The following is a 72,089-nucleotide window of genomic DNA, read 5'->3' as shown; positions in this document are numbered from 1 at the left end:
ACAAGAAAAAAAAAAGTGCCATTCTTATTTAAAAGTCACTTCTTAATTCCTAACCATAAGTTGTTTTTAAAAACACACACACTTTTAATATTTTTCAGCTGTCATGCCCACTTTAGTGAGTCTACATGTGTGGGTACTCCATAAAATCTCAGTGGTGGTGGCAGATGTCCCCTTTGAAGCATTTCATCTGCTGCTGGGGGTGGGGGGAATGTCACTCTGGTGCCACGAACACCATTCTTTCTGAAGACTCCGATTTGGGACAGCCCCTCTAAGAACAAATGCAGCACTGCTTGATGTCACTCAAACGGGTGGTACAAAAAGCAGAGAAACATACGATTATGTCAAGATGAAGAAAGGAATTTTAAATAATAACATATTTATGAGGCCCTTTACAACAGCCAAAGAACTGCTGTAAGAAAAGTATCAATAATTATTATAATTAAGTCTGGTCTGTAGGAGATTACAAATTTATATCTGTTGTTTGAAGTGACCAAATCCTACATTCATGGAAGTCCTACCCACTCCCCCAGTTGTAGGAGCCCCAGATGATTTCTTCCTCCCTTGCATTCCTCTAGCAGTTTCACGCTGTACCACATATTTTCACACTTAACTGCATATTGTCTTCCTTTGTCCTCTAATTGTTTAAAGGCTTAGTGGCTTAGGAGTTTTTACTTATTTTGAATTAATTTTTATTCTTCTTCCTTCAAGATGATTGCTGTGCTGAACAAAAGATACTCAATAAATATTTGACTTATTAATTAATTTAGCAAATTTTATTAAGCACCTACTATGGACCAGGTTAAAAAATTGTCATGGCCCCTTGCCCTCAGGTAGCATATATATTTCCAGGATAGAAGAGACATTAAGCCAATAATCACAGAGACATGAGTAAAAGTACAGCCAGTGACAAGTGCTGTGTTGGAAGAACAGCAGATATTGTGAACGAGTCTGTCAGGAGATCTGATGCCCCCAAAGTAATGGGATAAGGCAAAGTTTTCTGAGGAACTGACACCTTATTTAAGCCCAAAGGGTAGGTGGGAATTACCATGGGAAGAGGGAATAAAAACATTTTGGGAAGAAGAACGTTGAAGAACTAAAATAAAACCTGTGTGATGGGAAAGTAATAAATACAGGGGGAATGGAAGAAGATTCTAGAAAGGTTAGCAGCTCTTGTAGATCTTTATGGTCTATGGTGAGGATTTTGATTTTTTATGCTGCATAAATTGTGAGGCCATTCAGGGTTTTGAGTCAGCAAGTGGCATTATAAGACTGACTTTTTAAGAAGATGATTCTGCCTTCACAGTGAATAATGCATTAGAAAGAACAAGTGTCAAAGTAGTGAGACCAAGGAGGAAAATATTTCATTATTCCAGGTGAAAAATGACACAGCCTTGAACTAGGGCAAATGATGACAGTGGACGTGGAAACAAGGAGACAGAATTGAGTGAGAAAGGAATCAAAAATAATGTCCAGGCCTCTAGTCTGAACAACTAGGTATGTGATGATACCATCTACCAGGATGGGAAAATAAAAGAGATCATGGGACTAGACTGAGGAGTGGGAATCAACAGTTAGTTTCAGATATTGTTTCAACTGGCCCTGAGATAGCAAAGTAAGAATGCTGAATAAGCACGCAGATAGGAAACCTAGAGCCCAGAAGAGAGATTTTTCCTGAAGAATAGTTTGGGAGTCACCAATCTACAGGGAGCATTTGGAAAACAAGACTGGTGACGTCACTTAGGGAGAGTAGGCAGGGAGAAGAGAAGAGGGCCAAGGACAGAACCAGGAAGAATTCCAAACAGGACAAAAAGGAGACAGAAAAACAGACCAATAAAGAGGGAATAGGAAGAAAGGAGGGAGGGGAGTATGAAGGAGCTCAAGGGAAGAATCCAGGAGGTCCTAGTGTTGCTGCCCCTCATGAGAAGATGCTCAGTCACCAATCAACATCTTCCATTCAAATTGTCTGCCTTGGGTCATTCCAGTTGGAGTCTGTGCTTAAAACACATTGTTTTCACTGTCACTAATGTCTGCACTTATATGCCATTTTTCTCCCAAAAGGTATCACATGAGCTGGAAAATACTTCTGTATCTCTTTGTGAAACTGCATGACTTATAAAAGCAATTCTTATATGCCAGGTAAACTATATTTTTTAGGTCTGACCATCTTAAACATAGACTCCAAATTTGGTGAAAGTGTATCCAGCAATTTTCATATGATGTGGTTAGCAAATAGGTAAAATTTAATTTAATATTCCATTAACAAATATTTTTTGCAGACAGATATTAAATAAACTATAATTTATCTAACTAGCCCTTACTTTTAAAAATTGCCAAAAATGAGTAAGGGATCCAGGAAAATTAAAAACAATTATATTTTATTGCTAAAATTACTGATAAGTTTATATTCTTTTTAAAAACTTCCTTTAAGTGCCTATGTTAAATACATTGCTGGTGGGCATGAAAATTGGTACACTTTGGAAAATAATTTGACATTATCTTTTTAAACTTCTTATTTAATAATAATGTAATGCCAGAATTGCACATAAGTGTACAGCTCTCTGAATTTTCACAAAATTAACACCTTTATAATCAGAACTCACATCAAGAAACAGAACAATACCAGTACCCCAAAAGTATTTTGACTTTATATTTTTTAAGTTGAGTATTCACTAACCCTATAGCAATTCTACCCACACACACAAAGATTTTGTGTGTGTATATATATATATATATACACACACACATAGCAATTCTACTCATATATGTGTATACGTGTATATGTGTACAAATACACATGCCTCCAATATAAATTGTTGCATGCAGCTCTGAGAATTGTACCAGAATGTTCAGAACAAAGCTGGTTGTTACAGCTTAATCTTGCAAACAATCCATATAACAATAACCCAGAAATAATAAATTACAGCATAATCACACAATGGAATATAATACAGCAGAGAAAATTAAAATGAATGAACTACCTCTAAGCACAGCAACATAGATAAATAAACATAATGCTGCTGGGAAAAACCAAATTCCAAAAGAGTAGAATTGTATGATATCCATTTTATAAAGTTTTTAAATGTACAATGTAATATTTAGTCATTCACATATGGGTGCCAAAACAAACAAGCAAATAAATACCAAACAACAATAAATACAACATTAAGGCCAGTGTTTTCTTCTGAGGTGAGGCAGAGGGATGGGACAGAAAGAAATACAAGGGCGAGTTACAATGTAATATAGCATCAAAACCTGGACAATTTTGAGAGTGAAAGGGGGAACTGTTAATAATTAAATGAGGATGGTAGAAGTTAACAGGGACTGTCCTATGTAAACTGGGACATGGGGTCACCCTAGTTATTGATAACCATCCAGTTCTTAGATTGACTGGTGGGTTCGTCCATTTTTTATTTTCATGGATTAATTAAATAAGTAATTAATGTAAATTTTAAAAGTCCATTCATGACCAATGATTTTAGTGTGTTATTAACCAAGATTGATTGATTCAATTCTGTTTGGGAACCATCTGAGGTCCAAATATAAATAATGCTTTGTCAAATTCTAAATGTTAATTATTTAGTGGTACGGGCCTTAAAATTAATATTTGGGGGCATGACTCAGAAGGATGAAAGAGAACAGTCTCTAATTCAGGAAAGGAGAGGGAAGGGAGAAGATTTAGCCCTTATCCAGTACTACTACATCTCCATCTCCCCCCAGATCCTGAGACTCTGAGAGCCAAAGATCACAATGTAACAAATGCAATGAATCAAATGATTATTTGATTCTAACCCTGACTGAGGTTGACTTAATTACTTAGGAAAATCTAGGAATTCATCTGGGTTCAATTTTACCCATTTAATAAGCCAAAGAAATGGGATCCTGATTAATAGTTGACATTGCTTTGTAACTGTCCTTCAGTGGCTATGGGAGTTTTGAAATTCAGCTGGATCTTCAGGTTTGCCAGAGATAATATTCAAAATATTTAACCAATGACAACAGCACAAGAAACAACCAAGCCAAACATATCCTAGCCATGGCCCAGGAGTAGAGTCCTGCAGCCTCCTTTTTGCACTGGTGTAACCTTTCAGTTGCCAGCTCATAAATATGAGAGCCAGGTGTTCCCAAGAAGCCACTGTAGCTAGAGTGGAAGGGGTGACCCCTAAGGACTTGGGTTTCAGCTAGTAATTAACCAGTTTTGTGAGTAGGTCAATATTTTAAAAATTGATACAACTAGAAGTGGGTAAAGAATTCTTTCCAGCTAAAATTTATATAATTTGGAATATATTCATGAAGAAAGTGAATACAAATTGTCTTCCTTTTGCAAATGAAAAAGAGAAAAAGGAAAATAAAACGATCATTACTAAAGTCTCTCCCCGGACCTTGGAAGCTTAACCATGATTAGTTTTATGAAAATCCACCTCTGGCTATGGCCACACTGGAGCATACCAGCTGAGTGTTTGCCTTAAGTCCTCACTGAATATTCCAGACCCTACAGATTCTCAGGCTGAATCAGACTACATCAGGACATTGTCACTGTTGATGACAATGCCAGAGTAGACACAACCAGTACCTTTGGCTGCTGCTGTCTAGTTTATATGTGATTCAACTGTAAATTAAATTTGACTTCCTACATTAGGATTTTAATCTTCAAAAAATACCAAGGAAGTACCTAAAATATTTTCAGCAACAGTATAGTAGAATATGAAGCAACTTTGGAATCATTTCCACCACCATAACACCTCCATAACTTCTGACAACTCCCATTACACCAATGTCTAAAACATAATGAGGCATATAATACATGTCTATTATTTGAATAAACAAAGGGAAACCTGGATTTAAACCCTGGCTTTACCATTTAGTGCTAAACCTTCTTTCACTCATCTTTAAAATGGAGAGAATAATAAGACAGAGGCTGCTCTGAGGATTACTGACAAAAGAGAAAAGAGTTCACATGGTAGATACTCAAAAACTGTTACTGCCTTCCCTTCCCTCCAGAATACAACTAAAGAACATGATGTCTCGAGCCCATAATAAAAGGATGGGGTTTCTCTGCTAAAATAGTCCTCAGAACCCAGATGACCAGGTTTTCAAACCATTCAGAATGTTCTGATTAACCCAGTGTCAATATGTTGACTAAGTCTGTATCACTGTGACACGAGCCAAACTAAGTGTCATCAAAGATAGTCAATTCCGGGCCTCCCTGGTGGCGCAGTGGTTGAGAGTCCGCCTGCCGATGCAGGGGATACGGGTTCGTGCCCCGGTCTGGGAGGATCCCATATGCCGCGGAGCGGCTGGGCCCGTGAGCCGTGGCCGCTGGGCCTGCGCGTCCGGAGCCTGTGCTCCGCAACGGGGGAGGCCACAACAGTGAGAGGCCCGCATACCGCAAAAAAAAAAAAAAAAAAAAAAAAGATAGTCAATTCCATAACAACATTGAATTGCACACACAAGGGAGTGTGTTCTCTAAATAATGGCTTTAAAGAAGGGAAAGAGAGAAATCGCAGCAATTAGTCCCAACTAATGGAGCAAAAAATGGAAGACAAAACTGTTAAGACAATACCCAAATTATTAATGAAGTCTAGATAACAAATAGAAATATGTTTGTCATAAATACTTTGAACAAGATAGGTTATATTTAAATGAGAGATTAAGTTAAATTAAGAAAATCAATAGAAATATGGGAGAACAGAAAAAAAAAAAAACTAACCTGCATGTGGTTACTAAAACTTAAGTATTCACTAATAATTAATTTTACTGAATTATTATTAATATCATCATTGAATGATGTGTAAGTTCTTATACCTTATATATAAAGAATACAATATTTGTTAACTGTGTGAACCTTCTTTCTAGGAACTAGCTCATGGTGTCAGAAGTTTTGTGTTTCATAGTTTCATCATTGTTATTTAACCTCAAGTACTACCTCAAGTTACCCCAGTTCACCCATCTGGTAAATAAATTTTATATGTAAAAATCAAGCCTTTAAAAAAAATATATTGTATTCACTTTCTAAACTTTATTTTTTATATCCCCAATTATGAACAAGGAGATCATGAGAAGTAAACCCATTTCCACTTCTAGCCACATTTCAAAGTATAGAATTCTGAGTCTCTACGGAATGCCCAACCTCAGAAAGATTTTCCCCTGGGTCTTGCAGGATAATTTTACAGCAGTTTAGAAGAGAAAACAATATTTTTTATGAACCTCGGGAGCTTTGAATGGGCAGAAGACCACCAAGAAGTGGGATAAGTTTTCAGTTCTGTGGGTGTTACTAGAAGGGATTTGCTAAACCTATAAATTTCCTCCTCAGGTCACTATTAAGTCAAGGTGACATATATATAACATCTAAATGTGTTGGTGATGTAATTGCAACAAATTACTTCTGTCAGAATGAAAAAAAACATATTTTTAGCCTAAATATTTCTAAGAATATCAGTGAAAATAATATTTTCCAATTTATGAGAGATCACTTTGTAACTTTCTATAGAGACTTTAGGGATTGTATGAGGTTTAGTAAAGAAAAAATTTTGTTTTTATATCTATAATTGTTTCACCTTAACAATATCATTTTGAATCTGTATTTCAGTGTTTTCAAGGAGTAGTTTGTATTGTATATATTGTAAATATTGGGAGTCCTTAAAAAACAACAAAGAAAATAAAAAGTTGACCATCAATGATGGAAAGTGAGAAAAAAACAGATTAATAATAACAATATTAATAATAGCTGACCTCTAAAAAGTTTTTAGTTTGTGCAAGGTATCTGGTAAGCAACAATTTTGTTCATTATCTAATTTAATCTTTATTAAAATCTTATAAAAAAGAGGAAAGTCAGAATTAGATTGGAATACAGATAAGTGAAACGCTATAGAATGATAGTGGGAATGAGAGAATAAAGAAAATTCCAGCCTATTCTTTTTGCCATAACAAATCATTTCTCAAAAGATGACCCTGTGTCTACACTCCATTTCTTGAGATAACTCAGAATTGCAATTTGGCAATATCAATGAGAAAACTTGAGAACTGCCAGAACCAGCAATTCAAACTCTATAAATTTTATCCTAAAGAAATATTCTGAAATGAGTATAAAATACAAATGCAAGAATGCCCACTGAAGCATTATGTAAGATAATAAAGATTTGGAAACAGTGCAAGCAGTATGAAATTTGTTAAATAAACTATGGTAGACCTATGTGATAATCTATTGTGCACCACTGTAAATTATATAATAGAAAAAAGCTTCTGAGTATGGGAAGGATATGTTTATAATGTATTTTTAACATTAAAAAATACATTCCAGTTTGGATAGAAACAAAAATGTATATGTATATTTGGAAAAGGTCCTAGCAAAAAAACACATCAAAATGGTAATGTGTGACACGTTCAGCTGTGTCTAGCATCCAGCACCAAAGCATCAATGGTGCAGGGGGAATGGCAGCAACTCGATGTCTTCACGGACAGAACTCTGGTGTGATTGTGGATGTTGTTTTAGGTGGTGTAGCCTGCTCCCTGGCCATAATTAAACTCCAAAATATTCTTTAAAAACTCCATTTTCTGCTTTATATATCCAGATCTCATTTCTGTCGCTTTCAAGGATCCTGACAAATACAGGTCCTCCTTTAGAGCCTTTACTAAAGTCGTGTGTGAAACACAAAGCTTTACTCCAAGCCAGACTCCTGGGAGCATACAGGGAAGAGATTCAGGTCATCAGTTAAAAATGACAAGGACTAAGTTATTCCCATGATTTATGGAATTCTAAAATACAAATTCTGTGTCCTGAGATAAAATTTTGAGCAATGGCAGAGACACTGGAGAATTACTGAGATAAATTGAAACTTAGGAAAAAATAAGGGGACTGCTAGAAGCTGGGTTCCCCAGATCCCACCCAATGCACATTTGACTAATGTGTACATTTGGCTATGTATACTTTGGCTAATAAATGTAACAATTATTCCCACTGAAAGAGCTTCTCAGTGCAATTCAATTTCAAGGTCAGGGTCCAGATTCAAGAAATAAGACTCCACAAGACACAAATCTATACGGACAACAGAACGCAGAACCACCAAGGGTTTCAGAGGGGATACTTGACTCAGACAATGCCCAGTCCCTGAAACCAGCACCCATGTGAAGTGTTAAAGCTATTTCTACCCCAGATTGTCCTAACTTCCCAAAGATGTAATGACTGAGAAGAATAGATAATTAAATAATCCCAGAGAACCAGAACAGTGAGGCAGCCTTTTTTTTTTTTACATCTCTATTGGAGTGTAATTGTTTTATGATGTTGTGTTAGTTTCTGCTGTATAACAAAGTGAATCAGCTATATGTATACATATTATCTCCATATCCCTTCCCTCTTGCAGCTCCCTCCCACCCTCCCTATACCATCCCTCTAGGTCATCACAAAGCACCAAGCTGATCTCCCTGTGCTATGCAGCGGCTTCCACTAGCTATCTATTTTACATTTGGTAGTGTATACATGTCAATGCTACTCTCTCACTTCGTCCCGGTACAATGTTCATTGCAGCACTATTTACAATAGCCAGGACATGGAAGCAACCTAAGTGTCCATCGACAGATGAGTGGATAAAGAAGATGTGGCATATACATACAATGGAATATTACTCAGCCACAAAAAGAAACAAAATTGAGTTATTTGTAATGAGGTGGATGGACCTACAGTCTGTCATACAGAGTGAAGTAAGTCAGAAAGAGAAAAACAAATACCGTGCATTAACACATATACATGGACTCTAAAGAAAAAATGGTTCTGATGAATCTGGCAGCAGGGGAAGGGTAAGCTGAGGCAGCCATTTTAAAGAGTCAAATAAAACTTACTTTTAGATTAGGTACCCTACACTATACCTTCCTCTCTCAATCCATGCATGTGACCTATTAGGGAGTTCTTATGACAAGTAGACTGAGGAAGAAAAGCTCAGACCTGATTACTGACAGGTTGCACGATATAGTGGTACCAGCCAGCCATGGATTGATGTTCTGCTACAGCTCCACTCAAAGGTGACTCAAAGAATATGAATCCCCACTCAAAGAATATGATCAAAGAATATCCTCTCTCATGGGCAAAATTTGGGGTAATAAAACTGGTTATCTAATTTACCCAGGAAAATAAATGACCTGAGGGACAAACGGATTCATAGGCCATCACTGGCTCTTTGGCTAGTTGGCCAGGAATTGGAAGGAGAACATTGGAAGATTGGTGAACATAATCTGGTGAAAAGTTAGATTAATGTGTTGATACCAAGAATAGGCATAAAGCATGAAGGTGTTTGTATCCCAAGTAAAATGCTCAGTGAAAGACGTCCATAGTTGAGAAGGCTCTCAAATCAGATGGGCAAATAATTTATACAATGGATATCAGGCAGCATCCTTCCCCAGATACTTCAGTGCTTATTCAATGGGTCCATGTACAAAGGTACCATCATTCCAGAAACAGAGGTTCACAAGGGTTCAACTTTACCTCTACAGTATAGTATTCAATGTACAACCTCAGTGGCAAATGCTTTACTCCTGATGTTACATCACTTTCAGAGAGATCAACAACTTCCTGTAGCAGATTGAAGAGAGTGAACCTCTATAATTTTGAAGGGGCATCAATCTGTCCTGACTAGCGTACATACCTATTCCGTAAATAGATTTGCTATGATGATCTGCCAGCACCATCATCCATGAATTTATGAAAATATTTTGTCATTCATCATAGAATCCCACAACACATTGGAGCTCATTTCACAGGAAAAAGTACAGCTTTACACCCATGAGATTCACTTGTATTGCCGTGTACCCCATTGCCCAAAGGAAACTGACATAATAGAATAGTGAGTGCTTACTGATGATTCACTTGTGAAGTCAACTGGGAGACCACATCCTGGTAGTGTTGAGTGCTTTGAAAAGTGGACCAGTATAAGGTCTACTTCTCCCAGTCCAGGATATGTAAGGGTTTGGGAACAAAGGAGTAGAAATAGGAGTTACTATTTTCATTATTACACCAAATATTTATGCTTGCATCATTTTTGCTTCCTGTCCTTAGAACTTCACACTCTAGATTCAGAAGTCCTAGTTCCCAAACGAGAAATACTTTCATTAAGGACACAACAGTTGTCCCATTGAATTATAAGTTGAAATCACCACTTGGATAGTTTGGGTTTCTCCTGCTATTGAATCATCAAGCAAAGAAAAGGGATGTGAATGTTGATCCTGCTTACCAACATGATGTAATCCACTGGGGACCTCACTCCCTTAATAACTCCAAACCCAGTAGTAAAATCCACAGCAGTTACCCAATGGAGCCAGAACCACTAAGTGTTCAGACCCTTTGGGAAAGAAGTCTTGGGTCACCAACCATATATAGAACCCTGACCAATTGAGGTTCTGGTTGAGGGCAAGAGGTACATAAAAGGGTGGATGGAAGAAGTACCCTCATTATTAGAGACAGAAATTAGGGCTATACTGGCTCTGCATATTTTTGTCATACGCAATATGTATGCATATGGTATCGTCTCCTCTTCCTCCACTATATATACATGAAGATGTTGGTGCTGCTTAAATCTGCATTTTCATTCATAGGCCACCATACTTTGAGGAACCACACTTAGATCTGATGAAGAAGGCATTATATCACCTGGAGACACTCAACTTTAAGAGTGAGCAGTGAATGATGGTGAGACTTCATGAGCCCCTTTTGTGGGGAGGTGTGAGTGTCTTTAATTTGTGTTTGGTTTGTATTTTCTTAGGCAGAAGCATGAAGTTGTTGTTATGTGGGAATAAATTACATATGGTTGGGGAGAATGCATACAATGTAGCAAAAAGGGTGGACTGTGACATTCACTTGCAATTTTGCTCACAGATTCATTCCTTACCCTTACTCTGCTCTCCAGGAATTGGCGTTTTGCAAACAACATTTCCAGGGCTACTTTTCTCAACCGCCCTCTAGCCAGGTAGGGTAAATGGAAAGATGTGATATGAATTTGGGGCTAAAGGAAAGGAGAATTCAAGCCCCCCACTCCAACCCTCTCACTGCTTCAAGTAGAATGTCTGGTAGTAGCCTCATCTCTCCATGGCTCTAATTCTAATCAAGATTATAAACAGGCCCTTCCACTGTGATTTCCTTTCCTGACAAGTGGCCTTGATTCCTTGGCTCTTCTCCCTTTGCTCTCCATGCCTAAGAATGGATGTGCTTTGCTGATATACTTAATATTGGGGTTGAGACACCATCCATGTTTGGCTTTTCAGCTTTTCTAATAAGTTTGTAATACATTTTATGTTCCTAAAGCTCAGCTACCAGGCATTGGCTTTACCGTGATCGCGAGGCTATTTCAGTAGTTCAGGTGAAAGATAATGGTGGTTTAATCTAAGGTACTAGGATGCCAGCAGTAGAGATCAATATATTTGGACAGAGTAGAGGACTTGCTGATAAACAAATTGCAGGTGTTGAGGAAAGGGAGGAATCAAGGAGGATGCTTGGTTTTCTATTTTGTGCAACTGCATCATAATAGTGTCATTTGCTGTGATGCACTTGGTAGGGGAAGGAACAGTTTGGAAGTAAGAAACATTCCATTCAAGATGGGTGCACTGTGAGATCCCTGTAGGACAGCAAAGTGGGTTTCTTTAATGGCAGATGGTTAATGGAATCTAGAGATTTGTGGGAAGACCTAGCCTCCTGATCTTCATCCTTTCATTCTAAACTCTCGTTTTTACTTGCAATTAACTCCTGGGTGGTTAGATCTCAGCTCTTTTTGTGGTTCTTATCCCACCGGGGGAAAAATGGAATTTCTAGGAATATTTCCATTTAAACAACTATGTTTCCGTAGAGTAAAATAATCTGGCTGACTGTTTCAGTTTACTGAAAAGTATTTTGTCTGATTCTGAGATGACAAAAATAAGTGAAGGTCTAAACAGGGAAACCGTGAGGCAATACTCAGGTGCTTATTTTGATGCTCTGAGAGCAGTGAGAAGCCTAATTCCTGAGCAGCCAACTGCCCTTAACAAGGTCTTGAGAAACTGCCCTCAGTCAACATTCTCTTTTTAGAACATAATCAATTTTCTGCCTTAGTCTCAGCTAAATTTCAGATTAAAAATAGGAGGAAAACTAGGAGGTCTTCCTGACCTCAGAAAGAGATTGTGGAATCTAAAAAAAAATGTATAAGCACTTTTGTACCTGACAGGGGTGTAAAAGAAACACTAGTAATGATTTAGCTTTGTGAATTTAGTCATACTCTTATGTTTCTATTCCAAATAGTTATAAGTCATTCACATATAAAACATAATCAGAAATCAGGAACTATTAACAAATAAGAATGGGTAAGAAAACAAAAATATCACTCTATTTTGGACAAGGAAATTAGGTGTCAAAACATCTGTCCTAAGTTTCATTCATTTAGCATTAGCTACTTTGTTTTCTTTCAACATTTGTGCAGTTTATGTAATCTTTTTGTGATGGTATCTTCCAAAAAGTTTTGTGGGGGGATTAAGGTGGGAATCCAGTCTTATAGCAAAGCTTTTCTTTATAATTACGCAATATACTCTGAATTTCCAGTAAATGTGTTGGGACATGTGTGTGTGTCTTCTGAATGCATTATTCCCACTGATAGCTGGCCAAGTAGGGGGGAAAAAGTGATGAGAAGTAGAGAGGAATGGGGGGGCGGGGAATTCCCCTTTTTAAGCAGTCTTATGAAACTGAAGATTCCCATGTCTTGAAAGGTCAAAGAAAGAATATAATACACTTAGGAAAAAGAGACAGGCTCATCATTAATCTAGTTGTTCTTGGCCCAGTCAGCAGAAGAAACAGAAATGCTGTCATCACTTACGGGCGAGATAAAGGATAAAAAGTGGTAATGTGTTGGTTTACTGCAAAGACCATTCTTTTGGTTTGAGAACATTGCTGGAAATAACCTGAGCTGAGAAAAGCTCCCTATGAGGAATACATGTTATGGGAAACTGTTAAAGGCGAAGTTTGGTCACTGACCTTCTCGATGTAGTTTAATCAAGTTGCAAGCACCACACCAAAAAAGACAGCTGCTTAAAGAAGGCAGCCTTCAACAAGCCAAGACATTTTACCTTTTCTCTATTACACAAGTCAGGGAGAAGACACGAGTGTGCAATAAATCTCTAGTTCATGCGCTCAGAGGCTGCACTATAATAGTGATAGACTATAAATCACAAAAAAATGTTACCTTTATTTTAGGAGAGTCAATAGGTAGAAAAAGTGCTCACCAATAGCACAGATGTCTAGTAGATATAAAAACAAATGCTTGGCAGTTATTTAAAAATGGGAAGTACAAAGATCTGACCTGAAATATATTCGAAAACAGCAGCAGTTTCATCCTTTTGTCAAGGTTCCAGTATTGCATTTCATTATTTTTCTTAAAAATTCCATGTTCCTTCGTTAAAGGTGGGACTGCAACTTTGAAAAGGTGAAAAACTTTTCTGTCATGTGTTTCCCAAAAAAACTTGTAAATATTTGGGAATCATATATACATACATGAGTTTTTATGTAAATTTGGCTTTCTTTGAAAGTTTAAGGATAACTGACTGCTGAGAAGTGAAGATGAGGTAAACAAGTGGGAGGCTCCTACAAGGACCCAAGGGGACTGGAACCAGGATTTCAATATGCCAACTATTAGCAAATTGTGAGGATGACACTGTCTGGCCAGACTCACAATCCACATCACGGCATCTGCCTCAAAAGAGCTGTTATAAGAAGAGAATGCTCATTTATTGCAAATGTGACCCAGTGCTCTGAAATCCAGATATGTGCTTTGGAAATGGAGATCCCTCAGATGACTGTGACAATGCTAAGGGTCAAAGAGGCTTCTGGCACCACTCCTGAAGAGGTAGGGAATGCAGAATATGTATTTTAACTACCACAGGATTAATAGGCTGTGCTTTACCACTTTTTAATTCTTTTTTATTTAATAGAAGTCTGGAGAAACTGTAAGCTTATGGAAAAATGAGTTATACTTTTAAAAAAATCATTTTTTCCTTACATGTTTCTTTCTTTTCTTGCACCCCACCTTTTTTGGTCGGGTGGGGAGTGGGAGATATGGTCAGGAAATTGGGCGAGTTGACTTAGTTAAACAATTGAAACTCTAGAGAAATCTGAATCTTAACTTCCCAGAGGTTTAAAGTAAAGCTCAGTTTCCTGTGATTCTCCATTTCCTGGGTTTAACAGGGACATGGATCTCAAGAATTACAATATGGTGAGAAAGTCTGTCCTACTAAGATTTTCTCACCCCAGCAGGAAAGTACCATACCAGAAATTTCACAAGAAAAATCGGCTCTCATGAGACTCACAGCCAGACTTTTAACCATTTTGATAAGTTCAGAAGAGCTTCAATCAAAAAGCTTTCAAATCCTTGTCCCAACTGACCCCGCAGATTCCTTTGAGAGCCACCCAGCACCACTTCATAGTTCCCATAAACACTTGGACCTTTCCCTGTGAAAGCTGACAAGTTTTCCCGAAAGTCCTTACATACCACCATGCTCAGCCTCATCTTGCCAAGTGTGCTATCTCAGTGGAAACTGCTGGAACTTTCCAGACAGATTTTATGCTAAAGGCAAAAAGTATCTCAGTCACCAATGTGCCCACACTGGTTTTCTGAGACTGACGGTACCTAGCAATTTCATATGCTAAATATAGACTCCCATACCTTTTTTCTCCCTGTATGACCAAGTATTGCTCTCGTAATGCTTTATGAAAAATGTCTCATAACTGCCGTAATTACTGTTGTCAACACCCCTGTTAATATTCTGGAACTGCAAACATCTCACATCAAATCTCCACGTGGAAAAGGGACTGTTCACCTCTACTCTGTAAATTAGGTATATGATTTATCTGTGGGAAACATTTCAAAAATATAGATTCAGAAAGACATCTACCACATGATGGCTTTTCCATATGGCATCTCATAATTATTTTGCTGTGTATGAACATGATGAAAACAGTTTCATAATTCTCCAAGGGTCAGAGTAAATTATTTCAATTAGACATATTTCAGAGCAAACATTACCTTAGGGTTTATTAATAATATTACCTGAGAAGGAACAGCTGCCTTTTATGCATAAAAAGCTGTCAGCCTCTTACCACTCCTTACTATAGAAACCCTTGTGTGACTTAAAAAATGGCAGATTTTCTCATGCTTTACCTAAACACAGAGCTTGGCAGGAGGGACCTGGTTGTAATCCTCAGCATGGGAGCTAGTGGGTAGATTTTTTTTTTCTCTATAAACTCTTGTATAAACCACACCAGTCTCCTGGTATTTATTCTGGGTAATGCTGGAAATTGTACACAGATCCAACAAGCCATGTAAAGGAGTTTTGTAACTTCCTGAAGCCCTTTCAGGCAAAAGCCTTACTCTGAATGCAATTCCAGAAAGATGGGACATTACAGCAGCTAAAAAGGAAAGGTTTATTTTGCTGTCTCTTCTTCCTTCTCATTGGAGTCTCACATATATGAAATAGGTCAATTGGGGCAACATAATAACAACAATTAATATGACATTAATTGACCTATATTGAAAATTCAACACTCTTTGAAATGTCATCAGAGATAAATCACATAGGTAAGTGTATTCATATTAAGGATTGGAATTTTTCTCTACAGGTTGGTTGCCACTTTATAAGAGTTAGTTGAAGCTACATATTACTGCAGAACATCTATTAAGTTTAGCTTTATTATTACCATTACTAGTCTCTGAGCATGCATATTAAAAGATTTCAAGACGCAAAAGTCTTTGAAGTGTATGGAAAAGAGAAAATCTTCCCAGTGTCCAAGAAATGTATTACCTTATCACAAGTTTTTCTTCCCTCCCTCCCCAAAATAATGATGATTGTGACAAAGAAAATGATGGGATGATGTTGGTAAGGGCTCCTCACCAACATGTTCTGCTTTTGACAAAATCTTCCCAAGTTAAATGCATATTTGTCTCAGTAGAACTAACAAAGGGTTTATTTTGTAGCCATTTGTTTCTGGTTGGATGAAGGTTGGTATGGCAGGTGGTAGAATTAGTCAACATCAACTTTTTAAATATTACTCTCTTGGCCCAATGTGTCTTAAAATTCTCAGAGGATCCTAGCTGGGGCCGTAGCTGTGACCTTACAAGCTTTTCTTGAAACAAACTGAATTTAAGCACTATGAATGGAATGAAAAGAGAAACTTAAATGTAAACACAATCTTTCAAATACCTGCAACCAATGTTCCTTTTCACAAACATACATGAAGCCACAGTTAAAATGCTGCCACCCAAGGCGGCAAGGAAAAGCTGAAGGCAAAGAGGATTATTAGGAGATTGACTGTCAGTTGTCTATTTTGCCACTAAACACTTAGCTGTGGGTGAGGCACTGTACTTTAAGAAATAGAAATGAAAGTTGTAATCAGAAAGGTCATTTTTAAAAAAACAGGGACATCACAGAATTTTAAAGAAGCCTTGTGCTGTGTCTTTCATATTCCTGATAGAAGAGCAGAATATCTCTTTTGCTTTGTTGTAACCATTCCAAGGGAAAAAAAAATGCTCTGCCACAAGCATTGCTTCCCTGTCACTCTGCAATCTTATGCTTTCCAGTTCTCATCTTTCCTAATTTGGCATTCTGGCATGTCACACTCTTATTTTGTACTTATTTTAACCCCAACTAAATGATGAAGGACTAAGAACCAAAAGCAGAGCCATAATTGGGTAAGATGAGATTAAAAACCTCCATCATGTCATGCATGAACCACTGGCAACAGGTCAATGCTACTTATGACACCATTTTATTTCTTGAAATAGAGGGCTCTGTCTCAGTAAATGGTACCATCATCCACGTAGTGGATGATGAACCCTGAGAGTCCCTGTTGACTGCTCTCCTGCTCTCACATCCAACATCCAAGTCATTAGTAAATCCAACAGCTTTTCATCATCTCCAGGGCTATCACCATAAGCCAAGCCATTATGACCATTTATCTATACTATTGCAATACCCTCCTCAATACTCCTCATACTATTTGTTTCTACAGTCACTCCCTACTGTTTCATGGCCACACAGTAGTCAGTGATCCTTTTAAAAGATAAATCAGATTATATGATGTCCCTGCCCTCAATCTTCCAATGCCTTTGCAACACGCTTAGAATAAAGTTCAAAATCCCTATCATGCCTTCCAAGTCCACACAAGATCCAGCCTCTGGCAACCACTCAGACTTAATTTGCTAACTACTTCAGCTTATTCATTTTACTCCAATAGCACTTGCCTTGATGATTCTTTTATACCCCAAAGCCCTTCCCATCTCAAAGCTTTTACACTCTGCTTGGAATACTTGTGTCCCAGCTATTTGCATGGCCCACTCTCACTTCATTCACCTCTCCATTAGAAATTAACTTCCCAGAGTACAACCTTTACAATTCTAGAGCAGCCTTTGATGGCATTATCTTTTTACCCTACTCAATCTTTGTTTTTATAATTTACTTGACATTATAATATAAACTTATGGATTATACTCATTTATTTACTTAATTGCTTTCTTACTGTTGTCTCCTCCACCAGAAATATAAGCTCCATGTGGTCAGAGACTTTGTGTGTTTGCTTACCACTGTACCCCGGCAACTAAAACATTGCCTAGCACACAGCAGATACTAAATAAACACTAATGATATAAAAGAGTATTTTTTATTCAATTTGAAGTTTTGTAATACATGAAAATAAGATAAGGGGCAGGATATGCCATATAGTTTCATTATCCATTTTACATATTAAAGGAAGTAAACATATATTAATAAATGGTTAGCAAAACTTGCTAATTAGCATGAAGACAGTTACACCTTGATTACTACAACTTTCTTGGTTCATATCTACCCCCAATATTACATATGCATTGGCTGTTTTGGGGTTTATCTTTGACTTGTGGCTCAGTCAAAGCATCACGTGTACTTTTCATGTTTAACTCTAAGATCATAGTTTCAAGTTCTACTTTATAACAGTTGAAAAGGGTGAATTACATAATCTTCAAGATCCCCTCCAATTACATAATTCTACTGAACATGTAAGAGACATGACAGAAATCTTTTAGAAAAAGATGGGAACTTAATGGTAACTCTCAATTATTTAATATCCCCATATGTTTTAGTTCATTATCTATTCTATACATAGTTTTAATATACAATTAACGCCACTTGACAGCCTAGCTATTCACTTCCCAAGTTTGGCATTCTTATTGAATATCCCTGGCAAGTCTTACAATCAGAAGAATGAGAGGCCAATCAGATTATAAAACCACAGCACTGATATTTAATATGTAATTCACAGTTCATCCCAAGTAAGTTCTTTTTGTTTGTATTTTGATTGCCTAATCTAAAAAACAAGGTTGATGCACAGAACATTTATTAGAAATCCTCTTAATAAATATGGTCATATTCACAGGTTAGTTTCTCTGGAAGCAGGCACTGAGAGGGAATTTGATGAGCAGAATATGACAGAAGAGGCAACATTGGGCAGAGGAAGTTGCACAGCCATGGAAGTCCAAAAGCCTTTGGCCAAAAGCTCAGGGGAGCTCTGGGGTATATACAGCCCTTCAGAGTTGTCCTGTCTTGGGCAAAAATGGCTGGATATTTATATCTGCCTCAATCAGTCATTGGATGGGGAAGGAGATGGGGTGGGAGGAGGAAGAGCCTGTCTTGGAGAAAGCCCACAGAAACTTTGGCAAACCTTAAAAGAACTGACAGATGGAGACTGTCTGCTGGCAGTTGTGGCAATAAGTCCCTTCTTGTAGGGGGATCTGACACATTTCCATTTTTTCCAGTCATAGAACCATCTAGCAAATCCTCTTATACCTTTTATATTAACAGCAAAGAATAAGATACATCCTATCTGGGCACTTTCCCAAAGATCTCCAACGTGTATGTGTATTATTGTGCATTCTAGTTTTAACCTGTAATGGACAATGGTAATAACCTTTATGATCTAGATTGAAATTTATGCATATCTGCAAGTGCCCATGGACTTGTGGGGATAAGAAAGAGAGCTTGAAGTATGCCAAAGGTCATCTGTAGGCTAATATCCCTAGCAAACAAGAGCAATTATCAGTTTCATAAATTACACTTTGGCTAGACTTCTCCTTCCTAGACTTATCAAGGGCATTGCGTTAAGTCATGGGCCTATGTAATTGTCTGTGTTTGAACTCTACAAACCTCACATCTCACACCATTGTAAAGAGTTCATCAACACATTCATAGATGTAACTATAAAAAAGCACAGGTTTAACTAAATATAATTCTTGAATTTTCTAAGTGTTCTTTGCTGTCGATATCATTTGTCCTGGGTTAATCATAGAATATCCATGATTTTTTTTCCTCCCTCTCTCTCCTCTCCACTTAAATACTTTAAAACTCATGCTGGCTTTTTTTTCTTGGTTTTTGAAATACTCAACCAATTGGCTTAGCCCTCCCCCCTTTTTTTCTTCTGCTGTGTCACCTTTTAATACAGGTTTTCATCACCTCTGCAAAAGGGATTTTTTTTTTCCTCCCCAGTGAAAAAGATGGATTGGTAAGAGGTCCCACAGCCTATAAACTATTTCCTTTTAATTCGGGCCCTAGTCGTTTGGCCTGGCTCGCGTTCAGGTAGTATTATAACTTGTCTGAACGCCTTCTAAAGAGCCTCCTGCTTGTGTATTTATGCCTGAGCACTTGGGTGAGCTTTGAAATAGCTTCTCTAAAGAGTGATGGGATCTGTGTGCTCACCTCCAGTCCATGTTGTAATGAAGCATGCCCCTTACTTTAAACTCCAGAGGTTCTGACCTCACCAGGTGAGGCTTTTCCTGGAAATGGCCCCTTGAGGCTATTCCCAACTGTACTTTATGTGTAGGACACCAATAACAATGCTCACTCTTACGGGGTTTATTTTCCCCCTTAACACTGTCAGCCACTTTTATGTTTCACCTTAAAGTCCCACATAGGAAGTATTAGGAGATTTCTAAAACTCCTAATGCTAAACCTGTTGAAGTTTTCCTTTAGCATTCAAAATAGTCAGGTCTTTGTGCAAATTGCAAATTTTGCAATAGTGTGTTCACTTTAAGTAGGATGGTATAATATGCGAAAGAACGAAGAAATCTTTTTGTTATTAATGTCACTGCCAAGAATAAGAACTGATGATATTTGACCTTTGATCTTTGTTTTTCTCTCCCTCCCCCCACTGCTTAATTCAATTATGTACCCCTCCTTTACATAATACAAGTACCACTCCTCCTCAGTTCCTTAACTGCAGACTATTCAGGGGTACTAGCTGTCCTGAGATTGAGCCAGTATATTTTGGCATTTTTTAAATTCTAACTTCCAACAGGTACTGCATGTTCCAGACAATTTGCTTTATAAGGTCCCCAAATATGTGACTACATAGATAATAGCTCATTCAGTAATGAGTAGATTATGAAGTGGTTAAAATGTAGATGAAAATTAATAGATAGATTGAGACAAGAGGCTACTTAGATTCCTTTGAGCAGACGATACAGCAACTTACATCTAACCTAACTGTCTGCTACTCCCTTGCACCCAATTAACTATGCAATTGCAAATTTTGTGAAAATATTTCCAACTATATTTATATTGCAGGACTTGTCAAATACAGTGTTTAAGTAATTGTGGTCAAGGATTGACAATTTAAAAAGGAAAATTAAAACTTCTTTCATCTTTATACCTCACCTTCTTACCTAACACTTGGACTAGCATCCATTACTATGCTCCTTTTTGCGGGGAAAAAAAAGTAGGGAAAGGTATGTACTGATAATTGTTAGTAAAAGAAGATAGCTAGCACATCATGGTAGATTTTTAAGCATGTTCCTGTGCTCAGCCTAGTATAGATCAAACTAAACTCAAGAAGATTCCTGTCCTCTAGAAGCCTAACACCTGTGTCTGGAAAAAGAAGACATGAACAAATAAAAAAGCATTAAGCAATCATTTGTATAAATAGTTAGATGTAAAAAAAAAAAATAGTTGGATGAAGTAGTGTTAAGGGGAAAAGGAACCTGTGGAATTAATTGCAATCTCTCTTTCAAGGTTTTGTAGCAAAGGGATTTTAATTGTGATGATGAAGTATGAATTTAATGAACCAAAGCTGGGAAGGTCTCCCAGACACGAAGTCTTGTCTGAGAAGACCAGAGGATGAGCTGCTCTAGATGTCTCTTCCTTCTAACACAGGGAGCCAACTCCATGTTATCGCTCCTGATAGCAACATTTGATTTTTCTTTCTTGGTTCAAAACATTTCCATAAATTGCAATTACTTCCCACAGTGTCGAATACATTTTCCTTGACAAAGGTGATTATTAGGTATTAAAGTCTAATCCCATAAGAAATTTGTGAATTGTTAAGCCTATTTCTTAACTAGTCAAGAGCAAATCCTTCCTTCTCATATGTCTTCATGCTTATGTTGCAAGTTATCACCTGCATGTCAGGAGAAAATTTTTCAGGCAAAGGTGGTCCTTCCAGAAAAAAACAAGTGCAGTTACCTTGCTCTAAAGAGATCATTATGGACTTTGATCTTTCCAGTTCTCATCAAAGGACTTTTACTTTTACCCAGAAAACTTGTCCATAAGTTCAGTTGCATGGATGAAAATATTACTGTAAAACCAAAATGTATTTGAAGGAAAAAGTAATCAGATTACAAAAGGCCATTTATACAGAAAATCTGCACTTTACAATAATAAAGTTGTAAAAATGTCACAAATCTTTATATGCTAAGTAAACAGCATTAAAGAACATTATGTAAAAAACAGAAACAATTTCTGTGGATGACTTTAATATTGTTCTCTGTCTCCGATACCTCCAGTAGATCAAGAAAAAAAATACAAACCATTCAAAAAAATAAGTAATATGATTAAATTAATAATATATTTTAACTATACAATCTACAAAAATGTGAAATATATACTATTCATGAAACATGTAGAAAAATGTTATCTATAGTTTCACGAATAATTCAATATATTCCACACAGCAGAAATTATGTATGGCACATTCTCTGACCACCATGAAATAATATAAGAAATAATAATAAAATACTAAAGAAACAAACAAAACAAGCAAAAATTCTAACGATAAGAAATTTGTAATAGTTTTGCTAAATAATTTTGTTTGGGCCAAGAGGAAATAAAAATTAACAGATTGTTTACAAAATACTGAAATTAGTACATTACATTTTAACTCTTATGAGATGCAGCCAAGGTGGTATTCAGAGACAAAGTCACAGCCTTGGAAAATTTTTATAATTACATAAGAAAAAAAATAAAAATAAACCAAGCATTCAATTCAAGAAATTAGGGAAACATTCTTAAGAGAAATAGGAGAAAGATAGTAGTGAACATAAAAGGAGAAATTAATTTATTATTAAAGAGAAAGATAATAGAAATATTAAATACAAGAAGTATAAAAAAACAGAAAAAACTTCTGCAAATAAAATTGATAGGGAAATGGTCACCATGATTATTGTAACGATAAATAGGTATGATATATTGTATGCCTTCTCTGTAGCAGATGCTATCCTTAAAGCTTTGTATATTAATTCACTTAATCCTTAAAGCAAAACTGAAGTGTTTCTTTTTTTTTTTTTTCAAATGTGGTCACTGAATTGGGGGATTCATTTACTTTTATCACAAAGCTCCTTATGTATCAAAGACAGATTTTAATGCAGCATTTCATCGCCTTAACTCCAAAATCTGTTCTCCTAACAACTATACTATTTCTAACAAAATTCTTTTATAAAATGGTTATAAAATATACGAATGAATAACTCTTAGTTTGATAACTTGAATGAACTGGGAAGTTTTCTGGTAAAATATACATTTTTCAATTTTACTAACTTTAAATAGGCAACCCATACATGCAACTAACTATTGTATAAATTGGAAATGTTACCAGAAAAATCTTCACACATGGTTCTAAGCTAACATGATATTTTATTTTACCTAATGAACTTTTGTTTTTAAATTAAATAAAGAACAAAATTACAAACCAATAAATTGTATTATTTATTCTAGAGCCTAGAATGGATAAAAAGTAGTCTTTTAATTAAAAAAATTAAATACCTGATATCAAAATCTGATAAGGTTAGCAAGAAATAGGGAAATTGTATATTTAGCTCAGATATATAGATGTGAAAATACCAAATACAAACACCAGCAATCCAATTGACCATTATAAGGGCATTTGATTGGATAAAATGCAATCCCATTACTTATTAACTGTGATATAAAATAGCTCTTAAATCATTAATCAGTCTTACCATATTTTAAATTATAGAGATATTCCCACTAAATACAGGAACAAAGGAAGACTTCCCACCACCATTGTTACTGCATAATAATGTTGGGAAGGCTCTGGTTAGTTGAACAGCCAGTGAAATAGTTTATAAGAAGTAAAGAGAACACATTTGGAAAGGAGGAGACAAATGACTACTCCACACAGGAAACAAAACATACAATTTAAAAAGTTAAAATTAGTGAATATTGGGGGCTTCCCTGGTGGCGCAGTGGTTAAGAATCTGCCTGCCAATGCAGGCATGAAAAATAAATACACAAGGAAACATCTGAGAGTGAAAAGTGCTATAAGGGATAAAACAGAATGATAGTCTAGAGACTCATGGACTACTTTTGGTTGGAAGTTTAGAGAAGGCCTTCCTCAGCAGGTGACATTTAAGCTGAGACCTGAATGATGCAGGCCAGATACATAAAGATCAAGTTGAAAAGAATTTCAGAAAGAATCTCCTATTTTACTTAAAACTTAATTTAACCTTTATGTTGGATTTTATAATATGTGCATGCATCTTTTAATGTAAATGTAATGTGGGAATCCCCCGCCTGTGCCCCAATATTAATGTCATAGGTATTGAAAAGTCCTTTGGACTTAGCCTTCTGACTTTAGCTGCTTTGACTTCAGTCCATTTTGATACTTCTTATGAACTGTTAGATATTGTCTTCCTCCTTAAACTATCTCATCCTCCTTTTTTTCATCTCATCTCTGACTCTCACTGCCATGTGAACTCATTATTGAAATGAAGGATGGGGTGTCTCATTTGAGATATTACTTGCTAATAAAAATTGTGATATCCAAATGGCCTCAATAAATTATGTCCACACAAATTAAGGAAATATCAAATTGGCTACTTCACAATGTTCTATTTTACCCCTTATCAGACTGGCATTCACCTCTAATGGTGACCATTTAAAAAAAAATATATATATATATATATATATATATATATATGAAAGAATATAACCAACAATTCAATTCTAATTCTAGTAGAAACATGGCAAGAGGTTAGATCTGAGAACGCTCCTCTCTTGAAAACTATACAAGAAAGAAAACAACAACCACAAAATTCATGAATTCCATTCCAGGGAAATTTGAAGACAAGTTTCAAATTGTGTAAGTGCTAATTAGGCAGCTGAGACTGACAAAGCCTTTCAGTAATCCTTGCAGAAAGAGGCAACAGGAGTGATAGTGAAAAAATGAAAAATGAGGGAGTGGGATAGTTAGTGGTGGCAGATTTCAGAAAGTGTCAGATAAAAATACCTTCTATATATGGACTATATCTATTGATGATAGTGGCCATGAACACACTAAAGAAGCACAGGAATGACTCCAGAAGCACAGGAATGAGGGAATGGGTTAGATTCTGAGAGGCAGAGAAGACAGGCCACAGGAAGGGTACATATTAAGAAATCTTTCATCCATAGATAATAATATTTCTAAGTCTTAAGGGTGTTGTCCCTACACAATTTCACAGGGAGCTTAAGATAAAGAAGGACTAGTCTCAAAGAGATTCGTACACATGCCTTTGCCTGATGGAGTAGATTATTAATTGATAAATAAAAATTTAAAAAGTTTATGTAATTATATTAGGCTGAACCAAAATGCACAGAAACTGTACAAAATAAAAAGAGATCTTTGAGCTTCAAACTTCTACAGATACAAAGCATGTTGAGAAAACTATGTAGATGCAAATATTGGCAAATTCTAATGGAAAGGGAAGGATGATTCAGAGGGAAAAAACAGGAACTAAGAGAGTGTAGCCAACACTCTCAAAGAATCATTTTTAGGGAGCTGAATTAGACCATGAACACTGCTGAATTTCAGAACTGCTGTGAGCCATTGACTTCTAACTGCCTCCTGTTCTCCATTTTCCATCAGAGTATCTACTGATTCTATCTTTATCCCGTCATTGCATGTTGGGGTGGGGGTGGGGGTGGGAGTAGAGAGCACATAGACCTAATTTAGATGACAAAATCCTGGACTGCATGACGATACAATAAGAGGGTAAGACATTTGCAGATCTTGGAAGGAGATGAAAGTATTTCATATGTTGTAGAAAGTAAATAATTTGTAGCCAGAGACTGGATGGTGTAGATTAAAGATAGCCACAAATAATTGTCTACTCTTATTATTAAGAGTTTAATTCCCTTCCCCTTAAATCAAGGCTGAATCTAGTGACTTGCTTACTCAATAGAAGACAGTTGAAGTATCATTCAACTACTTCTGAAGTTGAAGCTCAGTTATAAGAAGCTTTCAGCTTCAACCTAGGCCTCATGTAATACTTACTATTTGTGCCATGAGCTGCCATAAAGTTTGACTACCTTGATGGAGGTACCACTTAAGGCCCTAAGACTACATGGGAAGGGAGAGGGTCCCAATGGAGCCCAACCTTCTGGCTACCTCTACCAAGCCATCAAAATGTAAGTGAAATCATTTAAAACCTTCAGATCAGCCAAGCTATCAGCTGAATACCAACAAGTGATTCCAGCTGATGAAATATGGAGTAGAAGAATCGCCAGCTGAGCCCTGCCTGAATTCACAAAATTATGAGATATAATAAAATGTTTTTTTATGCCACTAAGTTCTAGGATGGTTTGTTAGGCAGCAATAGATAAGAGAACATTCATAGTAGAAAAATGCTATGCTATCTGGGAAAATAGGGGAATAAGGGTCTTATAATGAGGTATGATTATAATGCTAACCACTGGAACACAAATACAAAGCTTAGGAAACATCAAAGCCTCAGTAAGGAAAAAGCAAAGAAAACAGACTATGGAATTTCACAATGGGCATGTTTCTAGGCAACAATTTGTCAATATGCATCACAAATCTTAAAATTTACTATATGTTTTAATATGTTTACACAGAAAAAAATATCTTCCAAAATAAATAATGAGAAATGTTCATAAAATTATATATAAAGGTGGTTTATTTATAATAGTAGAACTTTGGAGTCATCATTACTACTTCAAGTGTGATATGATTTAAAAACTTGTGGTCCAGTATATAACAAAATAATATGCAACCACTGAAAAACATGTTCTTAAGAATATTTAATAGCATAAATCCATTCAAGATAAAATGCTACATGCAAAAGAGCAGAAAACAAAACTGTAGTATATGATGCCATTTTATAGGAAAACAAAAAATTTAATATGTAGTTTTGTGAAAAATTGAAAAAAACAAACAAATGCAATAATGTTCACCTTTGGGGTTGTAGGAAGAAAATTTTATTATATTTGGGGGATACTTTCTTGTATTTTCATTTATTATGTTAAAATTATAGAAAGTATTTGAATCATTAAATAAGTACATTGTCAATCAAACTAAGGATCTGCCATGTTCCACAGGGTGAAGCTCACCACTCTCTCTTCTACAATTATGGGGTGGATTCCAGAAGAGGTAATGGTTGAACTAGCACAACCAAAATTCACAATTTACACTCTATGGAGACATATCTGGATCAAAATTCCTAAGCATAATTTATTCTTTAGGTTTCCTGGAATAGCTATTGTTCCTGAGGTGTCCACGGATGTCTTGTTAAAGGGGGAATTGTCTAGCTACCTAGCTACATGTATTTTTGTTTCCCCAAAATCTAAAGGCAAAACCTTACTCCTGGGGCCATCCAGGTAACATTTCCTGCTAGACGTTGAACTTTGAACATATATCACTCAATTATACACAACATGGAAATATCATATCTCTGACAAGCTGTGTAGTGTGTCTTTAATTAATGCTCCCTAATAAAGCCTGGATAGTTTGAATTATAATTACCAGGACCCTTAAACATTGAAGAAAACAAAAGAGAAAGCTTCCTAAGACACCACTCTCTCTTGGCTTTCTACTATTGTTGATCCAGGTCCTTTTTTTTGTACATTAGGTAAGTTTGCAAGCTGCATTAATTGTTTTAGGACATTAGGTTGCTCTTCTTTTTTTTTTTTGTCATTCCACTGTCTCCTGGGATCATGAAAGAGTTAAATCTCTGCCAAAATCACCATCTAAGAGCAATGTGGACAGCAGGAGCATCTGCTCATTATTAGATTATGTGGGCACTCGTCTGGGTAGAACTCTGAACAGACTAATAGCAGTGGAAGCACAGTTGTGGAAAAGCAACCCACAACTTGAACTGCCAGGACACAAAATTACCATTTGGTCTTGGCACAGAGATTGCCTCCAATTTTTTTATGCTGCTCTTTTTACTTCAAACAAAAAACATTCAAACTCATTAGTTTATTTTACTTTCAATCAAAGACTTGAAAATATGAAAAGATAAATTTTTAAATGTCTACATATTCTGTCTTCTGACTAGTTTTCTCATACCCTACTTTCCCACCCAAAAAGGAAGAAGAAAGTGCCTGGTATTTAACTGGGCCTGAAATCAGAGGAGCCCGAGTACCACAAGAAAGGCTGTTCTTTTGATATTTTTGGCGAATGCCAGGGGTGGATGTTCTAGAAATCTGGCCAAATTTTCAACCCAATTTTGCAGACTAACTTGTGAGGTTCTGAGCATTTGAAAAGAAACAGATAAGCAACTCAGCAACAGATTTTATTTAAACAAAACCCAGACACTAAAGGTCTTTGGGTTCAACAAAGGTGAAATTTTTGCAACTCACACAGTCCTGTTGCCTGACTCCACTGACTAGTCAGAGGTGAACTTGAAAGCAGGGCAGATTCCCCACACTAGGGGACAGACACACCACAGAGCCAGAACAGGATTTCCTCGTGGCTTGATGGGTCTAGTAAACGATTCTCTGGTCACATCTAGACTCCACACTAGATATTTGACAATCCTACTCTATGCTTGCTGTGTTTGGAAACACAACCATGAACAACACGACTTAACTTCTAACTGTAACTTTTCTTTTTATTAAACAAATATTTTCTTGTTGCATACCACCCCAAGAAACAAAGTAAATGGGAAGTGTATAGGAATGTGTAGAGAAAACATTTTACAGGTCTTTTCTAAATAAAGCAGAAATTCACTGATTAAAAATAATCGCAAAACATTTTACAAGTTATGTATTTGGTCTGAATTGAGGAAAAGAGTAAGGTAGTCCTCTCAGATATAAAAAGTGAACCACCATGTTTGAAAGTGAACAACTGCCCCCTTTCAATTGAGTTGAGGATGACTTTTCAGAGCCCTACCCCGACCATCTCCCTATCAACCTTGTTAGGCCATACCTAACTTCTCATAGAGAAATTATTCAACATTTTTTTAATTGCTACCATGTGCTATGAAGATTTCTTTCAAAATGTAATATTTTGAAAGGGAGGCTATTATGCTATTAGCTGTTCAACACATGATTTGATTTTCAGATTAGCTAGCTGAACACTGAGGGAATAGATCACAAAATATGAGTTTTTTATTTAAAGGAAATAAATGCCTCAGATGTTTTTCCAACCAAGGTGGATTATTAGCTATAATAAGTGGAGGCATTGCCAAGAACGTCAAACTTTAGCTTGTCCCTGCATTCATATATTGATTTCAGAGTGTAAAAGTCTTTGGGGTGTGCACAGAAAAGAGAAGAAAAAAAGTGGTAGATCCAAAAATGGAGATTCAGATAATGAGTGGATATATTTGCAGGAGACCTAGATAGTCCAGGACGAGGTGAAAGTTAATGAGGGTGAAACAGTGAGTGAACTAGGAGCCAGGAAATGTCAAATATTGGCTCATACTTGTCCTCTTATATCGCTGAATTATTTACCAGAGTATTACCAATCCAGAAAGATGGAGGTAAAGTAGGGAATATGGAATTAGAAGCCCCATGATACATGTTACATGTTATGTGCTTCATCCTTTATTGCATTCTGTTCAGTGAAACTAATATAGTTAAAAGACCTTGGGGTTATTGTTACTGTTATTGTTCCAAATATCAATTATCATTTAACGTAACTATCCTTCTTCTTTAAAACCATAATATTCCCTTTCTTTCTTTGACACCACTCTCCCTCGGTTTTCCTTTAATATCTCTCAATGCTCCTTCTCAATTGTTTCTTTTATTTATTATGCCTCTACCTTTAGTAGTGCCCAAGGACCAATCCTTGGATCTCCTCTCTTTTCTAGGTGACTTCATCTAGTTTCATAACTTTATATGACACCTATATGTTGACAACTCACAAACCTATCTGCATTCGTAATCTCTCCCTTAAATTCCAGCGGTACATGTACAATTGTCTGTCAGTCATCTCCACTCGAATAACTAAGCCCCCAGAAACCTAACTCCTTAAAGAACCCACTCCAGACCACCCTCTGAGACCTGAACCTCTGCAGCCTTCTCCTCAGCCTATGTCAGCTTCATTCTTTCATTCTTCTAATTGTTCAGGTCTTAAAACTGGGAGGAAACTCCCAGTATCCCTGAGTCTCTCCCACACGTCTCAAAACATCCAGTTTGTCAATAAATCCTATGGGCTCTACCTTCAAAATCTACTCAAAAAAGTCCACTTCTCACTACCTCCATTGCTATTTTACACTCTCAAAAAAACATAACCATTTTTTTAAAAATTTCTGTAGGGCTTCCCTGCTGGCGCAGTGGTTGAGAGTTCGCCTGCCAATGCAGGGGACACTGGTTCGTGCCCCGGCCCGGGAAGATCCCACATACCGTGGAGCGGCTGGGCCCGTGAGCCATGCCGCTGAGCCTGCATGTCCAGAGCCTGTGCTCCGCAACGGGAGAGGCCACAACAGTGACAGGCCCACATACCGCAAAAAAAAAAAAAAAAAAAATTGTAATTGACCCCTAACTGGTTTCCTGTTTTTTAGTCCCCACTTAGCAGGCGTATCCTTTTAAAATTCAATGTAGACTACAGCATTTCCTGACCTAAATTTTCCAGTGACTTTTCATCTCATTTGGAGTAAATGCCAAAGTTCCTATGCTATCCTATAAAACCCTGCAGGATCTGGGTCCCCATCCAACTCTCTGAGCCCATCCCCTTGCAACCTGCTACTCGATCTCTCACTCCCCACCATCTACATTAGCCTTCCAGGAACACATCTAGTCTGAGGCCTTGTCACTCACATGCTTTTCTCTCATGGATACTTCTCCAAATATCTTCATGGTTCATTCCCTTCCTTCTTTAGGTCTCTGCTCTTTAATCATATCATCAGAAGGCTTCCTTGACTACTCAATATAAAAATAGAATCCCTCTCCCTCTTCTAATTCAAACAGGGTTACCGGATTTGCAGGAGGGACTGGAGATAGGTGGCACTCAGCTATATTTTAACTTCAAATGAACAACAAATAATTCAAATTTTAGTATAAGTATGCCCCAAATATTACAGAGGACAATGCTTATACTAAAAAATCATTCCCAAATATTGCATGGGACATACTTAGACTAAAAAATTATTTGTTGTTTATCTGCAATTCAAGTTTTACTGCGTGTCTTGTACTTTAACTGGAAAGTCTAAACCCACCGTAATACTCCCTCTTCTCTTTCTATTTTAGTTTTCTCCATAGTATATATTGCCATGTGATTTATCACATATTTCTTTGTTTCTTGTCTGTCTCCTGAACTAGACCAAGAGGAGGAACTTTGCTATATTCACTGTTTTATCTTAACACCAAGAACAATGCCAGCATGAAAAGATCTGTCGAATGAATGAGTGAACAAATGAATGTTGATAGGCTGCTGTGTAGAGCCTATGGATGTGGTCTACTTGCTTCTTGGATCACCTCCTGTGGTTTTCTCCTTTATCCTTCCCCTGCCCCTACTGGTTTCTGGCTAGAAAAGGGCCAGGATCTGAAGTCCTGATGTGGCAGTTATGGGCATCCAGGAAAATTCTCTTAAGCCTCCCCATTGTGCAGGCTCCTGTACCAAGCCTCAGCCAGCCAGTTTCGGTTTCTCATGCTTGCCTGGTGCATTACACAGGAACCAAGGAGGTGGAGTAGTTTGGGGATTCTTAGTGGGCTATGTTTTCAGAAGGAAAATCCCTGTTGGATAGCAAATGTCATTCTGAATTCTTTAGATGTCAGGGCAGAGCTCACAGAAAGTCATTGTTTATGTCTGAAACAAATCTTTATGATGTGATTGAAAATGTTCTCAGTTACTCTAACTTACTTTTATTAAAAAAGTTTAATGTGTTTTTATTTCTTCCAGGCAGTAGATAAAAAGGTGTCACACAAATATTGATTTAAAATCCTAGCAAGTTTGCCCTCTTTTCCAAATCTTTTTTTTTTTTTTTTTTGCTCTTTGAGAACAAATATATGCTTTCATGGACTTGTGTGTGTGTGAGTGTGTGTGTGTGTGTGTGTGTGTGTGTGTATGCTAGGATTACTTTATGTCAGGGAATAAATCACTATTCTTTTTATTTTTAGGAAACTATATTATTTTCCAGTTCTACATTAACAAATGAAATTCAGCAATGTAATGTATTGTCTAATTTATTGAAATTAATGTTGTAACAGCACATTTTATGAAAGTGTGCATGAACTCAACTATACCCCTAAGTATATTTGCCCAGCAGAATTTATAACACATGAAATACTATATATAACACATGAAATATACTATATTTGCCCAGAATTTATAACACATGAAAATTTAACTAGAAATAAGATTAAAATGATAATATACTTGATTTAATAATATCAAGTCCATTTTACAGGTAAGAAAACCTAAGAATTTGTAGAATAGATTTTAAAAATCTACTAAAATCAACAAAAATGCTATAATTTTGAAATTATAAATTCCAAGTTTCTCAAATCCCGAAGAATTAGCACTTTAAAGTTAATGGTTACAATTTAAAGAGATTATAATAACTTTTTGTGATAAATAATCCACCAATGATAATGCCCTAGATTAAGCACTGAAGTAAAAACTCCAGTATTTTTTTATGGCCTTACAGCCAGCCATATACATTTTTCCATATATTTTTACCATATCTCTGCTCTCCGATATGTTTTGTTTGAAAGTTTCAAACATAGTCCTTGCCCTTCCTCATGTCTCGCTTTCATTCTTCACTAAAAACTAGGCTTCCATAATCTCCAGGCATGTTTCTCACTTTGAACTTACTAGAGCATGTTATACTCACAATAAAAAAAAAAAAATAGTGAAAATTTACTATTGTATACCAAGTACTTTTCTTTGCAGTTTACAAATAGTAACTCATTTAATCCTAACACAAATTTCTGAGTAGGTCCTTATCTCTACTTCTCAGAAAAGAAGACTGAGGCTTAGAGACAGAATAACCTAGGATCCAGCCAGAGATTAGAGTTCCAGAACCCTGGCTGTCACCTACCAGGGTGCCTTCCCTTGACCTCTGTGCATGCATATCCCCTGCCTGTGAGATCCTTAAGTTCAGGGGCTCTTTATTAATAAGCCTTGTATCTCCAATGCGAGACATACCTCCTTGAATCATAGTAGGAATTACATACTTGTTGCTAAATTAAATGAAAGGAAGGAAAGAAGGAAGAAAAGGAGGGAAGGAGGGAGGGAGGAAGGGAAGGCAAATTAGAGAAACACATTTTTTTTTTTAAGCAACTCACTTGGTATTTTAAATTGTCTGCATCTTCTGAGCTGTCACCCATTTATTCTACCAAAGACAATGAAGCAAACAAACAAATAACAAATCTTCACCCAACCAAAACAAACAAACAGATGAACTTTTTAAAATATAACTAATTTCTTCCAGGACACTGAACACAAGACAAATCTAGAGTGTGAAGTACTATTCATTCAGTCAATCACTTGTGTAAATGTTTATTAAATAAATATTGAGTGAGCCAATTCCCAGGATGCTTGCCCTGTTTTATTTTTATTTTTTTTCAGGGAAAAACATCATCTCCTAACATACATAATTTACTTATTAATTATATTAATTGTTAATTACCTGTCTCACCCTTCTGGAATGAAAGCTCAACAAGGTACACTTCTTTGCTTTATTCCCGGATATATCCTGGGCACCTACAACCACGCTTGATGAAGATTACACATTCAGTAAATATTTATTAAATTAATGAATCAGTGTGAAAAAGTGTAAAAAATTGGACAGAGCATGGTGCACTTAGTAATAGAAAGGAACTGACAGGGTTTGGGGTCAGACAGGAGATATATTAGTGAAGAAAATTAGAGTCAAGAGTCATTGAGAACTGGGAATGAGATTGCCAACAACCAAATAGGGAAATAGGAAAAGAGAAAGAGGGTTTGGGTGAAAGAGTTCGAGTGAAGTTTTAACTAGGTTTAATTTGAGTTGCATGTGGAATATCCAGGTGAATTCCAGTAGGTAACCAAAAATGCCTACCTACTTAAGAATCCCCAGTAGGCAATAGCATAAGGACCAAAGTCTTTAACACCTAATTATGAAAGTCAGTATTGTGATAGAGCTCATAGTTGATTCCTTGCTCCTTAACCTTCTACTGTGAAATTATAAATAGGTTGGAATATATTTTGAAACCAAAAATAAAATACAATATATTCTTTAAAACTCAGTTTGTCTATATATGTGTGTATGCATTTACCTAACTACCACAAAGATATTTGGAGTATGATATGAAATACTCCCCATTTACTGATAGGAAGGATGAAGGGAGCCAGATAATGGCAATGATTTTGTTATATAAATTAGGATTATGTTCACTAACTGAGAAATGGAAAGACTGGTGTTACAAGAGAGAAAAGATTGATGAATCAGAAAAGAATTATAGAATCAAGAATATAAGTGAAAGTTTAAATTTTAGTAAAGAGGAAGGACAATAGAAAGAGAGCTAAGGAACAGAAAATATAGGTGGAGCACAACTGTATGATAATTGATATTCTCAGAAAAAATATAAGGCAAATATATCAGTTGTAGTTTTCCAGAGAGATGGAACAAATAGGAAACAATACATACATAGGCTATCTACATGTATAGCCTATCCCATCCTGTTCTATATCAAGAGATTTATTTTAAGGAATTAGCTCACAGGAGTGTGGTAGTTGGCAAGTGTGAAAGTTAGAGGGCAAACTGGAAGGCTAGAAACTCAAGCAGTAGTTGCTGCTTCTTAAACTGATTGAATGAGGCCCATCCACATTATCGAGGGTTATCTGCTTTACTTAAAATCAGCTGATTGTAGATGTGAACCATACTCTTTCAACACTGAGATTTAGGTTTAAGTAACTGGGTATTATAGCCTCACCAAACGGGCACATAAAATTAACCATCACAGCAAGAATATATACAAAGTTCAGGTTGAGTAATAAGACAAAGGATACAGCTGGTCCAAGTTAGCTCCCAGTGTGCATCTTACCATTTTTTGAGAAAGGTAGAGGAGAGAAGACCATGAGAGCAGGAGATGGGCAAAGCCCACACTAGAAGACAATGGTCTAGTGTGAGTGAATGCTGGGCACAGGGACACTCCAGGAAGATCACTGGACCGGGAGCCAGAACACCTGGTTCTCATTTATTAGCTTTTTAAAATTTGGACATAAGTAACACCATTTCTCTGAGCCTAAGTGGAAATAATTTTACCTGTTCCACCCGCATCAAAAAATATTTTTTCAAGTCAAATGAGATAATGTATGTGAAAGATTTATATAACTATTTATATATGCATCTATGATTGCTATTACCACTATCAAGCCTTTATGAGCAGAAGTCTAGGTTACTCCAATAGAGACGGAGTTGAGTGAACATGTCAACTTAAGAGATACATCAAATTCAAGACTGAACGGAGATTGTCACCAAATGCCACTGTCCACTTTATGCTGCCCACTTTGTTCCCTCAGTCTTATCCATTAGAGCTGCACAATTAGAGGCCACTGTTGTTATAACGAAGCATCAACATCCAGTTTAAATTCAAACTATGATCTGAGTGAATATGAATTGCTTTCACCAGGTTATGGCGATCAATATGGAATTAAAATCTACAAGTTCAAATGAGACTTAGAATTATCCTCTGAGTGAAGATTTAGCAACAAAAACTGCAGAGTGTTTAATCAAAAGGTGATTCATAGTTTTAATCCTGTTATTATTCCTTCTTCTAGCTTTAGGAATGTTTTAGTAATCAAAATGTCTACATGGAAGACAAATAATTTGAAAGTCTTGAGTTATTGGAGGTTCACAAATTATATAAGCAAGCTACATTTAAGCATAATTAATATCATATATTGTATTGTGATTAATGGGTTCAGGGAACAGCAGAAGAAAAATAATTCCCTTTTTTCCAATAAAAAGAGAAACATCTATGTGTATATACTATTGACTTTAACATATTTGTGGATCAGAGAAAAGCATTATCATTCAAATGAAAATGGGGAAAAAATTCCAAGTTCAAATAAAGGGCACCAGCAATAAGGATTCAAATCTTTACAAACCTGACATAACAAAATATAATCCAAGATAAAATTTATGAAAATACACATGTTAGCAAGTAAGCAATTGTGCTTTTACCAGCAAAGCACTATTTATTCTTAATAGTTTTTTAAGTAACCACATTACTGGTACATTTAAATATTTATTTACAATGATTATTTGTTCATTATAAACATGGAATGTATCCTAGGTAAGATACTAAAAGACAATCAAGTCCATGCCAGTTAAAGTTTCATAACAGAATAATGATAGAGTCTTTCTAAAGCTGAAATGTAAATCAATGAACAAAATATTGTTTTAGAACAATTCAAATTATACTAAAAAGTTTCAGAAACATCTTAATTGGGTAATGTGAACTTTGTGTGCCTATACTGATCCAATAGAAATATCCCTTAACTTGGGTTCTTCCCAAAAAACAGCCTTCTGAGAAAGGTTTGTGGCCAGGTAGTTTAGTCTGGAAAATTCCCTCCAGGGAGCAACTGGGGATGGGGCCTGGAGAAAGCAAAGCAGGAAAGGAGGAGGGAAAGTATCATTGAGTGGACTACTGCTGTAGAAATTGGGGCTCAGTGTTTTGGGGAACCTGCAAAAACCATGTAGAATTCACCACAGAATTTTCCATCTGAGACCAGTGTAGAGGAGAGTATTTCTTCATGGATTTCACCCTCCAGTGGTCAAAGGTCTCTTGAGGATATGAATGCCCAGCCTTTTACTTTGAGGCTACAGGAAAGAAGCCCAGGGCAGAAAGCAAGAGAAACAGGATGCTTCTGAAGCCAGACACTATCAGGCCCCCCTGAGCTCCACTGGACACCATAGCAATGGCACGTACGTGCACCACTAGAGGCTGTGAGATAGGGCACAACATCGGTAAGGTGTTTGCCTTCTTCAGATTTCATTGGCACAGTTTAAAGTCAACCTGGTTAGCAACAGGTTTTTACAAAAGGCTAGTTTTTTGTTTGTTTTTGCTGCTTGTTTGTTCATTTGTTTTCAGAGAGATCTGCTCCTAAGTTTTCACTGGATTTAGGTAAACAGATTCATGGAACTTTAGATCAGACATTATCTTGGAGACCTTCCACTCAAAGCATACGGTTTTCTATAGTAAGAAAGTGAGGCTCGTAGATGTTTTAATAAAACAGGACCCAGAGGAGCAAGAGACCTAAGTCTTTCCTTTCCTAATTCAGAGCTTTCTGTCCTTTGTTGCACAACTGAGATGCGCTCATTTGTTCCTCAACAAATATTGCATGCCTTCTAAGTACATGTAGGCTCTATGCTAGATGCTGGGGCACAATGGTTAAAAACTAGACATGGTCCTTAAAATGAAAGTAAGACATACATAGAGATAGACATAGAGATAGAGATGGGGGTGGGGGGAGAGAGGGGAGGAAAGAGAGAGAGAGAGAGAGAGAGAGAGAGGAGGAGGGTAGGCAAACTTATAGTTACAAACCAGATTAAGTGCTTTGAAGAAAAAACCCTATGGTGCTTATTCGTGACCCCAAAATATAATAATCACCGATCAAGCTTCACTTACTTGATTCCAGACATTGCATTCCTGTTTCTGTTTATCTGTCTCAAGTCAGAATGGTGTCATTAGATTTTTTTTTTTTTTTAGTATACACGACTATTAACAGAGTCAATAAAGAAATGTTAATTCAGTCTCGCCTCAGGACACATAGAGAACAATTTTGTTTTATTTTTATTCTCTTCCATCTTGAGTCATTCTCTTTCTTCAGCTTTCATAACATGAGACTTTCTTCTTTTCCTCCCACCTTCCTGACCGTTGGTTTGGTTTTTTGATGTTACCTTTTTCTCATACTTTAAACATTGCAATTTCCCAGGCAGGTTGTGTCCCTCTTTTCTTCTCCCTCTTCTCTCTCCTTAGGCAATCTTGTCCGTGGTCCATGGGTTTGAACGCCAATTACGGTTGTGCACACAAAAGCGCACAAAAGCTGTATGGTTGTACATCAATGGTCTAGACCTCTCCTCTGAGCTTCAGGCCTGTAGCCCTCTGCTCTTTGGATATTTCCACTTGGATATTTCAAAGTCAATAGCTCAAAACCAAACATGTGGTTTTCCTTTAATCCTGGCCCTCTTCCTCAGCACCTCTGCCTTTCCCCACTGAGCACCAATGGCACATCCAGTAACCCAGGGACATTTTTGTAAAATGCCCTCTATCCAAAGCTTCTATATCATTTGCATTACAAATAAATATGCAGTGACTCCTTTCTGCCCTCTTCTTTTCTCCCACCATCATCCCAACCCAAACTCTCATCTCTTCTTTCTGGATTATTTCAGGAACCTGCCATGAAAGGTACCCATGTACAGTCAGTGTGGTTTTCCATACTGCAGCCAGAATATTCCTTTCAAAATACAAATTCTGGCCATACTGTTCCCTTTTCCCCCCTCTCCTGATTAAAATGTCTGTGGTTTCCCATTGCCTTTAGTGTGAAAGTTCAAATTTCAACACATAGCTTGATCTCTGCCTGCTTTTTGTATTTCACCTTCTTCATTGCCACACTGGGTCTTCCCTCCGTGGACTGTTCCTCCCTTTTCCTTTCTCCGTCCCACAGTTTTCTTCATGCAAGAACACCTGCTGTGCTTTTAGATCTCAGTTCAGTCCTGACTGCAGGCAGGAAGTAGTTCCTGACCTTCCTAATTAGGCCATAGTCTCCTAGCACCTTCTTCTCCTTTAAAGCACTTATACTGTGGCAGTTTCATATTTTCATAGTTATCTCTGTAATCCTTTGCAGAATGCTGTCCCCTCTAGAATGCAGGCTCTGTATGTAGGGGTCTCACTCACTGTTATGCATGTACACTTGTGCATGTGTGTGCGCATGCACACACAAATCCCACAGGCACTTTTCTCACCTTTAGAGCTTTAGTTTCTAGAACAGTGTCAGCCCCAGAATAGAATCTCAAATACTTACTTGAAGTAATAAATGGTATCCAGACTGAGTTCAAATGTGAATTTTATATCAGTTTGTTTTCCTTAAGATTATATGAACCTACATGAACTAGATTTTGTTCAAAGTATATATATAGATAAGTGGAAGATGGTGGTATATGCATTTAATTCACCCACAAAAATAAATGAATATTTCCTAATATAAATCAAAAATTGTTTTTTCTATCTCAGTCTTAATCAATACTTTTAAAGTTAGATTTTAAAAATTCCATCATAAATGCAGATATTCCTAGTACCACATATTGAGGCTAAGAATATACTCAACTTTATTTAATGAGACTTGGTCATATTCCAGCCAAAACAAATGTTCTCTCCTTCCACCACATAGAAGACATAACGCATGGATCTTAGAAATCCATCACAAATGTCAATATGAATACCTGAACTTCATATCTTAAGGAAAAGGCCAAATCTCTATAACAGCTTCTGGTTTCAACATTCTTCACCCGCTCTCAAGAGCAAGAAAGGTAGACACATGTTTGGAAGATTTAGTGACATTATTTACATTCCATTTAAATGTACAGTACAATGGTCACTAGATGCCAGAAGCCATGATTATCGAAGACTGAAGTTCTGGCTTTTGCACACTTACAGAACTGGAGGAGGAAAAGTGAGGGAAGAGAGGTGAAGAGGAAAGAAGGGAAATTTTTAAAAAGAAGGTGATGAACAACACGGAAGAGATTTTAATCCATTAGCAGCATCTTGATGATAACATTTGACAAGGCTCCACTCCAAAGATTAAGACCTATCCCCCGAGGAAGGGAAAGAATATCAGCACCCCCAGGACACTGAGAATCTTTTATTTTTCACAGAGCCCATCCACAAGTGACACCTCCTTTCAGTTTATGATGAGGGTTGCAGTTGTGCTCCTGAAATGATCATACTCTTATAAGCATCAAATCAAAAGAAAGAAATACAGGGAGGAGGAAAACACACCTTATTTTTTAAAAAATCCACATATACCGAAAATACATACCTCAAAAAACATAGCTTTCTTCCTAGCTTTTCTTTTTCAAAATTTCAAAGGCAGGACAAATGCCCATAACAATAGGGAAGAGTTAGAAAAACTACAATATAAATATGTATTTTGTGGTCTTTGCTAAAACCTGCATTTGAAGTTATACTTCATGGTGGCAGCTTTAGAAATGTCAATGCCAGGACAAACTCAAACTTCCCATAATTTGATCTGTTGCCCAAGACTGATGTGGCACTCGTGTAACTGTTTTATTTTTCTTTGAAAAAACTATTGCTGATTGCTTCTACAATTTAAAGAATTCCAAATATGAATGAATATTTAGTGCACTTTTGAGTGATCAGTGCAAAAAGATATGCAGGAATTTAAAACAAACAAATGGCCTTTTCCCAACACTGAGAAGAAGCCTCTGGAATTATCCTTAACATATAAACATCAGTAGAAATATCTAGGAAAGTTACTCCTCTTTTTCTGCTTAAGCTGAAGTGAAGATATTCAGTAACCATTTTAAAAATACCAAAGCATGTTGATTGACTTCCTCTACCAATTAAATTTATTAGCTAATTGCTCAGTGTTCCACCCAATTTTTTTCTAGGACATGAGCTTTCAACTAAATCAAGGAACTATTAAAAAGAAAAGTGAAAATATGACAGTAAGTACTTAGTAAGTACTTAATACAGGTTGACTAGCTACAGTTTTATCTAATGTGTGTTCAATACGTATTTAATGTTTTTTCAAAGTTGCATTTTACATTATTTAATGAAGCTATACCTGGACGACTAAACTGATATTTACCTTGAGAAGAAAGTCCAAATTAGACCCACAGTAAAGGAGAGTAAACAGCATCATTGATGCCACATGATCTACAGGAAACACACCTCTCTTCTTTTGCTGCTGTCTATGTCATTTTGAGTCTTAACTACACAGATTTTCCACAGATTAGTAGTCACACACACACACACACAATCTTTAGGAAGCTTACAGTCTATTTTAAAGGAATCAATGACTAGAGTGGAAATATTTTCCTCTGTGAATCTACATGTCCTATATAGTTTGAAGTAGATATTTATTCTAGTTTTCACTTCCCAGAATTGACTTACTTTCCTTGTAGGGGTAAAAATATATGGTTTAGTGGCTTCTGCATGCACACACACACACCACACACACACTTCTGTCACTTACAAGAGAGATACTCTCTGGAGCCTGGAATTCTCCCTTCAGCAACGTACATTTAACCTCCATTTAGGTCAAAGAGAAATACAGGCAGGTACGAGGGCCTGGGGAGTAGGAATTTTTAGCAGGTAATTGTTACTGAAACAGAGTGTAGAGAGCACTTCACAGAAGAATCAGAGGTAAATTCACCTTAAATCTTTGCTTTGAGCCAAGAGTAACCTAAAACCTAACGTATTCTTTCAAAAAAATCTTACTTTATAATACTCAGAACAAAATAAGTTTCCATGAGTCCTCTGTTTCTCATTTCAACCCAGTATACTTTGTATCGTTACATTCAAGAAAAAATAAATTAATTAACTACTGTAGGCCAATCAATCTGTTGGAAATTCTCCATTAATCTAGAAAAGTATTTTCTCTCAATACATATGTTCAAAACACACTCAGATCAAGTGGTTTAAAAAGAACTCTACATTTCTGGATCTCACCTAATTTTGCATTAAAAAAGTAATAAATTTGCAAAATCAGGGAGTAAAGAAAAGTCTTACTAAACATTGGTTGCAACCAGTAGTTTCCAGAGCTAGTAATGGATAAAATAAACCGAGTAAGGCCCTTTCTGAGGGAATGGTGGGGCATGTCACAAAATAGTAACAAGAATTGCTTAGGTATTTCATTTACCATTTTATTTATTCAGTTATTCAACAATATTTATTGAGTATTTACTGTGTTTCAGGCAATGTACAAGGTGCTAGGGAAAGAGTGATGGGCAAAATGATGTCTTCACTGAGCTTAGATTTTAGCAGGAGAGACAAGTACTAAATAAATATGGCACAAATAGTTGTGGGGGGATGATATTTTGAAATGTTAACTCATATTTTCTATGTAGTTTCACAGGGCTCTTGGACCTTCCTGATTTAATTGATTAACACCTTCTACAATTTTTACCTCTAGGAAAGGATGCCACAACTTAAAGAAAAAATAAATAAATAAACCAAACAAGTCTTAGCTTGGTCCTCAGGAAGAAGCAGGAAAATAAAACTCAGGTAATAGAAAATGTATAAATTAATGAATTAGGACCACGATTGTACTCTATGCTGAGAGTACAGTTTCTTGGAGCATAATACTTGGAAAGCTAAGAAGGACTTCCAGCTCCCTGCTTCCTCCTCCATCTGGTCAGGCTCCAAATGAGGAAAGAACAGAAATCCTAGACTGGGTTGGGAATCCAGTGTGGAGAGACCATTGCCCCCCTCCATGTGGAGTCTGAGATGCTGGCAGAGTGCAGGCTGCAAGGTGAGTTGAGGCAAGTGGACCCGAGTTGGTTCAGAGAGCTTTTTGCATCCCATGACAGAATAGTTTCCTTGTGCCAAAAAGATGGCAAAGGGCCTCTCAGAGATCCCTGTGTCCCAGTGGACCACAGGCCTAGAAATCTTTTGCTCAGGGATCCAAGAGGTTCTTGGGAAAGAAGGAAGACAGAGAAAGCCACCAGACCTGAATGAGCTCGGCAGGTAGGACTCAAGATGTCTGTGTGAACTGGGCATTGAAGCCCAGGTCACCAGACAACTCAGAGGTTCTCCTCCTGGCCGTGACCCTGATCCTCAGGGCCCTTGTCTGAAGCCTTGGCTCTGTGTAAGCCCCTTGGGACTTAGATGCAATCCTGCTAAAGATTATTGTTGCCCCACATTCTCTCCCCTCGTGCATCCTTCTCCCCACCCACCTAGAGTCAGCCAATGACACTGGGACATGGGCCTTTTTCTTTTCTTGGGGACCCACCCATTCCAAACCTTCAATGCTTATTTTCCAACTTTCTTCATGCCCCAGCCCAAGGAAGTTTTATCTAATGAGCAAGAGGACATCTGGATTCTTTACTTATTGGGTAGTTTTCCAAATATTTTGCCCATGCCTTCAGTTCTTTTGACTTTCCCCAAAGAGCAGGATCTTGAAACCCGAAAGCTAAGACTTTACTTATTTTCACTTTGCATTTTGATGTGTTATCTCTTCCCTGAATTTTCTGGAAAGGACCAAAGGGTTCAAAGAAAGGGGTAAGTATCAGTTAATTTTTTAACACTTTAACCCTCCTCATAATTTTTTATGTACAGTGTAATTAGCCATGAATAAAACTGCAGAATTAATGGAGAGTTTAAAATACAGTGAAGCAAACTCAGTGTATGAAAGAATTATAAGGAATGAGAGAAGGAACAGAAAAAGAAAATAAAGAAAGTGTGTATTTGTGTTCAAATATGTGTGTTGGACCCACGGGTGGAAGATGGCATCTGGGTTCAAAACTGTGGAACCTCTGGAGTATTACAGGAGATTTTTGAAAGTGAATTGCCATCCTGATGGAAGAGAACTTGGTGAACTGAGAACCACAACTGTCAGCATAGGTTCAATTGGTACTGCAGATAGTTCTTCTTTAGTGAAGCTGGGAAATACTGCAGTAATTTGTGGAATTAAAGTGGAATTTGGAGCACCACCAACAGATGCCCCTGATAAAGGATATATTGTTCCTAATTTGGATCTATCACCTCTGTGTTCCTGGAGATTTCGGTCTGGACCTCCTGGAGAAGAGGCCCAAGTGGCCAGCCAGTTCATTACAGATATCATTGAAAATTCACAGATAATTCAGAAAGAGGACTTATGTATCTCTCCAGGAAAGCTTGCTTGGGTTCTATACTGTGATCTCATTTGCCTCAACCATGATGGAAACATTTTGGATTCTTGTACCTTTGCTTTGTTAGCAGCTTTAAAAAATGTACAGTGGCCCGAAGTTACTATAAGTGAAGAAACTGCTGTAGCAGAAGTTCATTTAAAGAAGAGAAGTTATTTGAATATTAGAACTCATCGGTTGCAATTTCCTTTGCTGTATTTGATGACACTCTACTTATAGTTGACCCTACTGAAGAGGAGGAACATCTGGCAACTGCAACCTTAACAGTAATAATGGACGAGGAAGGCAAGCTATGTTGTCTTCACAAACCAGGTGGAAGTGGACCGACTGGAACTAAACTTCAAGACTGTATGAGCCAAGCAGTTTTAAGACATAAAGAAGTAAAAAAAAAAAAAAAAAAACTGATGGATGAAGTACTTAATGGTATGAAACCCAAATAAACAACCACCACGTTTTCAAAACAGATTTGTAAAAGCTGTATTTGTTACACTGTGCACAAACCTTTTATACTAAAATAAATATCAAACTACATTCTTCTGAAAAAAAAAAGTGTGTGTTGGTGAGGTCTGCATGCTTTGATATGACATTGAGTAAATAGAATTGGTAGTATACACCATGATGTTATTTGAGATAGATCTTAGTGTTTGAAGAAAGACATGAAAAAAATCATGGAAGTGCTCTGTTGTAACATCAGATTTATTAAATGAAACAATTCTAATAATAGGTAAATAAACTGCTAAGCACTGAGATTTTAAGATGCACATCAGTTTTTCAAATCACTATTCAAAAAACCCTACATTTTAATTGCATTTAGCAAAATTGCTGAATCCCAAAACAGGCACTGTCACTTCTAAAATCTTCTAAAAACTCCCACAGAGAAAAATACCCACCCTGTCCCAATTCTAATCTTCTCCCAGGGACCTCTCTCCCAAGCTCACTTAGTGTTTTGGTCACAGGGTATAGATGAAGAGATAGTATGAACAGAGCCAGTAATGTTTCACTCATTTTCATTTTATCAAGTTCACTAGTTTTTAAGGTAGCAACAGAAACAGAAGGCCCAACAAGAAAACACCAGAGACTCTCGCTAACTGTCCCTTGATAAACATAACTCATCGAAAATATGTGTGAATAGATGACATTTAAAAAGGCAAAATCTTGACTATTCTTAGCTGACAAATTCTTGGGAAGCTTCTTAAAGGAATAAGCTGGCAATGCTCTCACATTTCAACTTTAAAATGAAAGGAATCTCTGAACTTTCCTTCTTTAGCAACAAACTCCCTTAACCCCTTGCCCCACTCCCATAAAGAAAAACAAACAAACAAACAAACAAACAGAATAGGTTAAGATCCTTAGTATGCATACTCCCCTTTTTGCCTAGATCCAGGTATAACCTGGAATCTGGATTTATCCTTCATACCTCATTAGTCAAGTTTAATACTTTTGTTTTCCTCTTTAGTTTAGATTGCATTTTCTCACGATTAAAAATGGATAGCTGTGGCTTGGAAATGGGAAACTAGACCATCTATGAACTAGAGCAAAGTTGAAGACAACTCTAAATATTTTGAAAATATTTTTGGTAATTCCATGAGCTTTCCTGACAATTGGTTACTCTACCCTCACTGAATTCCATGGTATAAAGTTATACATCCAAAGTTTATGGTACAAGAAAGTACAACTTCAGAGCTAGTAGTAGCAGTTTTTTTTTTCTTTTCTTTTTTTAATTGAATGGTCTTTCCAAGCAAGTCTAATTAGCTAACAGTGTTATAGCTCTGGAGTACTGAGTTCATTAAAGATATTCAGAGTACTGGTCCTGCAAAGCTTAGCTGCATGTGGCTATTGGATCACATATCTACTTTTCTGCCATGTAAGAAGAAAACATCTCAGAATATAACTATTAGTTGGCTTTGTGGTGTTGGGTTAGTGTGCCAGTCTGAGGTTAGAGCAGAGATGGGATCCCAAGCCCTGGGCTTTGTATTATATAGTATTGTATTTTTGATGTTGTACTTAAGGGTCAATTACTGTTTCCATTATAAACCCTGTTTTTCAAGGGTTTATAGCTCACCAATTTTCATTTTGGTATGCAAGCTGCATGAATACACAGGTTTTAAAAATAGCTTAAATTGAGCAGTGCCATTTTTAGATATAAAGCAGTAAAATATACTTTTCATTGGTTTCAGTTTGTTTTGGAAGTTTCCAATCTAAAAGTTTATTCTATCTTAAAATGCAAAAATGCGTGTTTTTTTTTCATTCATTTTCATAACAACTTTGATGGTAAAAGGAAGCCAGAGGGGATATCAAATGACACTTCAAGAAGGAAAACAATTTAAAAATCTTTTTTGTGTGAAGATTTGTGGGTAGATGTCATTCCAGTCAATGTTCTTAAAAATCAATAAGCTAATCAATCAATATTCCCTGAGCATGACCACTATTTCATGCCACTGTTGTGACAGGTACTGTGAGAAATGAAACAGCTCCCTGCCCACAATGTGTTTGAAATTCTAGTTAGAGAGAAATACAAAGACAGTAATATTAAGTATCAATATAACAGCAACATACATGGAAGCATTTAAGTGATAAATCATGTGGCCAAGAATTTAAGAGGCAAAAGCAAAGCAATTCACAGAGTTGTGCAACTTACTGATGCCTTGCAAAAAGAACAAGAAATTCTAATGTATGGTGATTGCCTAGATAGGGAAATTTACCCATCTAGGGTCATGCGGTCTTAAAAACTCTTTCCCTGACCATCAGAATTAGAAAATCCCTACTTAAGGGCAAAGTTGTTTTCTCTGCCATACTGAATGTTTCCAAATCATAAAAGCAAATTTTCTCTTGCATTAATTTAAACTAAACTTCTTGAAATGGTTCTCTCCACAAGCTATTTTCACTCTGTCACCCTACTCTCACTCCCCAATCTATTCCAGTCTGGTTTCCAGCAGCACTACACAGCTCATACTACCTTTGTCAAAGTTATCAATGACCTCCTGTTGCTGCTGCCAGTGAAGAAGTCTTTGCTTTTCTCTTTCACCTAAATTTATCTCGATTTAGAAGAGGGATACAGTTTTCTATCTTTTGTCTCATAATGATGTTTGTCATTTCTTGTTCTACCCAGCATCCATTCCCCTCCCCTTGTGATGGGCACCTCTCTTTCCCTTTCAGGGACTGCTCCATTGGTGTGGAGTTTTGGTGGGAGATAATGGTTGCTTCACATCAAGGAAGCTGAAGGGCCAGAACCTCCTTCTCTTTTCCCTGGCACAGGAAATAGTGCCGTAGGCAGGACTCAGCCAACTATACACTTTCTCCTGGGGCTTTAATGCCTGATCAAGTCAGAGTGTAGGGATGGTTAGACATCATATTCATGTACTGGTAGTGACAGAAGACCCCACAATTCTTGCTGCATCACACTTGTTATAGTTCATTCTATGCAGTTCCCCAGATCTCATTTTGTTTTCCAAAACCAGTTCTCCATTTTCTCTTCATTTCTGTTATGTCCAGATATTCTTCAAGTAAATTTAAATTTTGCTTGAAATAGAAAGTCAGCCTCTGCTGCTTATAAACAGAATGTTAATAGATATAATTTCCAATGTTTGGCTCTTCTTTATAGCTTTTGCAGATTCATTTTCCACTGTCTATTCTTTATATGTTACAATTCTTCCAGACACTTTTTAATGTCCCTTCTCATTTCACCCTCTGTTACCTACATGGGCTATTTTAACTACTCCCCTGACTTCAACTATTACCCACATGCTAATGACTTCTAAATCTAGCTAGTCATTCCAAATCTCTCCTCTGACCCTCATATTTCTTTATTCATGCCATTTGTTTTTTCATTTATTCTATAAATAACTTCTACTATGAGGCAGATATATGATAGACAATGGAGAAACAAAGCAATATAGTTTTCCATTTAATGATGGTTAGTCTAGTGGATTCCATAATCTTGTGAAATGCATAATTCCATAAACTTTAACCTAATGGATGTCATAGTCTAGTGGATTCCATAGATGTTATGTAATATTCAACAACTCCACTTGGATATCTCAAAAATAGTGAATTCATCATCATTCCCTGACATCTGTACTCAAACATTTCTCCTACTGGGATCCTTATTTCAATGAAAGTACTCAACTGCTTATACCAGGAACCTGAGCATTACACTAATTTTCCCTCTTCACTCCGTCCCCACCTCTGCACCAATTATTAAAGCCTGTTCATTCGGCGGTCTCAATATCTCTAGAATGCGTCCACTGTCTGTCATCACTTTTGCTGCTGCCTTATCTATATAGGCCTCCATTCCCTTTTTCTAGGATCAACACAACACTAGTCTTGGTTTTTATGTCCAAACTGCAGCCAGAGTGAACTTGACAAAATTCAAGCCTATTTGTGATGATATTTTAGTTAAAACCCTTTGAAGACTCCATAATAATCTCAAAATAAAATGTAAGCTCTTTTCAAATCCCTTCCTTGTTACATTTCCAACCCCTCACTCACTGGCCTACAAACTTCTCACTCTAGCTACTGAAATTCTCTCACATCAGCAAATGGATTGTGCTCTCTCTCAACTCTCCTTCCACTTGGCATATCTTCCCAGTTTCATATGAATTCCAACCAGGCCAGCTCCACTCATTGCTTAGGTAATTTATCTCTCCCTCTGAAGGTTCACTCTTCCTAAAAGACTGGGTTATGCCCCTTTTTACAAGTTCTTAAAACATCTTATTTTCTCCACATCCTAACATTCATTACTATGTATCATTAATTACCATGTTTTATGGGTAGATTTCACTAGACTGCAAGGCATTTGAAGGTAGAAATCATATCTCTTTCTACATTGCTTTACCCATAGCACACAGCAGATGATCCATAAGCATTAGCTAAACAAATGAATCTTAACATGGCATTATCAAAAACTCAATATCAAACTGTAAAAAAATATTTTGTTTTTGTCCAAGCTTTAAATACACTGGATTGATCTGACCATTGACAGATAGAGTTATCTATCTGAAAAGTAGGGTACTTATGTTTATATGCTGTGATCTGTTGCATCAGTTATCAGATGATGAAACAACAACAGGTTCCAGATGTGTCCTCCAATCATACCTCAGCTGTACCACGCAACACACTATCAATACTTTATTTGCTTTGAAATTAGTACGCTTCTGAAACTATTTTAGAATCCACTAGGATTGGCTACTTAAGGATTACAGAAATCCAGGACCCAAGATATGTAATTACATCCCTCATAAGGATCCTAAGAACCTATTTTTTTTCCATTCCCACTTCCTTATCCTTTTCTTTCTTAACCTTCTTCAAAGGTAAAGAAAAGTGGTCCTGAGAAGTCTAGGGTGAGAGAATGTTCTCCCTCAGGTACACATAAAAGATCATTAAGACCTGAAGCTATCTGAGCCCTAAAGCATAAATCTAAAAGATTTATTTTGAGCTGGAGAAGAATAATTGGAAGAGAAATAGTATTGAGTACCTAGTATGTGCCAGGTGTTGCACTGAACTCATATGAGGTAGGTAGATAGACATACAGCCTCAACACATTATAGACCAACACTGTACTACATGAGGATACTTGAGGGTTCCTGAGACCTTTTCAGGGATTCTACCGAATCAAAACTATTTGCATAAAAATATTTTTTGCCTTTTTAACCCTCATTCTCCCATGTGTATACAGTGAAGTTTTCCAATGGCTACACACTATTTGATATGGCAACAAATTGAATGAAGAAGCAAATATGAAACCCAGACATTAAAGAGATTTGCTAAAATATAAAACAATGCCACTCTTCTCACTAAATATTTTTGTTTTGGAAAAAGTCATTACTTTTTCTGAAAAACAGTTTAATGAAATGGTTTGGTTGTTTTTTAAAATAAATTAATAAATACATGTTTTTAAATGTCAGCTTAAATTTCTATTAGGGTAAATACTGATAGATACCACACCCTATTACTGAATGCCCTCAATAATTTTTTAGTAAAACAAGGTTATTGAGACCAAAAAACTTGAGAATTGCTGACATAGAAAGTGGAATAATCATAAGAGAAGGCATCTAGCCATCAATGATACCACACTGAACAGCACTGGAACTGAAACAAATCCAAGTTGATGACCAGTTTTGAATTAGTGTCCCATTTTGCCATCTTTCAGTCAGTCTTCCAGGACTGCAGTGCTAGGATAAAGACAGAATCATAACCAGTACATCCATGAAAATATAAGCAGTAAGCTTTCAGTAAGTGGTTGAGGACATTCCTTGTAGGAAACTACATCGCCCATTCTCTCGGATCATCAATTCAAAAAGCATTGTTATTTGATGTTATGGAAGTCCACTTTATTGGACATAGCTCTACTGTGAATTAAATTTTGTTTGAAGTATGCATAAATTAAAGAAAATCTTTGAGTACTTATCTTTCTCCATTGTGTTTGTCGGTGTGCTGTTTCAGCTAACTCTCAACACTTACTTGAGTATCATGGCAAGAAGGTGTGCAATCAATGTTTGTAAGCTAATCAACTGATTGATTAATTCTTGCCTAAAACCAGAAGAAAGCATCACTTCATTCTTGGTGGACTAGCCAATCAACCATGTAGCAACTTACTTCTATGAGTAGAAGTATTCAACTACGATCTTACTCAATGTAACCATCCCATATTCTGAAGGAGTGAATACAAGGTTAATGCAAGTGTCCCCAGTGCCTTGGGAGAAGATTTTAGGGTTACTATTTTTTTTTTTTTTTTTGCGGTACGTGGGTCCCTCACTGCTGTGGCCTCTCCCATTGTGGAGCACAGGCTCCGGACACGCAGGCTCAGCGGCCATGGCTCACGCACCCAGCTGCTCCGCGGCATGTGGGATCTTCCCGAACCGGGGCATGAACCTGCGTCCCCTGCATCGGCAGGTGGACTCCCAACCACTGCGCCACCAGGGAAGCCCATATTCTTAATAGACTTTTCCTAAGAGTAGCAAAGCCACCATGAAAAGAACAGTTAATGAAACTTGTTTTCTTCATTACCAAACTTAATATAAATACTTTCACATGAATGTTCTTTTCTCTTTTTTAAATTATTCATGAAGTCTATCTTTGTTAGAGTTGGGGGGTGGTGATATACAAGAATAATCTCAGAAATTATTGCAACAGGAGAGAAGTAATATAATATTTTAAACCCCAACTAATATAAGGAACAATTCATAATCCCAAAAAAACACAATACAATAAAATTAAGAATGCAGGTTAATCCTTAATTTGACCTACATTAAATAATTATCATGTAGAGGTAAAATCAGATAATTTCAAGGTCTCCAGAAGACTTCAGTTTAAGTAAATGATATCTCAGATTTTACATTCTGACATCACATGCTTTTATTTTTCCCTCTGGTACAAACTCACATCAGGATCCTTTTCCTGTGCAATTAGCAAGATAACTGTCTTACCTAACTGACAATGCCCCTTTTCATTTTGGGGTCTGCAAGCATTTGCCACTTACACTCAGATCATGTTTTTGTGATAGGCCACAGAGCAACTTTCTTTAAAGCTATCAAAGCCTTCCTCATTATCCTTTATGGGCTGTGCAGAAAACATCTCAACTACTAGACATTTTTTTTTTTTTTTTTTTTTTCTTTTTGCGGTATGCGGGCCTCTCACTGTTGTGGCCTCCCCCGTTGCGGAGCACAGGCTCCGGATGCGCAGGCCCAGCGGCCATGGCTCACGGGCCCAGCCGCTCCGCGGCATATGGGATCCTCCCAGACTGGGGCACGAACCCGTATCCCCTGCATCGGCAGGCGGACTCTCAACCACTTGCGCCACCAGGGAGGCCCTCAACTACTAGACATTTAACTGGAGTGCAGTAGAATGGGTTTGCTGGCCCTCTCCAGTTCCTTGGGTAAAAGCTCTGTTCATAATCAGTGTCTGGTTTTTTAAATCACCCTCAAGAGGTTCCTTCCGGTCCACTTCAGTTCCCTTTTTAGTGTCCCACTGATTTTCCAGACTTTAGGAACGTGTCCTTAACCGCCCGCTTTTTCAATGACTTTCTCCACTGAATGCTAAAGTAACACTTTGATACTTCAGACATTGAGAAAGGAATATCTTGAGAACTAACACACCATTTATAACAGTACAGTTTACAATAGCATTTCCTGCAGAAAGAAGGTGCCTTCTCAGAAAGAGAAGGATGATTTCTGCACCCCATTTAGTTTCAAAACTACAAGCAACACCCTTGTTTCTTGTCAATAAAAAGGAAGATAGAGTAGAGTAGCAGTCACAATACATAAATGATATTATTTGTCCCCAGAGTGCATACCAAACTGTAACTCACTCAAAGAGCTTGTATGAATTATGAATGGTAGGAAGGCGCAGAGAGGAACTTAGCACAGACCCACCCCACACTGCTGTTACACGAATATTTTATAGGCAGAGAAGCCACATGAACTATGTGATGAGATGGCAAAGGTATATATTTTATGTTTAATTCCCGTCCTGCTCTAAATCTCATTTTAAATAATATAGGGGCACTACAGAAGCTGTGCATCTGAAAATATAATATTGATTAAATTTTAATAGCAAATAAGCTAATCAGGATAAAATCTGAAAAACCTCATGGGAATGGTGGGATTTTCAAAAAGATGTCCCCTTGGCCCCCAAATAATAACAAAAACAAAAGCAAATGAAGAACAGAATACACTGGGTTTTAAACTGTACACAGAAGTGGAAGACAGAAATATAAGGAAACTTGGGCATTTATGTAGCATTTGGAAAGGTAATGGTGGGCACTAAAGGACTCTGCTTTGACCTGAAAGTCAGGGGCAAAGCCATTATTGTTTCTGTTGCCTAGATAAAGGGTATTCATGTTGTAATGTAAGATATCGGTATATTGTCCAGTTCTTTTTTAGACTCTAATAAAAAATTGTAGTCATTTTCCAAAGAAAAGTCATAGAATGATCAGATCACAGCTCTATAAATAAAAATATGCCAGAGACTTTCAGTCTTGTCTCAGAATACAGTATTCATGTGTCCTATTTTCTTATTTTTTCCCTCTAGCATTTTCCTTGAGGTTTTTTTGAACTAAATAATCAGGAGGAATTGAGAGGGGAAAGGAGGAAAGAAACCTTTTCCTCCTGCAGAAAAAAATGGTTGTATAGAAGAGTTTTTTACATACACACGCACACATACACACACTCACACATACCTCAAAAAGGAAATAGTTGAGCTGAAACAGAATCATTATCATGAAGTCTGTGTTAGGAAAAAGAGGAAAAAATATAAGGGCAAAGACTCATCTGAATGATCCTAGTTAAGGGCCTTACCAAGGAGACAGCTTAAGTTATCTTTGAAAACTGGTGAGTCGCCCTGCTTGGCTGAGTATGAATTGAATGTTCCCAAAGTAACATTTCACAAATAGGGATACCCTTCCATTTCACACTGCTCTTTCTCAAAACAGCAACACCATTTATCAATATTTCATATCAAGACAATTGCATTGTAGAATTATTATAGTCTTAGTGTTTCATTAAAATTTTAAAAAAGTTAAATCCCTGTTTTGTTGAACACAAGAAATGAATAGTAAATATTGATTTAGAGTGAATGCAAACATTTCCCTAGGAGTGGATAATTACTGCCTTTCTATGCAAAACACTTATATTTGAAGAAGCACTTCACTTACTTTGCCATGCGGTATACATTCTTTAGTACATTTTAAATTATACGTTGTCCTGGACAATGTCTGCTCTATAATTTCTTGTGTCTCTACACCAGAGTCAGTATGTAATTTTAAACTACCAAGTTTCTGCCAACTAGGAGAATAGGCTTAACTCTTTCTCTTTGCTGGGTTCACAAATACTTACACAAGGAGATCTGGAAAGACACAGGACTGATGATCTCAGACCTGGAGTAGTTTGGTCTCTTTTTTCAGGCCAACAGAAATGCCACTAGTAACTGGACACAGATTTACAAAGCAGAGACTAAATGGAATATAGAATTTAAGTACCTAAGCCAGTTTACACCCCATCTAAAAGATATGAATTCAATAATTAACATTAGAAATTTTTGATGAATCACTAGTGGTTTCAATACTTCTTATAGAAAGGTCTAGTTAAATAAGGGACCATTATACTTTAGAATATATCTCTTGTCAAAATCTTTTATTATTGTAGTTTTACCCCTCTGCCAAGATATTTGCAGCATAGCATTATTTAAATTATGTAAAGGAATTCATCTTAACCATTTCAATGTCACCTATGTAGATGGTGATTTAATTCAGCAGTTATGTTAGAATACTTTTAATTGTACAGAATATACAAAGCTTATATTTGTATAAAAATATTAAATAGTACAAAGTTATAAAAGATCATGTATATCACGGTATTCATCATTTTTACCTGTAAATTTGCCATTCACTTAAGTAATAAAAATACTTGCAAAGTCATCTCATATTAAAGTACCCATCATTCTATTCTGTTTCTAAGAAATTGGCTTTTTTAAGAAGATTCTACATATAAGTGATAACATATAGTATTTGTCTTTCTCTGTCTGTCTTATTTCACTTAGAATAATGCTCTCAGAATGGTTGCCAGGAGTTGGGGGGCAGGGAAAAGGGGGAGATGTAGGTAAAAGTGTACAAACTTTCAGTTAGAAGAATAAGTTCTGAGGATCTAAGAAACAGCATGGTGACTATAGTTAGTAATACAGTATTGTATACTTAAAAGTTGCTGGGAGTAGATTTAAGCATTCTCATTACACACACACAAAAAGAGTAACTATGTAAAGGAATGGATGTGTTAATTATCTTGATCTTGGTAATCATTCTACAGTGTATAGCAAATCATCACTTTGTACACTTTTAATAGACAATTTTATGTCAGTCAATCCTCAATAAATTTGGAGAAAATTATAAATAAATAAATATGTACATAAATAAAAATTTAAAAGATTAAAGTATATGAAGAAATGAAAGCAAAAAAATGCTAAATTTGGAGTAAAGTTACTCAGTGGGAGATAAATGAGATGAGACCAAGGGATTGTTTATGTGCACAGATTGGTTATGTGTCCTGCTTCCATAGAATCCTCACATTCATATATTGTGAGATTTAGTCTCATTTGTTCTCTCTGGTTTCAAACTGCATACAACCTCCTACCTTTTGGATATATTAAAGATTACAACATAGGAAAAATGTACTCTAAGAGGAACAAAACAGTTTCAGTGGTTATACCAACTATGAGTGTACTTGAAGAAGATTCATCAAAGTTTCAACCTTTTGCATGTCATGTAGTGTCTTGTGGCATCCACTGTGCTCTCTTCTGTTTATACCCCCTCCCATTATTGGCTTATTTTAGGCAAACTTGTCTGAACACAGGAACTGCCTGGGGAATTCATTAAAAATGATTCTCAAGACCTTATTCCAGAGAGTCTGACCCAATGAGTCTGGAACAGGGCCCAGGAAACTTTTTTTTTTTTTAATGCTCCAGATAATTTTATGATTAAGTTTGGCAAACATAGTTCTAGACCTTCATGTAACCCATCCTCTAAACTCAATTTTATTTTTAATCAGTGTGGGCCATATTTTCACTAGCCGTACTTGAGGAGGAAAGGGGGAAGCCTACTCTCCAGCCTGCTCAGTGAGAAATATCCTTACTGTTCCTATTTCAGTGTAAAAGGAAAGCACAACTAGGATTGACTTTAAGTCATACCAAAGTAAAACTAATTAATACCAGCCCTATTTCTTGATGGAGGTTTTGATAGAGGTGTGTTTTAAGGAACAGGGAGGTCTGAGTTACTCAAGTGCAGATTGAAAAGGATGTGGGCACAATAAACTGACAAAGAACTGAGAGGGCTGGATGGAGAGAAAACTGATAAATTACCTAGGTCACAAATGAGACTAAGTTCTGCTCCTTGGAAATATACTAAATCTAATAGTTGTCTGAGAACACACTTAATCTGCAAAAGACTATGAGGATTGTACTGATGTTAATTTTTTTAAAAAATGCAAATGACAACTTAATACTTCAGCAGAAATTATGAATAGAGACATAATTCACTAGCGCATAGAAAAAGCTTAAATGCCAGATTTGATCACAACCATGTGAGTCAAATCCAACTTCGACTGTGTCTCTGCAAGTGGTATCAAGAGATGTGTTGGAAGAGAATGGAGTAGATATCTGAGATGACAGTACTAAGGTAAACAGCACTGATGAACATCAGAGGTACTGTAGCAGCAAATAGTCAAATTTAAAAAATCATAAAGATAATACATGGGTATGATAATGTGTTTGACTTTGTCCATTATGCCCCTCCATATTCCACCACTCTAACCAGTGAATTGTGTAGAAATTTTTGGCTTCCTTAGTGTGTTTCTTAGCAGCATAGGCAGCAGGGGAGCTGTGGGCAACACACACCAAGACTCTTACTAAAAGAAGAAACCCCCAGAACAGGTTCTACAATCCAGCCCTTGACTCCGGTCATTCACTGGTTTTAGAAACTCCTTTATTTTATCTAATCTAAGCTACTACTGATTGCAACACACTTCCCAATTTCCACAATGTTAAAAGGTGAAAAAAAAAATGTGTATCTTAGAATCAATAATATGTGAAACTCTTAGAGAAAAAAAAGTAAAACAACAGACAAATAGCCTCCTGAGGTTTTAATGGTGTTTATCAAAGAAACTCCAAGTTAGGCAACTGAAGTTCTGGGGGAATGGTCCATCCCCAAGTCAATCCCCAGGGCACTGATACCATGTGAGGATGCCATGAGCTGCTGACAATCACTTTGTCACAGCAGGAGAACCTTCGCCCTCTCAGATGAGGTTATGATAAACAATGGACAAGGGACATCTCTCAGAGCAGATCTCAGAGCAGCCAGATTGGGGACCATGGAATCCTCTCCACCACCAGAAGGAAGAGACCCTGCTGATCTAGTCTAACAGAATATGGTATATGCCAACAAATCTTGACCACTGTACAGTAAGTTGTTTCCCCTCCTCTTTTCTAAATGGTAGTCTTAATGGATTTATCCTCTTTTTCCTCTTCCATTGTTTGTGGAGAAGGTAACTGAAAATACCATTTAGCACCCAGTGAATGAACCATCAAATTGCTACATCTGCATCAGACTCCGAGCAAATACACATCCCTCAAAGATTCTGAACTTGGACCTGGGATGCAGTAAGAGAGTGAGATTTGAGTTTTATCTCTTTTGGAAGGAGTAAATGTGTTTATAATATACAGGAAGGTTGCATTATTTTAGTCAAGGGCATTACAAAATTGTTCATATATAAAGAGCATATGTAGAGAAAAATTGGCCACAAGTAGTTACTTGTGAGTTTACATCTATTACCAATATTTGGGGGAAAATCTAGCTTTCACTATGGGAATTGTCTCTGTGCCGCATCATTTTGATATGTTTCCTCTAAGATTGCTAGCTGTAAGATCACCTATGCTACAGGGCATCTGCCATCATGTGGAGACAGCTTGCCTAGAATGAATCCATCAGAGAGGAAAGTAAATCTTGGAGAGTGGTGGGAGAGAGTAAAAAAAAAAGTGTGTGTGAGTGTATGTGTGTGTGTGTGAGAGAGAGAGAGAGAGAGAGAGGGAGGGAGGGAGGAGGGGAGAGGGCAGGAGAGAAGAGGAAAAAAAGAAGTCAGAATTCCTAGAAATATGAGAAATTATAGAAGAAAGTTCAAGTTGGTTTTCTGTCACTGGCAACTGAAAGATGCCTCATTAATACAGAATAAATTGTCTTGATTCAAATTTCACAATAGCTTTGCAAAGGTGGGGACAAACAAGAAAACTGTTATTGACTCACTGTGGTTAAATCAGTGAGAGTGGAAACAGAAAGCAGATCTCATATCTTACTTCCACGGGGAAAGCTGAATCTAAATTTATCACAATACACAACCAGGAAATATCCTGCTAATGATGTCAATATCAAACAGCCATATAGCTAACACTTGTTGAATTCTCATCATGTGCCAATCATTACACTATTAATGATATATTTATATTAACTCCTTCCATCCCCTCAACAACCAAAATAAGTAGTTTTACTTACTCCATTGTACAGATGAACAAACTGAAGCTTAAAGAAGAAAAACAATTTGCCCCAGGTCACACAGCCAGCTGGGATTACAACCCAGGCTCTTTGCCCTTACTCATCCGTTCCCTTAACCACCATACTCAACTTGGGACAAGTATAGTACTTCCCAAACACCAATGGAATTCTTGTATTTATCTTTCTCTCCTGTCCAAGTCCAAAATGAGAGAAAAAGTGTTTTCCCTCTGCCAACAATACCACTAACATTGCTACATTGACATTATTCAGCAAATTGCTTTCACTTAGTAAGCATGGTGAGAACTCCCTGCCTAAACATTAGAGATGGTTTTCCAACAAGCACAAATCCAACTAGAAATAGACCAAAATATTCAAAAGTAGAAGTGGAATTTATTATTATTAATTCCACTTCAAGATTTATTTCAAGACTTGACTGACTGTATGTCAGTGTTGGACACCAGAACAGAATCTAATTAGCCTGGCTGTTATTCAGCATCGATGCTCAGACTTACCCTACTTGAGTCCTTGCGGCAGGACACGATTTCAGAACGCTGAGTGTTCAAAGGAATGTCACCTCTACAAACAGCATTCTTAATGTTAAAGGATAAAGCATCACAGTTGTGGGGAAAGTTGTACATCTACCAGGAAAATATTCATCAGCTACCCAGCTGGTCATTCCCTTTGCCTTTGGCTATTTGGACATACTTTAGTAAAGACACCCACAAGATCTCCAATCTTAACTGTAAAGCTTGAGAAAAAATGTCCAGTGAAAGTTGTTTTCAGGTATAATATAAGAAACTCCTTTTAACTCCTTTGCCTCAAGATATACATAACTGTAAGGGCAAACAAACTAAACAATAAAAATAAATACCAGGTACTACAGATTAGAAATGAAAAGTAAACCAGCCGCATGCCAGTTTCTTGCTACAAGTTCCAGCGGATACCAAAGTCAATGTGACTGAGAGAAGATGTAGTGTGGAGAGAAAATCTCCCAGGATAATCAAGGGATATACTTCCAAGTCTATTTCCCCCACAGAACTGTTTTGTTTTCTCACATCAATGAGCTAGAATAAAATGTGGATCCCATGATCAAGCTGGCAGAAGTCATGCTCCCTACCTGGATGCTCGAAAATTGTAAATCACAACTTTACAAGGATTTAACTTTTCCCTTTCCAAAATAATCAAATGTTGTGGTGAGGGGGCCACTAATCATGACAAAAAATATACTGCAAATGCTTTCTTTTGGTGCCAAGTCCAATAAGTTCTCTGAGTGAAATTAAATGCACGATCTTATTCCAAACCACAGCTTCCCTTGGGGATGTGCAAATCTCAAGAGGGGGCTGAAAGGCCAGTTTTATCAAAGCCCAGGGTTACACCCATGTTTTTCAAGTTTTTTTTTTTTCCCCTGTTTTAACTACTGCCTGTAGTATAAACGGCTCAGGCCCCTCTGCTTTCCAGCCTTCATAGTCAAATCAGCGCTTCATACTTTCCACATTCGGCCTCTAAAAAGTGGGCCAGTCCCTGACTTCTCTTAGTTTCTCACAGTTTTTGTTTATTTTAAGAGATTCTCTGCTGAACTCCAGGGAAGGGGGAAAAAAGGGAGGGAGAGAGAGAGAGGAATCTGTTATGTTGTAAGCAATTACTGGCTCCATCTCTTAGATCTGCAGTATCACAGGAATTAGAGATGGAAAAGACCCATTAGGTCATCCTGTACACCCTGGGCCAGCACAGCGCTATTCCGTACTGTAGATTATCTCTTCTGAGAGTTTTTAATATGTTTAAAGGGAAGCCAATGATAACATGGTTTCACTTTATTTCTTTTGGGGCTTTGTTCTGTCCAGTCTACAACATGCCATTTCTATGGATGGGCCCAGGGTGACTTTTCAAAGGACATTTGACTGCCCATAAGAATTAAAACAACATTTGTGCTTTCCAATAACTATGATCCATAAGTTCAGCATGGAAGCATTCATAAAAACAAATTCTAAACAGCCAACATTTAGTCCCAGGGATGGAAATGTGACACGGAAAAAACTGTACATAGACATAGTCTATATATCGAGTACATAATACCACAAATATAACTGTGTTAGTGTGCATACATGCTCACATAAAGTGCATACAACTACTCATCATTACCCCAGAGTGTTTCTGTTTCCTCAGAGTTGTGCCCAAATGCTGCATAATTCACGAAAATGTGATCCAAAATATTTAAGGTTATGTTTCTCACAATTTTCTTCGGATCTCTCTTAAGTCACGCATTTTAAATGTCAACTTGCATAGAGAAATATTTAATTTCAAAAATACTCCTCCATTGGGAAATTCTTAGCTCTTCCTTAAGTAGCTTTGTTTTTTGTTTTTTTTTTTTCTCCTTTGTTCTTATCCTAAGGTAATAGAGTGTTTTGGTCTACTTTTGATGTGCCAGCCTAGGTACTCTTAGCTGAGAGACTACCAGTCCCATCCCTCAGGAAAAGAAATACAGTGTGAGGGAAACCTAGCATGAAGAATGAACACATTGTGTGTTCTTAAGTGACTACCATCTTAATCCATTGGCCTTGAAGGCTATCTGGAGGAGATCAAATCAATACTACTATTTGAAAGCATACGATTTTATGCTAGGATCACAATCAATACTGATAGAATGTGTATTTTTTTCTTATAGCATGTTCTAAGTTATATAGTATTTTTGAGGTATAATGCAGGATATATTTTCATTTGAATATGTTTAATAAGCTGGCCCATCTTTGATATGTGTGGTAGATAAGAGTGATTTCTCACTGCTCTACTAGGAGGCAGGGTAGTTTATTAATCAAGAGTCTGCAGTATGGACCTTTTACAGGGTTTGTGATTGTGGGTACTACCAGTTACCTTTCATTTGATCAGTGGTTTATATAATACTCTTCAAGAAAAAGAACCTAACTTATCCCAAAACAAATGTATATGATAGAGGGGTTCACTTTACTCTGGGTAGCTTAAAGAGTAAAACTAAATTAGATAACTTTAGAGGAAGAAAGCTTGGGCTCCAAAACCCATCAGGTTCTTCCCATCCTTGCTGGGGAGGCCATTGAGTTTTTCCTCCCTTGACAAGGACTCTTCTCATGACTGTTTCTTAGGAATACTCCTTCCCTTCAAAGATGTCCTCTCTGACCATTCTGGCTAAGTCTCTTACAGAACCCTCCTTATTTAATTCTAATAAGAATCAATTATTGCATTGTTCATTTATGGTTTAGCCAGCTCCCTAAAGAGTGGCATGGTGTTCGAGTTAAGGGCATGGGCTCTAAAACCATCACCCCTGGCTTAAATTCCTGCTCTGCCACCTATCAGCTGTTTCTCTTTGGCAAGCTACTTGCACTCTCTCCCTTACCTGTAACTGGGGAAAATAGAGTTTCCACTTCCCAGCCTTGTTGCAAGGAGTAAAGGAGTGAACACTTGTAAAGCCCATGGTAATTAACATGCAGTGTGCTCCCAAAAAATATCAGGAGCTATTGTTTTAGTATTATTTTCCTTTGTGTTTCAAAGCCTAGTTTAATGCCTGGTACATGATTGGCACTCAATAAATGTGTATTAAAGATATGAAAGAGTGGATATTCTGAAGAATGTTCCTAAGCGGAAAATTCCAACAATGGGAGCTGTTGCTCTTTGAGGTCATAAATACCTGTCAGTCAACAAAATTGCTGAAAGAACTTTTAGAAAGATTTTAGAAGTCATTCCATAATAGTGTGGGAGATGTAGCTAATCACTAAGATTTCTTCCAGGGCTTCCCTGGTGGCGCAGTGGTTGAGAGTCCGCCTGCCGATGCAGGGGACACAGGTTCGTGTCCCAGTCCGGGAAGATCCTACATGCCTCGGAGCGGCTGGGCCCGTGAGCCATGGCCGCTGAGCCTGCGCGTCCGGAGCCTGTGCTCCGCAACAGGAGAGGCCACAACAGTGAGAGGCCTGCATACCGCAAAAAAAAAAAAAGATTTCTTCCAGTGGAAGATGATATTGATCTAAGGTTGTGCTCTCACCACTTCCCCTCTTTGGGTCCTAGTTTTCTCAAAGATAAAATAAAGGTTTTTGACTAGATCATCTCTAGGGTCCGTCCTATTCTAATATTCTATGATTCTATATGTGAGCCACCTGACTCTTGTTATTACTTTTTTTTCTGCAAAAATTCCCATAGAATAGTTTTTCATTTGGCAACCAAAGTAACTTTGTTCAAAGGGCACCTGGGACAGAGTTATTCGACCCCAGGGTCAGGGAGCCCTAAAAACTGGTGACTGTGCTGTAGTCACTGCCACTTGGTGACAGGAACATAAACAGTCCATTTCCCATGCTGCCTCTTTCCACTACCATATTCTCTTTCACTTCCCACCTTCCGCAGCAATACAGACACGTCTTATGCATCTCCAAAGCACAAGAATTCCACCCACGCAGCACTGCAGAAATTAGAGCCAGAAAACCCCTATTAGGTCATGCAAGCCACACCCCTTCTAGAGCAGGAACATCCTCTTCAACTAACATTTGAGCTCTCCTTCTGGCTCCAAAATGTGGCCATGCTTTAGTGATTCCTGGATATGGTTTGAATAACAGTTTATAAGCATTCTGGGATCCTTTGAAAATAAAGGTTCCATATAAAGTTATCTTACTATTTTGTTTATTATAAAGTGGTTTTGTTGCTGTTGTTTGTTAATCTTCCTGGGAATAGTCACAAGAAGATTTCTCAAAGAAGAAATTGTACCAGCAAGCCTTTGACCTGATTTTTATCAAATCTGATAGCCAGCCATTAAGAACCTAGCTGATTAAAGCCCTGATTGCCCTGTTGTAAATGTGCAATAAAAAATAGTTTGGAAAACAATTAAAATATTTAAAGTATACGTGTTAATTATTGCTAGTATATTTGCTCACATTTTCCTCAAGTTAAATTATATATTTATCATCAATGTAAATTCTGTTTATTTTTAATCGTATAACAATGCTTTATTGCCTTCGGATATGAAGTCTTATAACTGCTAATTTGCTAAACGTTCAACATTTTAAAAATGTTTGCCTGTTTCATTGTGCTGAACATACAAATCCAACTTATTACTCCAGGTGACAAGAAAGCCAGCTGATTAACACAAATGTCAAACACCACCAGGGATTCAACCCAAATCCTTGGCTACTATCCAGCCACTCCTCTGGCTCATAGACAATTTCATTATTTCCCTGTTAGAAAGGGAACATGAGGGTAGGAAACTGTCCTAGATGACACAGTAAGTAGGACTCCACATTCTACTTAAAGCTTTCTTCTCTTGAAGAGCTTAAGGCAAATAGCCTAGGATAATATTTCTTTTTACCATACACACAAACAAAATTAGCATTACTGTACCCATTTTACAGAGATGAAAGCTTGATTGTAGAGAAACAGGGCCACTGGTCATTGTTACCCAAATCATAGTGGAGTCAGAGAAGCCCCAAAATCTGTCTGCTAAGTGCTAATGCATCTTCATATCCAAATGACCACATTTTCTTAATGAATCACTAGTAATAGGATCTACAAAGCACTCTGCAAAATGTAAAATGCTATTAAAATGTATAATAGGCATAAAATTCTGAACTGGGATAGTTTTTTTTCTCCATCTGAAACTATATTAAAAAGAAAAATTATTATAAGGAGTGGTACTAAACTCAACATATTATTAAGAAATTGCTGTTATTTAAGATAATATAATAGGTTCCATATTTATCAATGTTTCATAAACTAAAGATAATTTCCTGAATTTACAAAAGCTGCTATTCACATCGGAAAGCTCTGGATAATTGCTGTCTATCTGACACAGGAATAATAATGCAGAGGAACCCAATTGTGGGCCATAGTTGGAATAAACCTCAACTTCCAAAACTTTCCAGCGAAACAAACCCCAGAGAGGGATAGAGACAGATATACACCACTGCGAGATTTCAAATGTCAAGTTTTCAGCAAAACTAGAACAAGTTTTCAAAATAACAAAAAAAGGGGCTCAAAGGATAAATAGCTATTGAAGAGAGTATTAGGAACAATTTTTGGATCAGATTAGGAGGACATAGAATGGGTATAAACTAACAGAAAGTATTTTAAGGTTATATTGAATATGGGGCCAAGTGGAAAACAAAAGGAATACAACAGGTTCAGCAGTTTTAAAACCTTAATGATAAATGAATGAATCAGTGTGGGAGGATGTCAAAATTTCCTTAAAAGAAAGCATTCTGCATAGAAATGCAGCAGTTGAAGGCGATATAAAAACACCAGCATTGGGCTTCCCTGGTGGCGCGGTGGTTGAGAGTCCGCCTGCCGATGCAGGGGACACGGGTTCGTGTCCCTGTCCGGGAGGATCCCACATGCCACGGAGCGGCTGGGCCCGTGAGCCATGGCCGCTGATCCTGCGCGTCCGGAGCCTGTGCTCCGCAACGGGAGGGGCCACAATAGTGAGAGGCCCGTGTACCGCAAACAAACCAAAACAAAACAAAAAAAAACACCAGCATTTATGCCATACTCACCAAGATACCTATTTCTCCATTTAACACATCTGCCCATTTAAACATAGACACCACCTCATGGTGAAAAACACTATTAATCTAGAATTTTTGCATTTTAGGGACTAACATAGCCAACAAGTCTCATTTCAAGTTCACTTTGAGTGATGAAGACCTTAGGAAGGCTGCTTGGATCACTGCTTTGAGAATTTGGAGGCCTCACCTGGCTCAGTGCGAAGAGTCTGTAATCAATTATTGCTGCCTGTCATGGCTGTGGGAGAGGAAAATCCAAGCCCAATTGCTATTTATTTGATTTTCTGATCCAGTATAACCCTCTTCACTTACAGCTGAGGAATCTGAGGCATTGGTGGGATATGGGGTTACATTTACGAATAAAGAGCTAGAGTGATTGGCCTAAGGGTAGACTGATATTGGGTTGGTCTTCTTTGCAGAATGCAGGTATCCTGATGTCAAGTTCCCTGCCCTTTCTTTCTACCAATTGCATTCCAAATTCTGATTATTTGGAATTCAACAATAGATATGACAAATATCCAGCTACACTATAATAATATAGTCTTAGTTCATTCTACCAAAAAAATCATAATACTTAAATATATTCTTAAATGTTTTCGAGCCCCTAATATCTATCTTTCTGGAAAAAAAATAATTTCTTACTAAAACTTAATTTCTCTAAGACATTAAATCCGATAAGTGTACTGTTTTTCCTAGGCTTCAAATTCTTTAGCCTTCTTTCTCTCTGTTTAGAGAGTTTATAAATCTAACTGACTTAATCCCATTCAGTGTGATACTAAAACTAGCAACGAAGTGTAGAGGAACCATTAATATTCCAAATTCCTCGAAAATGCACACCATGGTGCCCTTGAGTAATCTCAAACTATTAGCCATAGTCCCTCGAAGCTTACAGCAAGCAGTATGGAATATCCATTGGCCCATCATTTACCTTCTATAACCACACCCTATATAGAATTACTTTTTAGAAATTCAAATGAAATATTTCAGGTAAGCAAATAGTTGTTGCCATTTTCATAACTGAATATCTAATATCCATACAAACATAAAATAATGCAGTACTAACAGGTGTTGCTCTTCACTTAAATTTCCCCATATAATCTAGGTTTTTTCACCTCGTATACAGATATACTTATTTTAAAACTTGAGTGCACTCAACAAGGTCGAGAAAACAATGTCTACAAAAGGCTCCTGGTGAAGAAACATGCAGAAACCAAGAGGATGGGTTGTAATGTATGCCTCGTGAGCACTTGGATTCTTCCACCATATTTGTCAGAACTCTCTGTACTATGTGTGCATTGGAAAATCGATGGCAAGTCTCTATTATGTGAGCCTTCTCTGAAAATCCTTTAATGCAGACAACACTTTTTAAAAAGTAGCAAGGGATGGGGTAGTCATAGGGTATATCTTATGACTTTTACTGCTTCGCCTCTCCAGCTGCCCATTGAAGAGCTATTTTCGCTCAGGTTTACCTATCATGGCAGCATAGGCCCATGGGGACCCATGGAAGGTAATGAGGGGCTCCATTAACCAGTTTCATTATTTCAGAAGGCCTAAGGGAATAACACACTCACCAATAATAAGGCTGCTAAAGCTAGAGTGTCAAATTACTTTGGGGCAAAATCTTATCAACTTTGTATGAAAACTCTTATTACTTCATGCTGATAAGAGTCTCTGACTGGCAACTATGTATGTGTTTGACTAATAAAGTGTTAAATAAAAACAAATGAATTGTTTTGTTTGGATATTAAAATTTTTCAAAACACAGAGTCCCAGATGTAGAAGATAATCAGAGAAGACTCATTTATATTAAGGGCTCAATGTCAATTTAATAACTTTAGTAATGATGGTGCTGACAGCACAATAGCTAAAACTTACATGACATTTCCTAAGTGCCAGGAGCTGTTCTAAGCATTATACATACATTTATTTATTCAATCATCATAACAACCATATTAGGTAGGTATTATTAGCCCAAAGTAGAGTTATAAGCTAAGAAGTGAGAAGAGGGAGACAGAGGACCATCAAATGACATGTGCACAGTCATACAGAGAGTAAAGGCTGAAGCAAAAATTTGAACCCAGGCAGTGTGCTTTAGAACACATTCTCTCAATTCCTTCCTTCAGGAACTACTATGGTTAAGGTCTCATTTTTAATTGGAACAAAGATAACAGAGCAGAGTGGCTTCCTTATCTGTAAAATTAGGGATAGTGATAGTAGTTTTCTCAAGTTGTTGATAAGGTTTAAGAAATTCATTTTTGTAAGATTTGAAACCCATACCTGGAACAAAATAAGTGTCATTAGGTGTTTGCCAGTGTTAACAACAAGACTTTTTAAACTACAAAGCTTTTTTTCTCCTCTTGAGCACAGATCGAAATCCTGAGGCCAACCATCTCACAAGTGTTCAATATGGGTAACTTTAAAAATGATGTTGCTATTGTCTAACTACCAATAGGCAAGGAAATTCAAATGGCTGCCTAAAAACAAACCATTAACTTAGCTTACTGGTGAAAGCTCAGCCCTACCTTCCCTCTGCAATGGGAGGGGGAGAGGAGGAGGATGGGACACTTTGTGCCTGAGTAGAGGTGTGTGTAAGCAGAACCTGAGCACTGCCAGGGACCCTTGATGAGATCTTCATTCTTTTCTCCCTGTTCACAAACACTCCTGAGAGCCTGGTAATTTACCACTAAATCTGTGTGCATAGAAACAAACTTTTAAACTATAACATTCACTACATGATATGTACATTCCTTGGACTAGCATATCATTGCATAATATTGTTCAGTTTTAATAAAACTATCCTTTGAAGCTCTGTTGTGGAGGAGAGTAATTCCACAGCAGCTTTGAAGTATCCTCCCTTAAATAAAGTCAGAGAAAAAGCCATTGTTTATTTCACCACTATTTAAGAGTTAATGAGAGATTTGCACCTGTACAGCTGTTGTGGACTGAAACTAACTCATGGAGTGAATGTGTTTTCTGCTTGAGACAGTTGTAAATGCCTTGAGTAAAAACACTGAGGACTGCTAATGGATAGGTTTATTTTAAAGCATGCCATCTGCTATCAATCATAGAGAAGTATAGGAAGCAAGTTTGGCTGGGCTCCCTCCTTGTGAGCCTGATAAAGACAGGGCTCCAGGACTCGGGAACATTGAGTCCTCAAGAGAATAAAACATCAAACCTACTCAGCAGCTCCACTAACAATAATAAAAATGCCTCTGCCTAAAGGTGACATTCTGAATTTACGATTATTTGTGTCTATAAAGTGTATTCTTTGGCTCCTGACTCATTCTGACTGTCTCACTCTAAGATCAATACATTAAGCCTGCCTGGAGTAAATGGAAATCCTATCCTTTTATTAAACCAGCAGCCAGTACCTGAGTCGATCTAATGCCTTATAGGATCACAGGAAGATTTTCAGCTCTGTTCTCTTCTGTTTTTAAGATTTTTCATGAGAAAGTTACAACTGAAATCTATTTTAATTCACTAAAATACATAAGTAACATAGGCAAGTTTATCTTTCCTAGAAGACAAAATAAAATGAAAGAAAATAAAAGACTGAATTGGAATTAATCCTACTATTCTTCTATCATGTGCCCATGATGATGCTGTCAGAAAATTACATATTAGAAACATGTTACAGTAAAATTTAGAATCGGTGGCTCAGAGTTGTTATGTTCTTTATGCCATATGGACCAAGCATGTTTTCAAGAGGACAAACATTATTTCCTCGGAAATCTTCCAGCTGTGGAATTATAACCAATATTGCTTTCAAAAATGGATCCCAAAGTATTCCTTGAAAAATGTCGAGCCTGGCTTATTAAAAGTGCTGCCTGCTGAAATCCTCAGTGGATGAAATGAGTTGTGGCATTGGAAACTTCCACAGCTTATAATGTTAGAATCGGCCTCAAATCTGCAGCTTAACTTAATTCTACTGCTAGCCTGGAAAACAGAGTTGTGAGTGTTTAGGGAAAACCCACCTGGCCAGCAAACTCATGAGCCTAATTAAAGTTAATAGAGAAATTAAAAGAGGAAAACATTGGCTCAGTAGTAGTAAGAAGAAGTGTATATGGCAATAGAAATTCAGGGCAGGAACTTATATTTTGTACTATGCATTTGTTAGAAATACTCTTTCCTGAGTACATGAAAGAGGAATTTGTATTATTTGACTTGCTAGGTATTATGGGTGATATGTTACAGTTCAATATACTGTTTTCATGCTGAAGAAAATGAATGTTTTAGGTTAAATAGTAAAGTGGAAATACTGTTTCAGTCAATGAATACACTTGCAGATCTGCTATGCACTCAGCAGATTCGGTAGGTTCTGTAATATTAGGAATATCAGCAAAGTAATATTCCTACATACACCATTAGTTATGTTAGTAAAAATATCAGTAATATGTGTAATATTAGTAAAAGGCATTATCCTTGCCCTTCATGGAAAAAATATCTAACATTGAATTAAACTGAATTCTAGAGCAATGTAATAGTGCCAAACTTAAGAGCTAAATTCTTAGAGATAAAAAAATATTTTAAGAATTTAGGAAAAAAGAGAGAAAAGTAAAAACTGCAGTAGCCATGAAAAACTGGTTAAGAAGCCTTGCATCATTTTCTTAAAAATAAAAAGAAGAGACGAAATGAATAAAGACAGTCTATAATTCACACTTTAAAGGATATAAAAGATACTTACCTATTGATATTTCAGTGTCCTTTCCAATGAAACATGGGATTCAATGTTGAGTCAAGTTACAAAACATATCTGGGGAAGAAGGAAGCACCAGTAATGCTTTATTCCTTTGACAGTAATTAAAAAAAATGAAATTTCCATACTGATCAAGCAGGAAATATATTATTATACAAGTGAAGCAGAAGGTCAGAGGAGGAGTGCAGCCAGTGAAGGGCACCTGCCTCATGGAAACAGGCACCCTCTCTCTACCCAGGACAAGCTGACTAGTGCCTTGAGAGGAAGAAAATTCAATCTTACCAGATCCTTCAATTTATCAAAGGAAGCTGAAAACCTGGCTTTTAAGTAATACTTCCTAAAATGTTAAAGAGAATTTATGGTCAAACTAAACCCCTTCTACCACTTGGGACAGGTCTACCAATCCTGCTCTGGGTTTTCAATAGTCCATGTCATAGAGAATCCTGAATCTTTAATTCTAGGAATTCTGAAAATAAGGCTATACATGCTTCCCAAGGCTCCTGTTTTACATTTGAATTCCTTCTATATGATGGCATTCTGTAGCTCTTCATGAAGCCAATTCTGTGAACTATTTTAGAAGAGCCAGTCCACTTCTGAAAGTGCTGAAGATTGGTGTGTTTCTTACACCAGATTTCCAATCACTGACAAATAATTCAGTAGCACACTAATGAAAACAGTACTGTGATGGGGCCTGTGCTTCTATGATTAGACATTAGTGGCCACGTCAAGAAGAGAAACTGAAGATTAGCACTGTGATTTGTTTCCCCAAACCTGAATCATTTAATCTTCTTTCTTTAGAAACCAGTGGCCTATGAATATGGTAAAAGAATTAAAACCACATTTATAAAGTGATTTCTAAAAGATTTTAACATTTTTGATAAAAAGGTTCAGTCATTAAAATATAGTTAATAAATATTATTCAGAACTCATTACCTTAAACATTCCCTACTTAGAAAGTGTGAATACTCACTGACTGAATTATGAGAAGGTTATAATACCAGATAGGTACTATGTGATGTTTTCACAGTTAATTTCTGCAGCATAAGAGCTATACATTGGGAAAAGGAAAAGTGTAAACCAAAATAAATCTACTCTTGTGCTTCAGGAAGTATTATTTTATCATACCATTTAAGTTAGGACCTGTGTGAATTATTAAATATTGCTGCCAATTCTAACTACATGTAATTCTATACTATCAGGTAAATGTTTCTGAAAACATGCATTTACTAATTCCATCAATGAGTATTTATTGAATTCTTACAGGGTTCTATTCCTGGTGCAGAAAAAATATATATCTTACTTAAAGTTACTGAACTGGAAATCATTAACTTTGGTTTATTTTCCTTGCAGTTTTCATTAGACAGTCTCTAACTCAAAATTATCCATGTTAAAAGTCAGATGCATAAATAGCAACAGGTTCTAAGACAGAAGGTCTTACCGCATACCAACACTTATCAGACATCATCTACACACTGTGTAAGTTGCTGTTAATATTGTTGACAACCCTTTTGAATTTAGAACATCAAACACTTGTGATATCAAGAAACAGATGAACATTTGGGAGGTAAATATTCCAACCAAATAATTCAAATGCTAATCAAAATCAATGACCTACAGTAAACAAAGAAAGAACAACATTAACAATAAAATCAATCTGTTGCATATCAGAAAGAATTTTGGGCTAGGACTTATTTGGACTTTATCACAAAGTAACTTCAACCTTGCTAAAAAAGATCACCTCTCTGTACTTATCTTTTCTCCTTGAGAAAGTAGAGAGAGGAAAGTGGTCTCTTACCTCTCTGGCTAGAATTTTTTATATATTTTTAAGCTACTTCTATTCTGTGGAGATTAGACTTATGAAACAAAGATGATGTTTTCCTAAATGCAGCTGGATGTGGATATGTGAATAATTTGTAATATTTACAGATTGGGTAAACATTTTTAATATATAATAAAATGCTTTTTCTACCTATCTATCTATCTGTCTATCTATCCATCCATCCATCCAACCATTCTACCTAAAATGCCAAGCTACAAAGATAACCACTTTTACAATTTGGCATATTTCCTGATAGTTGTTTACTCTATGCTATTATACATATATATTTATATAAAGTTGTCACTGAACTGTATTAATTTCTTATTCTTCTTTTACTCTACATTATATCACAAATCTTACTCCTTATCAGTGGATATTCTTTAAAAACATAACTACAAAATCTTCCATTAAATGGACATATTCTAGTTGATTAACCTTCCCTAAATGTTAGACACTTAAGTTGTTTTCACTTTTCATCTTACAATAAAAGTCATTGCTAATAAATCTTATTGTACATTTATGAACATTTCCTTGAGATCAGTTCTTAAGTATAGATGTGCCATTTTTAAAGCTCTTGACTTGTACTAAAATGCCATCCAAAGAAATTGTGTCAATTCACTCTGCCACCAGTATAGAAGACTGTCTATTTTTGATCAACACAGTGGTGTGTGTTACATCAATATGATATGTGGCCCATAACATGAGAATTTTTATGGCTTCCTGGAGAGCAACAGGGGAAGGAGTGCCACCTTAATCTCTAATTTTCTTAATCAGTCTTTGAATATTCTTAAAAGCTTAAAACTAGGCACTGTGCCTACCTCTTACACACACACACACACACGGCTGTCATGGTCATACATGTAAGATGAACCTTCCTATGACAGCAAACAGACCCCCACTGACATACACAATCAGGGAAGGGAGGACTTTTCTGAGACCACTTGGTTATAAGCCAGCTGTCAAGAGGCCACGGAGAGTGAGAGTGAGTCTTCAGGGGATCCTGCCTGGTTGAGAATATAGCTTCTAAGGTGATAGAAGTGTAGATGGAAGAGATCTTTCCCTTTATCTACCAGAGGAAAAAAAAATGTTGCCAGGAAATGAAGTATTTTCAAAACCCAACAACAACAACTAAAAGAAAAATTTGCTAATTTTGCCAGCTAGCACAAGGAACTCGGCCACCAGTCAAAAGGCTCTGTGTCCAATTCAGAGCTGGATTAACTTTAACAAAAATTTCCCCCTTCAGCCACCTAAGTGTCTGTTGAATTAGGCAGGAAGCCAAGCTGGGATAGAAACAGTCACTCACATGAAATGTCCGTTTCCACTTGGATCTCTGTGGCCCTTTCCCATGTCATGGTGAAAAAATGCTTCCTTTGCTTGGATGTTTTCAGGATGCCTTGGTTTGAAGAGGAAGTCAGATTTGCTGTTCAGAAGGCGTCTACAGGAGGGGAAGCCACAGCTTTGCACACTCAAAACCAGGCTGTCCATGCCTTAAAAAAAAAAAAAGAAAGAAAACTATTCCTCTCCCACTCCTACCCATGATTTTGATGTTGAAAGGAACCTGTTGTGGTTTAAATGACTCGGTCAGTTCTTCTGGGATTTTCCAAAGTTTCCTATAAAAAGAAATCTGTGGGAAATGAGTGATTGCATAATCACTAACATATGCCAATTTCTCTAAACCTGTTATCTTTTGGTGTTTTGAAATGCATTGTCC

At 37.0% G+C, this 72,089-nt stretch overlaps 1 pseudogene across 1 annotated transcript; it reads left to right on the top strand.

Annotated features, from left to right (window-relative positions):
- The first annotated feature begins 42,923 nt into the window (after window positions 1–42,923).
- Window positions 42,924–43,858, top strand: LOC309809052 (exosome complex component RRP43-like; annotated as a pseudogene). Its single transcript has one exon. The product of its transcript is annotated as an exosome complex component RRP43-like (transcript).
- Window positions 43,859–72,089: the final 28,231 nt, after the last annotated feature.

Source organism: Mesoplodon mirus (assembly GCF_964341445.2).
Source record: "Mesoplodon mirus genome assembly, chromosome: 8".
Lineage (NCBI taxonomy): Eukaryota > Metazoa > Chordata > Mammalia > Artiodactyla > Ziphiidae > Mesoplodon > Mesoplodon mirus.
This window is presented reverse-complemented; position numbering and strand designations above follow the sequence as displayed.